This window comes from Aethalodelphis obliquidens, unplaced genomic scaffold, assembly GCF_003676395.1.
Source record: "Aethalodelphis obliquidens isolate GAN/ISIS:26980383/991018 unplaced genomic scaffold, ASM367639v1 scaffold124, whole genome shotgun sequence".
Taxonomy (NCBI): domain Eukaryota; kingdom Metazoa; phylum Chordata; class Mammalia; order Artiodactyla; family Delphinidae; genus Aethalodelphis; species Aethalodelphis obliquidens.
In genome coordinates, this window is record NW_020838068.1 from 1,640,340 (window position 1) to 1,708,527 (window position 68,188).

At 48.2% G+C, this 68,188-nt stretch overlaps 1 protein-coding gene across 4 annotated transcripts; it reads right to left on the reverse strand.

Moving 5' to 3' along the window:
* Nucleotides 1-10,558: 10,558 nt before the first annotated feature.
* On the reverse strand, nt 10,559-37,934 carry OGDHL (oxoglutarate dehydrogenase L). 4 transcript variants are annotated; one of them, XM_027098518.1, is made up of 24 exons: nt 37,848-37,934; nt 34,116-34,320; nt 32,161-32,331; nt 28,223-28,325; nt 27,678-27,793; nt 27,379-27,533; nt 26,516-26,662; nt 24,716-24,806; nt 22,081-22,260; nt 21,822-21,950; nt 20,766-20,945; nt 20,339-20,491; nt 19,683-19,785; nt 19,017-19,145; nt 17,804-17,954; nt 16,615-16,742; nt 15,496-15,674; nt 14,068-14,139; nt 13,812-13,937; nt 13,634-13,706; nt 12,107-12,270; nt 11,770-11,924; nt 11,199-11,308; nt 10,559-10,995 (listed from the first exon to the last, which is right to left on the reverse strand). In XM_027098518.1, the coding sequence occupies exons 2-24, from the start codon at nt 34,317-34,319 to the stop codon at nt 10,961-10,963; spliced, it is 3,054 nt and encodes a 1,017-aa protein (XP_026954319.1). In that variant the 5' UTR covers nt 34,320; nt 37,848-37,934; the 3' UTR covers nt 10,559-10,960. The 4 variants fall into 4 exon arrangements, 3 of the variants coding, with proteins under 3 accessions (XP_026954319.1, XP_026954320.1, XP_026954321.1); XM_027098519.1 differs by having other exon boundaries at nt 10,559-11,308; nt 37,848-37,888; XM_027098520.1 differs by lacking the exons at nt 10,559-10,995; nt 20,766-20,945; nt 37,848-37,934 and having other exon boundaries at nt 11,185-11,308; nt 34,116-34,319.
* Between the last annotated feature and the right edge of the window lie 30,254 nt (nt 37,935-68,188).

Consider the following 68,188-nt stretch of genomic DNA (forward strand, 5'->3'; position numbering starts at 1 on the left):
GTTGCTGGCAGCAGTGTAAATTGATAAAATGTCTGCAGAGGTATCTGGCAATATTTGTCAAAAATTTAAACCATATATCTTTTTTTTTTTTTTTTTTGCGGTACACGGGCCTCTCACTGTTGCGGCCTCTCCCATTGCAGAGCACAGGCTCCGGACGCGCAGGCTCAGCGGCCATGGCTCACGGGCCCAGCCGCTCCGCGGCATGTGGGATCCTCCCGGACCGGGGCACGAACCCGTGTCCTCTGCATCGGCAAGCAGACTCTCAACCACTGCACCACCAGGGAAGCCCAAACCATATATCTTTTGATTCAATAGATTCCTCTTATCCTGAAGATATACATCTGCAAATACAAATTTCTACATGTACAAAAATTCTTTACAGCATGTCTCGTAATAAGAAAAGATTGGAAGCTGCCTCATATCCACTAACAAGGGATCGGTTAAATAAACCACAGTTCATTCAAGCAGTGGAAACCTGTGCATCCTGTAAAAAGACCGAGAGATAGTTTTGGAGCACTGTTATGAAACAGTCACCAAGATATATTATTTAAGTACAAAGACGCATGAAAAATATGACTCAGAAAAGTACATACTATTACAATTTGTGAAAAAAAAGAGAAAGAATATATGTATATACATTGAATCTGCATAAAATTCCAAGAAACACGCTTGGGGTAGCAGAGGGACAGCAGTGAGAGGGAGACTGCTTCACTAGACACCCTTTTTACCTTTTAAATTTGTATTTAAATTTAAATTTGTATATATTTTATTATATAATAACATTAAATAAAAATCGCATAAATAACATTTTAAAAATAAAGCAGTCGGGTTTAGACTGACAGAGAAACCAGATCACAGCAGAGCAGAGGGCTGTTGACAACACAAGAAACAAGAATCACCTGAAAGACTCTCTGAACTAAAGAGAGAATTCAGTATATGGAGGAAGATCCAAAAATTAGTTACCTCAAGAGATGGTGCTGGGACAACAGGACAGCACAAGCAAAAGAATGAAGTTTGATCCTGACTTCACACTGTATACAAAAATAACTCAAAATAGATGAAAGACACATATGTAAGAGCCAAAAACTATAAAACTCTTAGAAGAAAACACATGACCCTGGATAAGGCAATGGTTTCTTAGATATGACACCAAAAACACGTATCTAGAATACATACAGAATTCTTACAATTCAATAATAAAAGAAACCAAGTAACCCAATTTTAAAATGGAGAAAGGATCTAAATAGACACCTCTTCAAAGATATACAAATGGCTGACACAAGCATATGAAAAGATGCTCAACACCATTAGTCATCAGGGAAATGGAAATCAAAACTACAGTGAAGTATCATTCACACGCATTAGGGTGGCTATTATCAAAAAGTCAACAAGTTTTGGTAAGGATATAGAGAAATCAGAACCCTCATACCCTGTTGGTGGGAAAGTAAAGTGGTGCAGCTACTTTGGAAAACAGTTCCTAAAAAATTAAAACACAGAATTACCCAGCAATTTCTCTCCCAAGAGCAATGAAAACATATGTTGACAAAAAAGTTGCACATGAATATTCATAACATTTACTCATAATAGCCAAAAGTTGGAAACAACCCAAATGTCCATCAACTGATAAGTGGATAAACAAAATGTGATGTATCCATACAATGGAATATTGTTTGGTCATAAAAAGGAATGAAGTACTGGTACATGCTACAACTTGGAAGAAACTTCAAAACATTTATGCTAAGTGAAGTAAGCCAATTATAAAATACCACATATTATATGATTCAATTTGTATGAAATGTCCAAATAAGCAAATAGAGATAGAAAGCAGGTTAATGGTTGCATCGGACTCGGGGGGCTAAGTGGGTGGAGAATTGAAGGGCTGATAGACTATGGGGTTTCTTTTTGACATGATGAAAATGTCCTGTAATTGATTGTGGTGATGGCTATACAAGTCCGTGAATATACCAAAAACAATTGAATTGTACACTTTAAAATGAGTGAATTGTATGACATGTGAATTATACATATATAAAAACGTTACCAACAAAAGTCAGTTACCTCCTCTCTCCGAACTATTTGAACAACTTTAAAAAGAATGAGATACTATCTATATCTATCTATAGGTGCTGGTTTTGTAAAGATGTCCACATCATATACATGTGAACAATTGTGCGGTCTGTGTATAGTGTGTGTACACATTTGCACAAGTAAAAATATGTCAGGAATCTTGCCCAGGGTCACCTGCGATCAAGGCACATAGATAGGAGGGGAACTTTCCTTTTTACTTTATATACTTCTATGTTATTTGATTTTTTAAAAATGAGTACTTGCTGTTTTATTAGTATACGATAAAAAATAAGAAAAGGCAAAAACTGAGCTCCTTTACTGACATCTATCAATTATTGAGCCCTTGCTAACTGCCATACACTGTTCTGACCTCCTGATGTACCTGATCTCATCTCATCCTCAAAAGACTCTTATACAGCCCTTCACAGTATTTTCTCTTACTGGGGGGGAAGACTGAGTCTCAGAGGAGGTGAGGGACTCAACCAGGCTCTCTCACACAGCTGAGAGGTGGCTGAGTCTGGAAGCTGAACCCTCCTCTATGGGCTAAACCCTCATCCTAAACCTAAGCATTCCAGCTCCACCCCCTCCCATTGTTGGAATGAGACTCGAGCTATTTTTGTAATTTTCCCCAAACCGACCTCCTTTGAGTCTACTTCAACAACAATGGATGACAACAATAATCTAGTTAAAGTGTCATATAAAATAAACCAGGCTTGTGCAACGAATTTCAAAGTTCACCAAAATTAAGTAAGAGCCTAGATAACACCAAAGGAGGCTCAGAGCAGCCGGTGATCTTGCTCCAAGGCTTGACTGATTCTTGTCTTTAAAATGTTCCAGTCGTTTAAATATTCATTAGGAATTCAGCATCACTGGGGAAATGGGTTAAATGAACTAAAGACCACAAGTCACAACGGGAAAATATCCCAAACTACTTGTTGATTACTGTACTTCCTGAAGTGAGGAGGGGGCTGGCACTAATGCCAGGCAGCCCAGTGGCATTTGAATAGTGTATGCCTTCCTGGGAACTGTCCTTAGAGAAACATCTATTTTCCCTGGTTTTGAAAAATGCTTCCAAAACATCTAATCATGTCTCAGTAGCTTTTTGTAGAAATAAAAAACAGAAAAACAAAACTAGCATGGTGTTTTTAACTGTCTTAAAACTTTTCTCAATTTGCTACAAGCATTAGCACTTTATAACAAGGGTCCTAGTATTACTTGTTTGTTTATAACTGCGAAGGTATTTACAAGTGTTTCTAAATGTATTTCTGTACCAGCGCCCACATATTGGCTCACCCCATGATTCTGTCCATGGTCCTCTTCTCCCTTCACTCTCTGAGGTCACATCCAGAGCTTCAGCTATAATTGCCCAACACCTTTCCCAGTCCTGATTTCTTTGCTAAGTGCCACGTGCCAAATCCCAGTGGTCTAGTCAGGAAATTTTACCTTCAAATGTCTTAAGCCAAATACAGTTGGCTTAAGAAAATAGGAAGTACATTGGTTCGTCTAACTGAAAACTATATACAGCTTCAAGCTTTGTTGGATACAAGTGACAGCAGACTCTGTCTCCATCTCTTGGAATTGGCGTCATTCTCATGCAAGCGGACCCAAGCTGCTTCAGGCTGACCTTTCACTAGCGTAGCAGCCCTAGCAGGAAGAAAACTTTACCTTCCCAAATGCGCCAGGAAAAGCCCCAGGGCTTGACTCTCATTGGCTCAGGTTGAGTCCTGTGTCCATTTCTGAATCAATCACTGTGACTTGGGTTGGTCATGCTCACTTCTGGAACTGAGAGGAGGGGGACTCAATCCTATTGGAACCAAAAGGACTGTGTGGGAGAGAGGTTAGTTTCCCAAAAGGAAAATAGAGGATCTGTTTCCAGAATAAATAGAAGCTGAGTAGCTAAAACAAAATCAAAAACAAATAGTTGTCCCACATTTCCTGAACATCTCCAACGGGATGTCCATAGACAACCTGCAGTAAACCTAACACATCTGCTCCCCAACTCTATCTCTCCAACTGTATTCCTCTCGATAATTAAGGTTATGATCAATAACCTACTTAATTTGGAAACTTGGAGACAGCCAATTACCCTTTTAACATCTTCACTTGTTTCTGCTCCTGAAACACCGCTAATCTGTCCTTTCCTCAACAATGCCAGTGCTTCTGCCCTAGTTTGGGATTTCAACATCTCTTGCCTACACTATTTCACTAGATTCTTATCTTGTTATTCTGTCTCCATTATCTCCTCCTGAAAACCACTCTCCATTGCTGCTGAAATAATCTTTCTAAAGTATAAATCAGACCCTGTTTCTTCCCTGTGCATGTTTTGTGGGATTTTTTTTGGCTGTCCATCATCATGGTGTGCTTGGGGGTCTCTCCGCCTATGGGCCCTGGTGGAAGCCGAGTGTTGACATGGGCAAGGAACTCACGCTTGGGCAGTTGGCTGCACCTTCCCCAGACCTTGACTCTAGAGCTCTTGGCACAAGGCTGAAGAGAGAACGGATAAAGTGTTCTGTGCCTCCAGCTGCGGCAGCTAGCCCAGTTTCTGGAGTCATCCAGGCAGTCATGCCAACCACAGCATCCAGCATCCAATGAGGCATGTGGTGCGGGCTGCCATTTCAGCAGCCACAGCCATGGGGTCCTCCCAGGCCTGTTTTGTTGTGTGACTTGAGGTGCTCCTCTGGCTCCCCTTGTCCCTGTTTTTTCTTTCTTCTTTATAAATTTATTTTTTAATTCATTTTTGGCTGTGTTAGGTCTTTGTTGCTGTGCACGGGCTTTCTCTAGTTGCCGTGAGCAGGGGCTACTCTTCGTTGTGGTGTGTGGGCTTCTCATTGCGGTGGCTTCTCTTGTTGCAGAGCACAGGCTCTAGGTGTGCGGGCTTCAGTAGTTGCAGCACGCAGGCTCAGTAGTTGTGGCTCACTGGCTCTAGAGCGCAGGCTCAGTAGTTGTGGCACACAGGCTTAGTTGCTCCGCGGCATGTGGGATCTTCCCGGACAAGGGCTCGAACCCGTGTCCCCTGCATTGGCAGGTGGATTCTTAACCACTGCGCCACCAGGGAAGTCCCCTTGTCCCTGTTTTTAGTCCAGCCTGCGTTCCCAGACTTCCTGGCAATTCTTTGAGCTCCCTGGCTTCCCCTCTCACATTTTCTTTTGAATCTGTCTCAGCCAGAGTCAGCTCTGTGGCTCACAGCTTGAACCCGGACTGAAACATCCCTACATGGCTTCAGGATAAAACCTAAACTCTTCAACCGGGCATCAGAGTCCTTTATGATATAGGCCTCACTTACCGCTCCACTTGCCCACTGTCTGCTCCACAGCCCTAAGTGACCAGACCAGGCCCTCCCGGTCTATAAGCCTTTGCACTCCTGTCATGCCCTACTTCACCTGGTAAATGTGCTGCCTGACTCAAAAGGCTCCTCACCTTTCCTCATCCCTGTCTCTCCCGACAGCCTGGTGGGCTCCCTTCTCTAGTCTCCTGCAGCCCTCATCCTCCACTGGCTCTGAACAAATGCCTGGCACCTTGTATCCGCGTGTGTCTGTCTCCTGAGAGGGTCATAGAGCTCCTCAAAGCAGCAGCCATGTCATCTTTCATGTCTCTGTGCCTCTTGCCCCAGAGCCTGGCGCACAGCAAGCGTCACCCAGTGAGCTCTCAACGACACGTTGGTCGACAATGGAAGGCTCAGATACCAGCAATCAACCCTTACTGAAGGGGCAGTGTGGCATTCTCACTTAACAAAGCATGTTGGAAATTGCTTAAATGCCTTGGAGAAACATGCTTAGTACAAACTGTTGCTGACAATTTCTTAGCATCTCCCTCTGGGGATCAGTTGACTTGCTAGAGAAAACTGTCTCCCTGGATTCTTGGTAGCTGGAAAACCTCTGGGTCCGTGGAGCACAGAAGACTTGGCTCTCTCCTTTGGCCACTGTGGTGGGCAGTGGCTGTTCACTTCTGCTGCTTCCCTTCCACCTTCTTCCAGGAACAGCCCTGTCGCTAGGGCTCCACCTCTCCCCTACTCTTGGTTCCACTGGGAAGACAAACTCTGCTCTGCTGCAGCTGAAAACTCGTGTCTGGCTAATCAGAGCACGACACCACCCAGGCGAGCGTGATTGGCTTTTCTTAGGCCAGTGTGAGTTAGGTTTCCTGTCACCTGGAACCAAAACGTTTTTCACTAGATCAGCCACCAAACACAACAGGGGTGCTCACCAAGATTAAACCAGCCACGGCTCAGAGCAGCTGGAGGGCCTTTGGGACCTGAGGCAGCTCGCTGCAGCTCCGGGGACCCCCCGCTCCAGTCTGGGACCTGAATCACCACCCTCACCCCTGCAGGAGCTGACTGTTGGCACTCACCTCATCTTCCTCTCAGGGTGCCCCCAAATAAACCCACCTGCCTAGAGGCAGCCACGCACAAAGTTGGATCTATGGAAGCTTCCCTCGGGAGAGGGGAGAGGGCTCCTATCACATACTCCCAGGAAGGGATTTCAGTCTTCCTCATGTTCGTCTGCACGGCCCTCGCCATCACCCCACACCTCACCCTCCTGGCAGAAGCAAACAATTTCCTGTTTTCTCCTCAGGCAGCAAACTCCTCTTCCTTGTCTCAATTCCAGGCAAAAGATGGGCTGCAGGCTGCAGGGCGCCCCTGGGTCAGCTGTTCTGAGCTAGGAAACTATGCCTCGCCCTTCATGTATGTTAATGAGTTCTCAACAGACTGCCGGCTACCAAGCCTGCTATCTGGAGCCTTAAAAACGGTTCCAGAGAGTGAAGCAACTTGCCCCTGGCCACAAGGCTGCTGGGCAGTCAGGACTCAAGCCCAGTCTGCCTTCGTGACCCAGATGAAGCTCAGAAAATAGCGTGGCCGAGCTGTGTGCTGGTGGCGAAGGGAGAGAGGCAGCACAGGTGGTCAGGAACACTGGGACTCACTTCATCAGATGTGAAGCTGTCAGAACATGTTAGGGCTTCTGGCAAAGAAAGAGGAGTATACGTTGTGGAGTCTTTCCTGAGAAAAACGACCGTAACAGTGATATGTTTGGGAAAATCACTCCATCTCCCAACTTGTTCCGTTTGTCACGGTGACTGTTGTTTTCCAGGCAGCTTGATTTGCTTGTAGCGTGAGTGATGCCCGCCCTGGCGTGCAGAGACGCAGCCCGGATGGCGCCCTTGGTGGTCCAAGCATATATTTATTTCTACAGGCTGTAAGATCCCAGCAAAAAATGCCCCCACCCCCAATCCCTTTACTGAACACGACAACCCTGGGCACACGTATGTTCGAGAAAATGCTTTGAAGGTTGGCCAAAGTGAAGTATGTGCGTCAACTTATGGAATGGGGACACAGGAAAAAAAAAAAAGATGGCTGTTTTCTTTGTCGCCAACACAATGTGCACAGTTCAGGGTGGAGATTCAGAGCCGGGGTGTAAATGCTAATCCCCCCCTTGGGATCTGTGTGGCCGAGAAATTACTCAACCTCACAATTCTCAGTTTTCTCCTCTATAAAATGGGGGTGGTAATAACATCTTCCTCCTGTGACTATTATGAGGATAAAAATGAAAGAACATACAGAGCAGAGCCCAGATCCTGGCGCACTGTGAAGCCGTCAATACATCAGGGGTTATTATGTTTTATTATTATCTGGAATGCTTCTTTATTACACAAAGGACATATATTACTTTTCCCATGAGGAAAAAGATGAAGTTTGGTTTTTACGATCCTCTGCAGTAAAGCAGCATCTGTTTTCTTTGACCTTTCTTTTGGGTCCAGCAATTCTGTGAAGGAAATGACTGCAGAGTATTTTCACTTTGCACTTCAGCTGGAAAGAGAGGTGACAAACAGAATGGGAGACAGATCATTTGTAACACAATTCAACTCTGGCCTCCAATTTTTGAGAATTCCGCCTTATTATGAAAGTTTCCTTAGTTATTCAAAGGAAAAACAGCTCACATCGCCTTCTCTCACTCCCCACATATAGAGAAAACCCAACGAACCCCAGCTGGACCCACACTGACCAACGTGGTTAGACACTGAAAAACCGTCATGGACTGACCACTGCGTCTGGTGCTCTGTCCATACTGCCTCACTTAACTCTCAATCGACCTTATGAAGAAGCACCTGAGTCCAGAGGTAACTGCGGCTCAAAGGCTCAGGATAAGGACACTAGACCCCAACCAACTGGATGTGAATCCCAACCATGTGACCTTAGGAAAATTACTCAACCTCTCTGAGCCTCAACATCTTAACGGGTAGCACGAAAGTAATACATGTCTCATGGGGCGCAGTGAGAATTTAGAGGTGTAATGAGGTGGAAGAGACCAAGAACAGCGACTGGCACGTAATAAGTACTTGATAAATATCAGCTGTTATTGTTCTCACACCTACCTCGTGGCCGAGGAAGCAGAGCGGGCATCTATAGTTTGTTCTGCCCAACATCCATATTCTCACCTCCTGGAAACCACACCCCAAGTTTATTTTCAAGTTCCTCTTCCATTCGTTGCACAGAGTCTTGGATAGGCTGTCAGTCAAAATACTCCAAGAAAGATATGGGTGGCCCGAGAAATGCCAATCAGACATGCTTTCCTAGAATTTAACTCTTAAGGATAGTGACAAAAATAATTGAACACGATTAGAAATCTAAGAATTCAACTTCAGAACAGCACGGACCGGGCTCTCCATTAGTTTCTATTGCCCAGATCCCCAGATCTATTCGGGTCACATCCCTCCACCCCATGAGCTGTCTCCCAGGCTTCCTACGTACAAATTCCAGGGGTCATTTCTGTGGCTTACAATGAAAGAACTCATTCAGCCCATCTATTGATGTCTTTGTTTTGGCAATATTTGGTACTTTCTAAACATCTGATTTTTTTAAATAGTCTATTACTGTTTCATAGAAGCAAGATCTCCCTTGCCCTCTGAAGTTATTACAGTTCATATAAAGCCTTTGTTCCATGAGCTCCATTTTACTTCCCAGTGTTAGTTATTATCTTTGTAGAGTTTGGAGCCCTCGTTTCATGTGTTTGGTTTTCTTCAGTTTGGCAACCCCAGCAAGTGGTCCCCACCAGCCTGTCTGCAGCCTCCCTACACAGAGAGTGAGGAAGGGGCAGTGTGTATTAGGGCAGGATGCACCAACCATCCAACTCCAGAGCGTGAGGGCTCCTTACAAGCCCAGGCACCTCACGGGATGCATCCCCACTCACTGCCACAGCCCAGCTGCAGGGAGAGACCCCAGACCGCTAGATTTCCACAGGGCCAGGAATACACGCTATGGGAAGAGGTTATTTCCCAAGGGAAGCAGTGTAGCCTCACAGACAGAAGCCAAGTCGACTTGGCGAGTGGCCCTCAACTTCAAGGTTCACATGAAATTATTTGCAAATTCATGTGAACTTTGATTTCCTCATCTATAAAATGGGTATATTCCCAGCATGCAAAGCCATGGTGAAGGTTAAAGAATATTTAGTAAAATATGCAAAACACCCAGCAGAGGGCCCAGGACACACATCCTATAAGTGGCAGCTCTAATTACTTTTACTTTATGTCACCGAGAACGCTCCTGCAGTGTGATTCAGCGTGTACCCCAATAAGCTGTACTTGAGCAGATGGAATTTTAACACCCTATCCTCCAACTTCATGTTGATGTTTTTCTTTAGGGTGCCCCACTCTAACCCCATGATCAATCAGTATTTCCGGGTCTGCTCTATAAGAGGCTCATGTCTCCCAGCTGTCCTGTGGGACTCTTTTCTTCAAACACCATCATCTCCAGGGAGACTTCCCTGACTTCCACAGCCCTCTGCACTTACCTCCAACATAACCCACAATTCAGTGAATGACAGCAGCCCCTCAGTATCCATGGGGGATTGGTTCCAGGACCTCCCCGAAGATACCGAACTCCACGGATGCTCGAGTCCCTCATATAAAATGGTATAGCATTTGCATGTAACCTACACACATCCTCCCACGTACTGTTAACTCATCTCTAGATTACTTACAATACCGAACACAGTATAAATGCCAGGAAATAGTTGTAAATACAATGTAAATACCACGTAACATAGTTTGCTTTTTGGAACTTTCTGGAATTTTCTTCCCCAAGTATTTTTGCATCTGTGGATGTGGAACCCCCACGGATACGGAGGGCCAACTGAAAACTGTTTACCCATCTCCCGTGCTGGGCTCCAAGGCACACGTTTCTTTCACCCTGGGTCCCAGCGTCTAGCACAGAGGAAGTGCTCTGAGAAGGGGAGCGGGGAATAAATGATTTGCAGAAAGCAAACCATCCCTCCTGTGCTGCTGCTTCCCCAGCATCTTTGCAGGGAAGCAAACCAACGAAAGGCTAAAGACTGGCAATGCCGACAGATCTGCAAACAACGCCTGGTGCTCAAAGGAAAATCTGGCCACAGGAGGCAGGTAGTTATCCCCTACATGTTTCGTTTTTCTTTCCCCCCATCCCTCACCGTCTCTAAACCATCTGCCTCTTCCCCCAACTTTACAACATGAAGTGACAACAGGAAGCCTCTCTTAAGCATTTTCTAATTTCTCTGTTATTTGGTTTTCTACTTTGGTACATGTGAGCCTTGGCTGTATTTCACACAGAAGCTGACATATTTTATTATGACACACCCCATAAAACAGAGCACATATAAATCACCTGGCATGGTTTTGCTTCACCTGGTTGTTATTGCTAAGATCTCTATTTCTAAGAGCACAAAAGAGAACAGTTCTTGAATCCACAGACGAACAAGGACAGGGTGAGCAGCAGTCAAGTCTACCAGGCTGGGAGACAGAGACCAGAGACACGGGCTCCTGGGTGGCTGGCTGTCTGCAGAGACATGAACGACACAGACGGAGAAGCCACACAAACACTCCAGAGAGACCCGGGCAGCTGGGGAAACACTCTACAACTACAGCCCATCTATCAGACCCCTCTGGCTTTCTCAGCCCTAAGAGATTCTGAAATAAACACAAAGGCCCAAGGTGGCATAATACCGAAGCCAGCGGTACCTACTCTTTGGCCTCAATCACTGCATGAGTATGTTTTATCTTGGGGACCCTGACAGTCCCTCTCCTGGGCAGAAGAGCCAGCCAGTCCCTAATGTCCCCGGTGTCCTCAACAACCCCACAGCAAGACCCAGGCAGGCTCTAAAATGTCTTGCCCTCAAAGGCCTGGAGATTGAAGGCAGTATCCAGAAACTTCTTCAGAGACACCAGGTGAGTGTTCCTGTTTCCTGTGGCTGGTGCAGCTGCTGGGTCTCGGCCAACATACCTGGGGGAGGAGAGTCAAGCTAAGCGGAGGGCTGAGCCCGGCCCTGCTGCTACCCCAGGACTGCACCGGGTCTAATCCAGCTGCAGAAACGAAGAGCCTGAGGTTCCAAGGGGCCAAGTCACTGGCCTAAGATCAAAGGTAGGAGATTTGAGACACGCAGGAGGTTCTCTAGTTCAGTTCTGGCTGCAGAACAAACACAAAAGCTTCCCCTCCCTAAGGCCGTGTTAAAGAGGATCCCCGATGGGGAAGCTGATCTGTCACTGACAGTCACAGAGCCAGCAGGGACTATGGGGCCCAACTCCTCGGTTTCCAATGCAGCCCAGAGAAGGGCAGTGGCCAGTGCTGGGTCACACAGCAAATGGGGTGGGCAGAGCCAGGATGGGGCCTCAAGCCCCCAGAGCCTCAGGTCTGGAAGACGTGAGGGGTAAACGGCGGGCAACCCCTTGCACCCAGCCTTGTACCATATGGGCCGCGCTCGGCCCAGGATGGTCATGAAGCGCGGGCTGATGTAGTCGTAGTAGCCCATGTTCTTGTGCTCCTCCTGGCACCACACCAGCTCTGCACCTGGGTACTTCTCTGCCTCTCGCCTGATCAGGTCGAAGGGGAATGGAGAGATCTGGGACAGACAGGGAGAAAGAAGGGAATAGCTAGGGGAAGGGGGAAATGCGCATGCCAGGCCCCCAGGAGAGCGGCCACCGCTTCCCTCACTGGCCCCAGCCCTGGCACGCTGCCCAGGGCCAGAGGGCTGGCGATATGACCTTGCTCGTCACTCTGAGCAGTTGAGGGGCTCGGGCGCACCTGCTCCAGGCGTGTGATGGCCACTTGCTCGTCCAGGTCCTGGCTGCTCCGCTCCTTCACCAGGTCATAGTACACCTTTCCCGTGCAGAAGATGAGCCGCCGCACCTGCCCGGGAGCCTGCGCCGCAGCCCCATCCTCAGGAATCACCCGCTGGAAGCTGGTCCCTGGGGACCGACAGGGCATGGCAGCGGTGTCTGCTCCCAGAGGGGCCAGAGCAGCTTGGGAATCAGGTCCACATCCCTGGCACCTCCAGGCTCTCCCTGGCCACTAAGACAAGCCCCAGATTTAGACCTGTGGCTGCAATAGGAACCTCTTGAGCCAAACAATGGAGCAGGGGACAGAGGACACTCTGAGACGTCATAGGGACAAGGGTGGAGACAGTGGCTGGAGCCAAGGGCAGAGCCTTGGGAGCATCAACAATAAGGTGATGGGGCGGGGGGGCGCTGGGGATGATGGGGAGAGCCCCTGAAGGGGACAGAGGTGATGTCACATCCCCATCTGACAGCATCACTGTCCCAAATCTGCTCCCCATCCAGCCATGCCTACCTCCCAGGCACACTCAATCCACCCCGTCACCAAGCTGGAAGGCGAACCCTGCACAGTCCTCCCTCTCAGCCCCAGAGCCCAGCCTCCATCCCCCAGTCCCATCCATTTTTCCTTCCTGAGCTCATGCCATGTGCCAGGCACCAGACTAAAAATACTACAAAAACCTCCGAGGAAGGTACTGTAGGGTCCCCACAACCCAGATGAGGACACTGCGGCAGAGAGGGTCACTGGCTGCCAGGGCCCACCAGTACTAGGCACTTAGCCCAGGCGGTCCAGCCCAACGCCAGAGCTCTGCACTGCTGGCTCAGCCACCCGCCACATCTGAGGGGATGCCCACACACACACGTGAAGAACAAGCACCTGTCCACGCCACTGAGGTCCTCCTGGCCAGCCCCTGCCCCTCCGCCTACAACCCAGGACCGTTTTCCCAGACAGCTCTGCTCTGCCAAGCCTCAAGGCCCCACACCTGCTCCTCCCTGATCCTCCACTGGGTCACGTCTCACTTCCAAAACCTGGTCCTTCGGGTGCTTTATCTGACCTCTGACTCCCAGCTAAAGGAGGCTGAGAGCTCTTGGAGGGGGCGCTGGCTCCCCAGGGCCAGAAATGTCTGTCTGGCTCATGAGAGAAAACAACGGATGAGTGAACTGATACTCAGTGTCCCACGAACTAGCAGACCTCTTCCAGGCCTCCTGCCTCTAAGCTCTTCCGGCGCAGCCAGGCCGGCCCTGCTGGGAGGCTGCGGGGTCCCAGTGCACTCCTCTGGCCCTGGTGCTCCGCGTAAGTGACCCAAGTGGGTTCAGCCACCCGGCCGCTGCACCAACCTCCCAACGCAGCTGCTGGCGGGGATCATGCCAGAAGCTGCTTCAGGGCCAACAGAGCCACAGACAGAGGCAAGAACGGAAGAGTCCCGGGAGCAGAGGCCACACGTGGGCCACCAGGGCCCCCATCAGCCGCCGCCCCCCCCCACGCCCAGGCACATACCAGAAACCATTTGGTCAAAGCTGGACTTGGCTTCTGGGTGCCTCAGCAGAGATTTGGGTGTGAAGATGATCAGCTGGAAGGGAAACACGTGCCCGGCTGCCAGCCGCCCCTGCTTGGCCAGGGTGCCCTGCACTCGGCCCCCGTACGGTCACGGTGACGACCAGGGCGGGTGGCTCACCGGCTTGCGGAAGGGCAGCAGGATCTGGCGGCGCAGCACGTGGAAGTAGCTGGCCGGCGTGGAGCAGTTGACCACTATCCAGTTGCAGTCGTAGAGCTGTCTCACCTCGAAGTCCTGGGTGAACGCCTGGAGGGGCAGGGTGCGGCTGGGAGGTGGCCTGCCTGTGGCATCCACACCCTGGCTTTGCTGGGCACAGCAGCACCCTGGCCTTGCTGGGCACTGTCCCCTGTTCTGGGGGAGGGCGGGCAACACTCACGGGGTAGGCGTCCGAGTCATCATTGCTCATCTGCAGGAACCTCTCGGGCCTGGCTGAGGAGTGCTCCGGGCCCTGGAAGCAAATGCCAGATAGCCCAGGCTGGCCAGCGTTTGGGGGGGACTGGGGATCTGTCACACAGGATGGGGACCCTGGGCTTGGGGGAGAGTCTGAAGGGCTTCGTGGAGGAGATGCCCTCACTACGGAGTGTCAACCGCAGGAAAGCACCAGGAATGTGGGACAAGAGGAGGGAGGTAGCCTCCGATGAGGGTCCGGCCACAGCCATGTGTGAACATGTGGGGCAGAAGGAAAAAGCAAAACGGCCAAGATGCTCTTTCTCTAGAACGTTCTGACCTACAGCAGTGACTGTTTACTATGTGCCTGTGGTGCGCCAGACATAGCTCTACGGACCCCACACAGATTATTCTCTCATCTTGTGAAAGCAGCCCTGCGATGGAGATGAGGAAGGCGAGGGACAAAGAGATTAAGAAACAACCTCAAGGTCACTCAGCCAGAAAGGGACAGATTCAAACCCAGGTCTGACTCCTACTCCTACCCTGGCCCACGGGGCTGCTCTGCTCCATAAGAGCAGCAAGGACCCCCACACTGTCCTCCAGGCTGGCTCTCCGTGGGACAGGGGTGACCTGCTCCTCCCTTAGTGGGGACGCCCCAAGGACCCATGGCCACAGGCACCAGCCAGGCCGGCCCAACCCTCCGCAACCAGCCTGACTCACGCTCCACCCAGTGAGATGCCAGCCACCTTTACAGCTGGGAAACCGTGGGCAGTCACAGGCCTTCTCTCCTCGCACGTGAAACAGGAACAGAACTGACTGCCTGGTCCAGCTGTGAGGAGGCCACAGGATTATACGTGGCGTGTAAAGTGCACGGCACAGGGAGACCTGACTCTGAGCAGTACTGATCAATCCCTGACCACGTGACCAGTGCAAGCTGAGTGGGTCCTCGGGGCCATCCACTGCAGCCAGCACAGCCCTGCCCACGCTCCACCTGGTCAGGCTACACACTCACCAGGCTGGCATCTCCTGATGCTGTGCTCCTCCCCTCCCTGAGGGCCTGCACATCCTTCTTCTCCCCGACTTGAGGTTCCCCGACAACATAGGTTCAAATTCCAGCTACTAGCTGTGTGACCTTAGGCAAGCTACTCCACCTCTCTGCGCCCCAGTTTCCTCATCTGGAAAGTGGGAACAGGTCCCGGCACAAAGCAGGCACTCAGGCATGTCCGTTCCGTTTACTGCTGGAACAGTAGCATCACCAACTTCAGTAGCGGTGACACAGAGCTACGCAGGCCCCGCCCTGCAGACCCATGTGGTTCTGGGGGACTGGGAGGCACATACCCCCCCTCAACTCTGCAAGTGGCCAAGGGTCTAGCCGTCCTCTCCCAGGCCGGCCAGGGCCTGCCCCCACGGGCCTCACCATGCCCTCCATGCCATGGGGCAGCAGCAGCACGACGCCATTGTGCCGAACCCACTTGGCCTGGCCCGTGCTGATGAACTGGTCGATGATGCACTGGGCCGTGTTGTGGAAGTCACCAAACTGCGCCTCCCAGAGGACCAGGGCGTTGGGGCTGGCCATGGCGTAGCCCAGCTCGAAGCCTAAACGGGAGACGCCGAGGCAGAGCCTGTCACACACGGTCCCCAAGTGGTGGTGGCTCCGGCCAGACCCAGCCCTTCCTCCCACGCGCTGCCTGCTCCGCCCGTCCCTCCCAGCAGGACAGAAGCGCCCGGGGACTCCTTGGCGCCCAAAGATCAGGATCTCCCTTCCTGGCCGCCGGCAACACACCCAGAGATGCCACTCTCAGCCCTGACCTCACGTACAGCCAGCTTCAGCCTTATGTAGGCCAGGAGTCAACTCCAAAGACACCCTGGGGAGGCAGCAGGGCCCATTTGCCAAGGGGCCCCCCAAATATGGCGGGGCTGCTGAGGGGAACGGGCAGGAACAGCCCCAGAGGCAGCTCCCCAGAAGCGGTGGTCAGTCTCGGTGGGTTCCCGTTTCTGGGAGGAAGCAGGCCAGCTAAAGGTCAAGCCAAGGGAGAGTGCAAGGGGCCAGTCTGGGGAGCCCAGAGTCTAGGGAGTGGGCCTCGAGACGGGGCTGCTGGGTGTGGTGGCACAGAGGGCAAGACAGACAGGAACGTGGAGGTGGCCAGGCCAGGCTCAGGGCCGGTCAGTGGCAGCAGCAGTCAGTGGACTCGATGGGGTTTTCTGTCTGGGCCCACTGTTGCCCAGGGACAAGCTCTGGTATCCAGAGCTCCCACCCAGGCCAGAGTGCACCCCCACCGCCCATCTGGGCTCTCTGAGGGGCCAGATGGGACAGGACCTCATCTCTGATGTGGCCTCAGGTGGGGGCAGCCCAACCACTGTCCCTCAGGGCTGTCCGAGGACTCAGGTCCACCCAGGGGCCTCTGAGCCTCTTTGGCCCCACCCAGCCCCAGACCACGGTCAAAACAACAAAAACAGACACCCTGAGGTGCAAGACCCTCTCTGGTCCCCAAGCATCTCAGGGCCCGCCCGACCTGCAGGCAGAGTTCTGACCCACCCAGAACTCCGTACTCCGAGAGGGAGCTGTTGCACACAGTGTAGGGGGCCTGGTGAGGCCAGAGGTGGTTCATGGGGACACACGTCCTCCGGTCAACTTCCTGGTCATGGAGAACGTGGTGCCGGTGACTGCAGAGACACAGACCAGGAAGGGAGGGGAGGCGGGCGGACTGAGCAGGACACCAGGCAAAGTCCCACAGGATGGCGACATCAAGAAGGCCGTGGAAAGCCAGAGCGATCTGGTCCTTCCTCTGGGCAGCCGCCCCTCCCACTGGTGCCCTCACACACGCCCCGGGGGTCTTGGAGCACAGGCGTGAGAGGCTCAGCTTCTCACCTAAGGAGGGATCCGATGAGACCTGCCTTGCCGACCTCCCAGGTGCTGGGTGGAGCCTGAGACCCTAGGAGGCCACACCCCAGGGGCACCATCTCCCTGCCCATCCTGCTAGCCCCTTTACCACCTCACCTGCTCTGTCCAGGTTTACAGGAGGCAGGAATTCCTGTGCATAAGGGGGGCCCCCCTGGCCAAACCCCAAGCCTTGTGAGGACTGACATGCCACTCAGGGTGCAGTGGAGTGGCCCTCTGTACCCTGGTTGGAGCAAGACCAGCAGTGATGAGGGAGTGGGACGTGGGAAAGATGGCCTGTCGAATACTGGAAGCCACACCTCCAGGACTCACTAACATGGCAGAGACGGAGTTGAGATCCCAAACATCTGGGGTCCCACACAGAGGAAATGTAATGAGGACAACCGGCAAGTGTAAAGTCCCTCATCTGGACTCAAAACCGAACTGCGAACAAGCAAGATGATGGCAGGGAGCTGGCTTGACAGTATTTCACAGAAGAGAAACAAAGCATCTTGAGGACCATAGATAACCACAAGGGTTGACATCAACCAACAGCTTGGGCCAAGCAGTCAGCTCTGCACGCTGGCCCCGTGGGGACAGAGAGGCAGGCAGCCTAGCAGCCCTCAGACAGCTTGGCCCAAGGGTGGGGGCTAGCGTGCTGATAGAGTTACCTGAGAACACCTCCTTGGCTTCCCAGACAAGGTCTAGGAAGAGAAGGAAGGGCCACTCCACTCCAGAGGCCCTGGGCCGACTGTGAGAGATCCCCAGCGCAGCTGAGCTCTCGGCTCCCCCCAGGCACAAGGCTAATGCCCATGGGGCCTAGGGCCCAGAGCCCCCCCACCCTCACCTGAATGTGCCCCTCTCCACGTCCTGCCCACTGAGCCGCACATGGATGCCTTCCTTGAGCAGGGAGCCAAAGGCCATGTACTCTGCCAGCGCCCAGTCCACTGTCCTCTTCCTGGTCATGTCCGCACGGCCCCGCAGGATACGAGAGAGGCCTGCGGGAGGGGAGGGCCAGCCTGAGGGCCACAGGGGCTTGGCCACCCCATCTGGGACAGCCATAGTCCCTGGGACCTGGGCCGGGTGTGTATATACTCAGTGTACACCCCTCCCACCGAGCAGGGCCCCGGCAGGATGCAGGAGGCCCCTCCTCCAGCATCACCACTCTAGCCAACACACAGGGCCAGCCTGAGCCCACATCCCCACCAGCCTCCCTCCCTGCGGGAAGGAGCAGGCACCGTTACGCGATCATCCGCCACATGCATACGCCGCATTTGTTGATTCAGGGACGTTTCTCATAAGCCCACGGGAGAGGTACCAAACTCCCCCACCCCTAGATGAGAAGACACGCTCAGAAGAAGGAATTCATTTACTCACGATCACTTAGCTATGAAGGTGCTTGGATCTGAGCCCAGGCACCCGGCCCAGGCTGGGCTCCCATCAGCCCTACACCCACACAGACCCTGTGTGACTGCACAGAGCCGGTGCCCCAAGACACCTGGGCCTCCACGTGCATGTGGAGGAATCCTCTTGGAACGCCCACAGGCTGCTCAGAGGGTGCACAGGGACCCCACTACCATCACGGGGGCCCTCCAGGCTGCCTGAGCAGAGGTCACGATGGACACCATCGTGGCCAAGAGGCGCAGCCAGTGACCACCTACTAGCCTAGGGTCGCCCTCTGTCATCCACCCAGCCCAGCACTCTTGCCGCCCAACATTCTAGGCCCAACCGCCCCCTCCATGGGAAGCCCTTCTTTCCCTGCTCTCCTTCTGCCTGATGCAGGGATGCCTCCGGCAAAGGCATTGGGAAAATACAAGGTGTCCCACAGGAGCCTGGTCACCAGCACCCAGCTGGGAGCGTGGCATCCACATCTGCTCACCCTGAGAGGAGCTGTTAACACAGGCACCTCATGGGGCACAAAGGAGGCACTGAGAGCTCCGCTGATCTACCCAAGACCAAGTCAAGATGAGGGCCGGGCCTCCCTGACTCCTGATGCCATCTCCCTTGGGGCACGATGCCTGGGACAGTGGCCCATGCTGGAGCCTGCACAGCAACCTCACCCGTGTGGATCTTAAAGTCCTCCAGGGGCACAGAGCTGGCCACTTCACCAATGTGGGTCAGCATGTCCTCTGGAATACCCGTGGCTGGGCATGTCATGCTCTTGGGCTCCCCGTCCACAGTGAAGAAGCCTGAGAGGGCAGAGGCTCTGTGACTTGTGTGTGGCAGTGGGGCCTCAGTTCCCCTGGCCAGGCTGTCTCCCCAGGACTCAGGGGCCCACCACTCCCTTAACCCCAATGGCACTCAAACCCTGAGCCCATCCTGGGGACCTGGGACAGCTGACAGCACCCACCTAACATCCTCCCCTCCGGCGCCTGTGAGGCCCCTCCCTGGACCCAGGGTCACAGCCATCTAGCTCCGCCCCAGAGAGGCCCGCTGAGCACCCCTCCCCCAGGGCCCACTCCACTTTGCGGTCCACCCTCCCTGACCCAGCCCTTTCCAGGAAGCAGCTCATCACATGTGTCCCGAGGGCGGCACTATCTCCCTCTACTCCCGCCTACCCCACCTGCAGGAAGCAGTCCCACACAGCCTCAGGGGTCTCAGGGACAAAGCCCACAGCCTCCGGGCTGGGCAGCAACTGTCCTCATTCAGGATCACTCCAGTCCTGGTCCCAGTGCCAGAGCCCAGGGCCCAGGCAAATCACTCTTAGCCACACGCTGCTCACTCACCAGGCCAGGGGGAGTCCAGCCAGTGCTTTATATGCAGGATCTTTTTATCCTTGGACCTGCCAAACGCCTCCTCACAGATCCGGTCATATTTGGCGATTTCTTCCTGAAATCAGGGTGAAGGCCTGGATTGAGGCAACGATGCCCTGGGCAGCCGGAGGCTGAGTCAACCCAGACTCATAAACCCTGGTCCCTCTCACCACGTTCTAGAGGAACTGTCTGCCCACTGGCCCACAGGGACCTTAAGGCCAGAGATAAAAGTCCCAGAGTGCAGGGGGATCCTGGAAAGAGTTCAGATGATTGCACTCAGCAAGGGACTTGGGGAAACGCAGGAAAGACTCACAGTCCTTGCTCTGAGAGCTCCCTGAAGGCGGGAGGGCAAGCACATCCACAGATAACTACGGGGTCAAACCCGGCTCAGGGCTACCTCCTACAGGAAGCCTTCTTGGACTCTGGCCTGAGGATGGGCTTCCATGCATCGCAGCGTTCCCTGTACCCCACCAGACTGTAAATGTCTCTGGTCCTCCGTCCCCCTCGATAACTGGGGGCTAGTGGGGACAAGGACCATATTGGCTACTTCTATAAACCGCCAGTGCCCAGCACTGGGCTGATGACATCAGCAGCCGCCTCAGGCTGATCCCAGGCGCTGACCGGCCCACCTCGAATTCCTGCAGGGTCACGGTGCCCTCGGCGATGAGCTTGTCTGCGTACTTCTTCAGCACAGGCACCTGCCTGTGGATCTGCTTGTACATGAGCGGCTGCGTGAACATGGGCTCGTCCATCTCGTTGTGGCCACGCCGGCGGTAACAGACCTGCAGGGACAGAGGGTGGGTCCCCGCGCCCAGGCGGTGTGCCTGGCGCAGTCACTGCACAACTGGGGCACACCTGGCAGGCCACATCCGTGAGGCCTCACCAGCCCCCACTACAACCCATCACCAAATGCCCCACCCCCAGGCCTCTGCAGAGATGGTGCTCAGCGGTTCTAAACCTGCCGCTCAGCCCCGACTAGCAAAGATGTTGCAGACCCGGCGCACTTGCCACGGCAGGGACAGTCTGAGCACCTCCACCTCAGTTCCCCAGACCCACCAGGTCCACCACGACGTCTTTATTGAAGGTGTTCCTCCACTCGGCCGCCACACTGCACACATACATCACGGCCTCTGGGTCGTCTGCATTCACATGGAAGATGGGCGCGTTGACTACACGGGCGACGTCGGTGGGGTATGGTGAGGAGCGGGCCATCCGGGGGTCCGTGGTGAAGCCAATCTGCAGAAGCAGGAGGCACTGAGAGCTGGACAGCAGCAGCCGCCTGGGAGACCAGAGGGCCAGGGGGCCAGGGGAGAGGCGCCTTTGCCTCGAGGTCCATCGGTTGTGCTCAGGAGGTGCAGGGGACATGATGGGCTAACAGTGGATGACCTCGAAATCAGACGTAGCCGCGGGTCCCACGGGGATGGCGGTAACACCAGGGGAATCGTGTCTGCTCTTTCTCCTGCAATCATTTTTATACAGTGGGAGTGGGGAGTGCAAGTTGGGGTAAAACCCAGTCTCACCAGTTACTAACTGTACAACCTTGGGCCAGGTACTTAATTCCCAAAGCCTGTTTCCTCATCGATTAAAAGGGCTCATTAAATTCCTACCTCACAGGGTTATACTGTGAAGGTGAAATGACTTAATATGCGAATAAGGTAGTTAACCCAGGGCTTTACAGGCTCAGAAGAAGAGCTGTTATTAACCACAGCTACCTTTTTTAAAAGCAAAGGCTGTGAGAGTTGTGTTCTAAGACTGCCTGGGTCACATGGAGCTCAAGGCAGCATCTAGTTACATGCTCAGCCTCGGTGCTGGTTATACCCATCTTCCTCTGCCCTTACTGCTTTCTCACATATATAATATGGGGGGAGGGGGCTGCAGAGAGAAGGACAGAGAGACACAGAGACAAAGACAGACAGATGTATACACCTCCCAGTTCCACAGACCAGGAAACCGAGGCTGAGAGATCAGGCATCTTGCCTGAAATCACACTCTGGTAAGTAGCAGAGCGGGGGGGGTTAAACCCAGAAATGCCTCACTCGTCCCCTCAAAGTGCTGCCTGGATTCAGGGATGGAGGACACTGACAGGGCCCAGCACACAGCCCAGGCCCTCACCTGGTTGTTGACGACGACGTGCACGGTACCGTTGGTGGTGTAAGAGGGCAGGTCACTCAGGTGGAAGGTCTCATAGACCACACCCTGGCCAGCGAAGGCGGCATCCCCATGCACCAGGATGGACATGACCTGCAGGGCAGGATATAAGCCAGGAGGGGCCCCCATGCCCCAGCCCGTGCAGCCCAGCCCTGCTCCTGGACTTCAGAGATTCAGAGCCTACCCCTCAGAACCCAGGACCTCAGGGCCCAGGCAAGCTCACCTTCTTGCCCTGAGCATCCCCGCGGTAGAACTGCTCTGCCTTCGTCTTCCCCTGCACCACGGGGTCCACAGCTTCCAGGTGGGAGGGGTTGGCCACGAGCGACAGAGTGATGTTCCTGTTTGTGACTCGGTTGATCCTCTCATGGTACATGCCGAGGTGATATTTGACATCTCCGGAGCCCTGAAGGTTGACGTGGCCTGTGATGAACCTCCCCCCCCACCCTATCCCAGACATGCAAGCTTACAGTGGCGCTGGGACATTCCCGGGATTCTGCTCCCTGGGAAGGCTGTTTTGTCCCTGACTCACACCTGCATCCTTCCCCCAAACCCAGCACAACGCCCTTCTTGCCCTCCAGGCTGGCCTAAGAAAGGTAGGCAGGTTCCCTGGGCCTTGGCTCCCTTCTTGGAGCCCCTCCACATTACCAACAACCATCCTCTCCACATTAACGATGGCAGAGTGGGGAAGGGCTAAGGCACCCGTAGGAAGGGGCCAGCCAGCAGCAGCGAAGGCACAGAAATGAAGGGCGGCTCTTAATTGGCGTTGAGACCACGGGCTAGGCCTCTGGGCACACATTGGAGCAGGACCCGTACCTAACTCCTTACACCAAAGTAACCAAAAATGTACAGACAAAGCCATAGTATCAGGGGAAAACATGACATACTTTACGATCTTGGAGTAGGCAAAGTCTTTCTAAACAATGTACAAACCTCAGAAGCCAGAAAGGATAAGACAGCTTAAATCTAATATATTTGCCATGTGGGAAGAAGATCCATGCACAGTATTAGGGGAAAAAAATGAAGCTGGGAAAATACTTATCAGACAAACGCAGGCAAAGGGCTAACTCCTTCAATACATAAGGCACTTTTACAAATTGGTGAGATAAAGCCCAAAAAACCCATAGAAAAATGAGCAAAAGCCGGGAAAAGGAATTTACAGAAAAAGGCACCCATGACTTAAACATGTGAAAAGACGCTCAAATTCGAAACAGAGAAATATGTTCAAATGCAGTGACTTTTGGACCTAGAACATTGGCAAAGATGTAAAGGTTGGACAGAGTAAGGGAAGCTGGGGGCCTGGGACCTTCGCACACAGCGTGTGGGCTCGCTGCTGTCTGCAAGCTCTTTGGAGGGCAATTCAGTCCTACCTCCTCAGCTCCAGCCACCGCATTTCTCGGATACCATCAAAAAGTGCACACATGTGCGCAAAGACACTCATTCCACCACCTAATGCTCATCAACAGGAGATAGCAGAAAGCAGAGGGGCACTCGAAGCTCGGGGAGCTCTGTGTGCAGCTCTGAAACAGTGACGGCTCGTTAAGTGAAAACAGCAAGGTGGCCAGCGGCATCACGAGCTGCTCCCCTGGCTTTTTACAAATAAAGCTGTACTGGACACATACGTGTGTTCGCACCGCGTGGAACATTTCTGGAAGTACACACTTTAACACAAAAACTGACCACAGCAGAGCCTATGGGGAGCAGGAAAGGGGTCTCAGAAGGGAAACACACTCATTGTGTAATCTTTTCTTCAAACGATGCTCACATTACTTTTTCTATTAAAAACAAGTAAATTTGTTTAAAGTGTCCTTTGGCCAGGTTTTACAGTTTACTCACATGTTGTCTCTGATTCCTCACAACCATTCTGGGGGCAGGAACTTTTATCCCCATTTTACAGAAGAGCAAACTGAGGCTCAGAGAGATGAAAGTGCTTGAGCAAAATGAACATGATGGCGGGAAGATTCTGGATTGGGAGCCAGCAGATGTGGATTCTAGTCCTGCTCTGGCCTAACGTGCTGGATGATTTTGGAGCAGTCATTTAATGTGGTTCATTTTAACAAACCATGCACCTGTGCTGAGTGCTGGGGCTTCGGGAATGAGGTCCCTGCCATCACCCTGCTACCAGCCTGGAAGGGAAAACAGACACATACACACACACACAGGCGTGCGCACGCACGTGCGTGCACGTGATGGAGAAGGCCAGAGTAGAGACAGACCTGCTGGGAAAGGAGGCACAGAGGAGGGAGAGACAGGATTGCTGCCTGGAGGACCAGGAAAGTCACTAGGAGATGGGTAGGTCTGGGAAAGAGGCAGAGAGCAGAAGAGAGGAAAGCCATCTGGCTGAGGGCCCAGCATGGGCAGAGGCGTGGGGTATGAGGCATACATGACACGTATACGTGCCAGGAAGGGGGTGAGGGCAGAAAAATATTCTCTCTGCTCATCAGTGGGCACAGGAAACCGTCCTGACCTCCCAATGCTGTGCTGGTCAAACAAGTGAGCGAGGCAGCCCTTCAGGGAAGGTAGACAGGACCCTGGGCACAGAGGTATGGCCACACGAGCTGAACTGAATAACTTCAGGCACTTCCCTGCACACCTCTCTGGGCCTCAGTCCCCCTAGCTGGAAAGAGGGAGGTTAGCCCAGATTACCCGAGGGCGCTCCCAGCTGTTGGAGATCATAGCACTTGGCTCCAAAACACCTTAGGGGCCTCACACAGACACCCCCAGCCTCTCTCCCACTCTTCTGCATGTCTGTCCACCTCAAGGTCTGTCTGAGCCTGCAAGCTCCTGGCCCAGGCCCTCTCCAGTCCACGTCCCAAATACCCAGCTCTCCAGGGGCTCTGGGGCCTGGGCCTGGCACCCACCTCATCCGCCGCCTCCAGCTTGGGGTCAAACTGGCAGAAGATCTGCTCCAGGTCCTTGCGGATGACGTTGGCCAGCACGTTCAGCCTGCCCCTGGAGCCAGAGGGGCAGGGCTCTTACCATGCTCCCTGCCCACCTGGGACCTATCAGAATTAGCATGGGGGCTGGAAGGCCCCACCCTCTCATCCCACCTCAATCTACAAGGTGTGTGAGCAGGTCCAGCTGGCCGGCCCCCCTGGGCAGGCAGGCATCCCCCGCTACAACTCAGATTCAGGAGGCCCTCGCGAGCAGGGAGCCACCCAGCCTCATGGCAGGGTGTCTACTCACCCCTCTCCCCAACCAAAAGTTGAGCCCAACCCAGCACCTTGACCCCAAGCTGCTAGCGAATCACAGCTGCTCACACGTGGCTCCCCACCCCAGCCCAGTGACATGGAAGTGATAAGGAGAGGGAAGAGGGGACTGGACTGCCCCTAAGATCAGGAGTCACCAGAGGCCCTGTCCAGAGGAGCTGAGTGAGGACTGAGGGGTGGGGGGAGGAAAGCAGCCAGGCCCAGGGATTCTCCAGTCCAGCCTGAGCTCCCCATCGGGGGCAATCTATTCAGGGGAGGGCACCAGCCTGATGGGGGCACAGGACATGACTCCGAACCCGCTCCCCACAGACTACCAGCGGACGCCGGCCCCAGGCCTGCTCACACCCTGACCTCCAGCCCCGCACGGCCCAGTGACAGAAGGGCAGCGCTCCTCCAGCGGGCCCCTCTCCTGCTCTGCGGGGGTGGCAGGGCTGTGGGATCACAGGAGCCGTATGAACAACCCTCAGCCCCTCTGGGCAAAGCCTCCGGCCTCAAAGGCCCCTCCCCAAATACGGAGGCCTGGCCGAGGGCAGCCCTTGACCCTGGAGCCCTCCTCAGGCCAGGAGCCTGGCAGCACCACCACCCAGTCCCAGAGCTGCCTGACGGCCAAGCACCATCCTCTCCCACAGTCCTACTGAAGCCACGTACGCCCCTGCCTCCTCAGACCACAGGGCCAGCTCTGCACGACCCTCTGACCAGACACCAAGCATTTCTGGGACCCCCAGAGCGCAGAGCCTGTGTGGCAAAGCTCGGGCTCCCGGGAGACCAGCCCACAGGGTGGGGACCCTCCTCACAATGCATCCTGATGCCCCTGGTGCAGATGCAGTCCGGGGCTGGCCCACCTGTGAGCAGCTGGAAACAGGCACAGGAAATGCAGGGGCTTTGCCCCCCAGACTGCTCAGCAGTCCTCTTCCAGCCCGTTTAGCAGGACCCCTGGCCACCTTGGCCATATTCCTCATTAGCCCACAGGCTCCAGCTCAGAGGTAACTGCCCAGTGGCCAGACCAGCCTTCCAAGTCTTTATCAAAGTCACAGGAAATGTGTGGCCAGCTTGCAGCCGGGGAAAGAGACCCTCGGCTCACCTCCAGAGACCTCCCACCAGGGGATGCGAACCTGAGGTCACCTGCCCAGGCTCTGCCCTCACTTCCCTGGGATGTGCCCCTCCACATCCCCTTGTCCACAGGAACCTCAAGTAGCGTGATATACCCCTCTTCTGTAACCTCAATACTCCTGGGGACAACAGCAACATGGTGAGAGAGAAACAGTTTAAGAGAGCCTGGTTCCATGTGGCTTTGGCCACGTGCTTTCTGTGATGAGCAGCCCAGGGCCCAGGGACTCTGATAACTTTCTAGACCACTTTGCCTCTATCCCCAGGTCCCACCAACACCCCTGCTCTGATTTTCAAAGCCTCCTATCCACCTCAGCTTGCTGGGCCTGGAGGAGAAGCGCCCACCTGTGTGGCATCCCCAGGATGACATTCTCGATCCCCATCTCGCTGGATTTGTCGATGATGGTCTTGAGGGCAGGAATCATGACCTCACAGCCCTCCAGGCCAAACCGCTTCTCTGAGGACCACTTCCGGGCCAGGAAATCTTCAAACCTGCTTGGGGAGAGATGGGGAAGGGTGGAGAGGCTGGGCTCCTGGGGGCTGTTGATGAGGGCTCGGAGCAGGACGCCAGGACACAGGAAGCTGCAAAGCCACCTCCCGCTGCGCAGTCCAGGACCTGGCACAGATACCATGGTGCTCCTACCAGCAAGCAGCATAGGTCGGCGGGGAGGCTGAGGGTCCTCCCAACTTCAACAGACCTCTGGCTCCATCAATTCCCAGTTACCACCCTCTCTTCCCCTTCCAGTCACACTGCTCCAACTAGCCATTCCCCTGCTCCCAGACCACTGCCCTCCAGCACACACGTGCCCTGGGGCACTCTCCTCATGCCCCAAAGATGCCTCACGGCTCAACTCAAATTCCAGCCCACACATCACTGCTCAGGGAGCCACTTTACTCCTAGCAGCTGGTCCAGGGGCTCTTCCAGGCCCCCGTAGCCCTGGGAAGACCCAGCTTCAGAGAAGTTCAGGGGCAGAACCAGGCAGTGCCCCACCTGCAGGAAGGCGCTGCTACACTCACTCCACACAGGGACGTCTTTCTGCCACTTCCACCCTCGTTCGGTGTCATGTTCTCCTGGAGCACCATCCAGCCCTGCCTTCCCTTACCGGGCACCCTCCTAGTTTCTTAGCCAGGGCCTGGGACATTTCATACAGCCCTGGAGCAGGCCCCCCAGCCACTCAGGCTGCCCGGGGTGGTGCTGGGAGCCTGACCTCATAGAGCGCACCAGCCGGGCCAGCAGGGTCCGCTTCTCCTCGCTGGAGAACTGCATCACGCCAGGGGTCTCGAACTTCTGCCGGATCCACTGACACTGCTCCACGTCATTGATGAACATGAACTCCAGACCGATGTGCTGGCAGTATGTGTTCTGGGGGAAAGGGAAGCGCTCCACGAGGAGCCAAGAAGAAGACCGACCGCCTTGGGATCTGGAACAGAAAAGGCAGCGCCCTCCCTCCCTCTATCGCACGCCAGGGCTTCATCAGCTGTGCCCGACACACCTGCCTGTGCTCACCTCCAGGCGCCGAATGATCTCCCGCAGAGAAAGGGTGTTTTCAGAGCCTCCAATAAAGGTAGTTGTGGGCAGCTGGAACTCCTTATCCAGGTCAGCCTCCCGCAGGTCGTAGAAGGCTAGGAGGTACACATGGCAGAGCCCGAGCAGCAGAGAGGAGAGAGGGAGGTCAGGCCCAGGTGGGGCCCAGCTGTATCCCCAGACCTCCCAACAGTGCCCCCAGGACCCTCCCGCCATGTCTAGCCTAAAGCTCAAAGGCCCTCTGTCTGCAGGGCACAGGGCATGAGTCAGAGCCTAGCTTGCCGCCATAAGGGTGGGCCTGGACAGATGTCTCAAGCTTGCTGAGCGTGGCACACCAGCTAGGGAAGACGGGGAGGCCTCCCTTGCAGGGACATCATGCATAGCTGGGCAAGGGTCAGAAGAAAGCCTCCCAGGCTGCGTGCTGAAACCCAAGACCCAGAGGCACTGTAGGCTCAGAGCCCCTCACTGGGCACAGGCACCAGCTGGCTCTGGTGTCGCCAGGGCAACAGGAAATGGTACCGACTCACCCAATTTATCAATGGTGGTGATTAAGTCTGAGGGCACAAAGGAGTCCAGGTCTGCATCCAGAATGCCCAGGGGGTCCAGTTGGGCCACATGGTGGCCACGGATCTGGAGAAGGGGAAAAGGTCGGGGCGGAGCTGGAACGCAGCTGGACAGACCCTCACCAAGACTGAGATTCTGGGCCCTGGCCCCTCAAGTTCCCCTTCAGAATTTCAAGTTTCCACATATCTCCAGCACCCAGCCACTGAACAGTTGCCTAGGAGACCCCACCATAGCCACTAAGGTGGCAGGAGCTCAATTCTGTTTCAAAGTACAACATGCAGCTTTCAAAAACAGGAAAGAACGCGTACACAAAAGTAGTTACTACGGTACTATTAGTAATTGCAAAATTCTAAAAACTTCCCAAATGTCCATCAACAGGAGACTGGCAAATAGATATGGGAAATCCACACAGGGGATACTACAGAGCTGCTAAAAGGAATGAGGAAAATTCCTAACTGCTACTATGAGGTTGTCTCCACAAAATATTATTAAGCAAAAAAGCAAATTACAGAAAAGTGTGTGTGGTAAACTGCCCAGTATCTAAGAAAGGGAAGAGAAAAGTAAACACATGCATTTGCATTTATTTGTATATATTTGCATGTCTACAAATAAATATATGCATTAGAAGAATATACAGTAAAATAAGAAAACTATAAAATAAGGAAAATTATTACCTACAGGGAAAGGACAAAATAGGGCAGAGCAGCAGGGCTAGAAGCTAGGCTTTTAACAATATATCTTGCATTGACGATTTGACTTTGGAATCTTATAAGTATTTTATATCACTATAAAACAAAATTAAGTTTTAAAAATTGAAAGTAAGACAAAACAAATGAATTAATGCATCCATTTGGTGGCATAACTACATAGAGAGGAACTATTCCAACTGACTAACAGAATATTCCCCAAAGACAAACAGAACTGCAGGAATAAAAAGATCATAAATTCATTTACAGTACCAATCAGCAGTGGTAGTACTAGAATTGTATTCTCAGACTGTCATGTGTGGATTGTGGGAAAATCAAGTAAGTCATTGTATTGCTGTGTTTGAGAACCTGTATTTTTGGTATCTTTAAAAGGAGATGGTGACATAAGACTGATGAGGTCAAGGACAAACACTAAGTCCTACATTTGATGTATATAGAAGCATCAGTATAAACCCATAAAGTATGGTATCTTTTAAAAAAATACATATTTCCTGGCTCTAACCATCAAAAGAACCCAGAAGGCATGACCAAACCAATAGCAGTAAATACTCGCTCACTCCCTGGAGAACTGGCTGGACAGAAATGTGCGAGATGAGCTCAAAGCATCTTGTCCTACCAGATAGCAAAGGGGTGCTCAAACACTACTGGGGCTGGGAATAAGGACACATTTTGAGCAACAAAAAGGATAATATCTATAGCAGACTGAAACTCATTAAATATGTTTAAATTCATGCATTCATATCATACTATGAAAAAGAAGAAAAACCTTTATTGGCCATCTTTGGAGGATGCTAGGAAACCATGTCATAATTTTGAAAATCCATCAACAAAAGGAAAAGTCAAGCACTGATCCTGCCCTCCCTATACCATTTGTACCTCAGGATAGACAGAGCTGACAAAGGGAAGGTTCTCACGAGAGAAGTATTTCAGGTAATAAACAAAGAAAGAAAGAATTAGAATATCACCACTTTTACCACTCCCAATGACTTAATGTGTCCAGGAAATAATTATCTTTAGCTGCTAACTGATGAAGTGCCCATCACCACCAGGAAGCTGATTTTGCAACAACAGAAAAAATCAAATCTATGTTGGATCAAGCATCTAGATCTAACTACCAATTTACAGAAATTACATGGGACAAAGGGACAGATGAAGTGACACCATGAGGATGCAATCAGCAAAATCCACACTCGAGAAAACGGTATAGGACAAGCAACCTGGTTTCTTATACACACACACACATACACACACACACACACAGAGCAAGAAACACAAAAAGAAATGGAGAGGAACCCGCAGAGTAGAGTACAAGAGGTTTGAAAAGCCATGTCAACATATCACAACCTGTGGCTTTATTTGGATCCTGATTCAAACAAGCAGTAAAAAGAAATCCTAGGACAAAAAGGCAAACATGAATACCAACTGGGTATTTGGTGACATTAAGGATTATTACTATTTTTAGGTGTGATAATACTATCACGGTATATTTGAATTCTTTTTTTTTTTTTTTGCGGTACGCGGGCCTCTCACTGCTGTGGCCTCTCCCGTTGCGGAGCACAGGCTCCGGATGCGCAGGCTCAGCGGCCACGGCTCACAGGCCCAGCCGCTCCACGGCACGTGGGATCTTCCGGATCGGGGCACGAACCCGTGTCCCCTGCGTTAGCAGGCGGACTCTCAACCACTGCACCACCAGGGAAGTCCATATTTGAATATTTTTAAAGGAGGCTTTACCTCTGGAAATACATGCTGAAACGTTCAATGAATGAAATGATATGAAGTCTGGGATTTGCTTCAAAATAATCAGTGGCCTATGGGCGGAGCCGGAGGTGGGTAAGATGAATCAAGACTGGCCCTGTATTGATGGGGGTTCACTACATAATTCTTCTACCTATTATATGCTTGAAAACATGCATTAAGAAGCAGCCTGGGTTTTTTTTTCAGTACTATGTGCAGATGAGTCAAACCAGAGCTCAGCCCCCAAGTGACCTGTGAGGGGCTACAGCCCACCCAGTAGGTGCTCACTACCAGGCAGATTTTTATCATGCAAGTATGGAGTAACATTCCTGAATCCAGAGACCATCCTGCTGGAAGGACCCTAGTGCTTTGCTCTTGGCCAGTGAAAGAACAAAGAGCTGCTGCAGAGCTGGGACTGTACTTAGAAGATAAGGCCCTCAGGCCATACTCTGAATGCTACCCCGTATTTCATACAGAGTTTTATGTTCCTTGTCCTTTTTCAAAGTCAACAGTCAGATCACTTTCTGCCTCTTTCAGCCAGCCAAGAAAAACATAATTACAATCACTGCTGTTTCCTCGCAGGTGGCCCACGATCCATGGGTCCTGAGGCCAGTGAGGGAGCCCAGTCCTGTGCACCTTTCCTCTTCCGCCCCAGCACACCTGGGCAGGCAGCTGCCATCCCACACAGAGTGAGTCGTTCAGAGGCAAGGCGCCATTTCCAGTTGCTAAGGCCTCCCTCTCCCCTGAGTTCCTGCAGCGGCTGGCTGTACCCTCCCACGGAGTCTCTACCAAGGACCGCAGGATGCCCCTACCCTGCCTTCTGCATGTCTTCAAGACAAGTTTCTCTTATGAAATACCTCCTGCCACTGATTCCCAGACAGATCCCAAATGATTACATTTTTATGGAGTGAACACCCAGTACAGCCCTCCGGTTAGCCCTGTTGGGTCAAGACCAAGAATAGGAAACATCATCAGGACTCTTTGACATAGCAAGGGCCCAGCCTGGGAACCCAGCAGAGGGGAGCCTAAGTCTCCAGGACAGAGCAGCTGATGGGGGAGAGCTGCTTAATGAACTAGTCATTCATTCCACAAATACTAACTAAGCACCTGCTGGACATGAGCCCCTGTCCTCTTGGAATGCTCAGCCAAGAGAAAACAGACATTAACAAGCAGCAATCTACTCACCTTTCATTCAACACTCACTGAAACTGATCACTCACTAAGTACTTCTCCAGGTTCTGGGGCAGAGTGGTGTGGGCGACAGATGAGAAAGACCACAAACAATCCACTTTGCACAAGAAATACAGGGGGTGGTAAGTGATGTGAATGGTAACGTGACAAAGAGCAGGAGGAGGGGTCAGAGCCACCAAGCTCCCTAAAGTGACGCTGGAGCTGAGCCAGTCTTCTTGCCGTCAGCACCTGGCCACACCCCAGGAGCCTGTACCCTCCCAGCCGCTCACCTGGTAGGCCCGGATCAGAGACTGCACAGCCAGGTGGTCCTCCACCAGCTTACTGGTCTTGGTCCGGCTCAACACTGCCGGCCTGCTCTCAGGGACAACAGAAAGGGGCCGGGGCTGAGCCGGACCATAAGAGGCTTCCTCACTGGCTTTCCGGAAGAAGCTGTCCCAGGACTGGGCAGGGGCAGAAGAAAGAAAACAGCCAGGTTAGGGCCTGGGAGTAGCGCGGGGTGGCCCAGGCTGGGGCCCTAGGGGACATCAGTCTTCCTTCACCACCATAGCTCTCAGGGCCCTCCCAGGACCCTGCCGACAATACCCTTCTCAATCAGCCCAGGGCCCCCACCCAAATTCTGGATCTCTCCAGGACCCAGCTTGGTAGTGTGTGGGGGAGGTTATAAGCTGTGATCAAGGGGCTTTATGTATGAAACGGGCTTCTATCCATAGGCAAAACATGCCCTCACACACTGTGGGTTGGAGGCAGCTCTGTGGAGGGCAAGGGCAGGCAGGCCCTCAACATTTCCAATGCATGTATCTTTTGAACCAGCAATTCCACTGCCAGCAATTTATTCTACAGATGTACTTGGACAGGTGTGCCTACATGTACAAGGATGTTCCCTGCAAGAGAGTTTATAAAAATGACAACGTAAAAACAATCTAAGCAGTGATCAATAGGAAACTGGTTAAATAAATGATGGTAAATTTAGATTCCGGAAAATTATGTAGTCTTTTTTAAAAAGACGCATTTATTATTGTGGATGTGGAATATTGCCAAGATATGTTGTAAAGTGAACACAGCAGAAGAGGATGTATGCTTTGCTACTATTCGTGCAGAAACAAAAAGCAGATGGGCACATGCACCAGCACCTCCACGTTCTAGCAGAACACATACAAAAGTGCTTTCCTCTACGCCCTCTCATACAGTACTGATAGGAGAATAAGGTGGTACAAGCCGTGTGGAAAGCAATTTGGCAACACCCATCAAAATTATGTACACAGATGCCCTCTAACCCAACAATTCCACTTTGGGGAATTTATGCCACAGTTAGCTGCACACGTGCAGGATGATGAACGTACAAGATGATGTAGTACAGCACCCGTCATGACAGCCAGAGACTGGAAATGAGGCAGATGCCTGTCCCTGGGGATGAATGTAGAACATCCATCCAAACAGTGGAATACTATACAGCTGGGAAAAAGGAAAATGAGGCTCTTGAGGTACTGACATGGAAAATCTTGGAGATGTATGCTGAGTGAAAAAAGCCTGGGGCAAAAGAGTGGATGTTACATGTTACTTTTTGTGTAAAGGGGGAGAATCCAGAGTTATGTTTGCAATAAGTTTATCTGAATGGATACAGAAGAAATTAAGAATAGACTGGGGAACAGACAGGTAGGAGCTGAGCAGATATGGGATGGAATGGGAGGAAGGTTTTTCACTGTAGAAGTTAATACTTTTTGTTTTTGGATCATGTGAGCATATTACTTTCCTCTGAGGCATGTGAGTGAAGGAGAGAGAGCAGCTACGCTTTTCACTTTTGTCCTGGCATCTGATTTTGATTTTTTTTTTTTTTTTTTTACCATCAGTGGGTACTTATTTTATCAGCTTACTATATATGTAAACACTTATGTTCCTAACTATATAACAAGAGGCCATCTGGAGACATCACTGCATGACAAAGGAGGCAGGGACAGGCCTCAGACCAGGTGTGACTGAGCACGGCATTATCAGAGCTTCTCAAGCCAGACCACCACCCACTGGCTGGTCCAGCAACAGGACAGCAATGGACTTTCCTCACCCAATATGAGGACCAAGCTCTTTCACAAAGATGATGGAGGACCTGAGAGACAAAGAAACCTGCCCGGGGTCACACAGCAGGCAAGTTGCTTCTCCCCACTCCCCTCTCCACAGCCCAGCCCCAGGACCTTCTCTCCTGCACAGAGGGCAGGGTTGGGGTGCCAACCTTGTGGACACTCTGGGGGTTTTCCAACCAGGCGAAGTACATCTCCTCCATGTAACTGGAGCCGCCTCCAACTTTGCTGCTTGGGAAGGTGGCCGGTGGCCCAGACGACCTGCTGTACCAGCTGAACCTTTGGACGCCATGTACGGCCAGGAGCCTCGAGGCCTGTGCCCCAAGCCGGGATGGCAGCAGCCTCAGCTGACTCATTCTGGACACAGGCAACAAGGGAGAGACATAAACCACGGGACTGGGATGGAAGGAAGGAGGCTCTGGCAGCCACTCATCCACTCATATGGCATTTGCTGGGCCTACTGGGCAGGTGGCCCTGGGCTAGGCAGTGACGAGACAGAGGTGAGAGGGACAGTCAGCCAGGCCTCCTGAACACCCCGGAACTCAGGCAGCGGAGTCCTCCAGGGACTGGGTGCTCCATGACCGGTCAGAAAAAGGCCGGAAGCAAGGCGTCTGGCTGAGCTGCACGATCTCGAAGCCCATGGCACTGCTGGGTCTCTAGTCATTGTGACCAAAAGGGACCAGTGACTTCCCCTGACTGCAGTATAGGCCCAGCATGTCCTCCCAGGCCAGAAGGCCAATGACACGGGCCTCAATGGCCCCACTTCACATCGGGGACGACTGAGGCTCAGAGAAGGGAAGGGCACCGGGGGACAGCGGAGGGCAGACCAGAGGCAGGCGCCTTGCCCAGCCAAGCTCCCAGTTGCAGCTGCCCTCTTTGGCTCCCATACCCTGCCCAGAGCTTACACTCAGGACAGCTAACAGCTCAGGGGGTACATTCAGGCTGGAAGCCCACTCAGGATGGAGAGGAAAAAGAACCTGGAGCTCATCTCACCCCCGCAATCTCATCTGCTCTTTCCCAGGGAAAATGCTCGAACAACGGGCTTTCAGGAATCCGTGTGTACATATGGAGAGGTTGGGGGGGGGAGGGGCTTCCTCTTCCCCCCAGAAGACAGAGGTTCTCGGATAAGAGGCTCCTCTTAGAACCTCTGTTCCTCTACATCACCCCCCCAACACAACTGTGAGCAGAGCCCCCTCCTCTTCCCCAGCATTGCCTGGACACAGACAGCTCCCCCTGAATACTTGCTAACACCCTTCTGCCCAGAGAATCCCAGCCTGTGAGTAGGGTGCAGCACCAGGGCCACCCCACCAGGGGCCATGCAGGCAGGAGGGCCTGCTTCCCCCCACATAACTCAGTCCCAGAAAGTGTGCCTTTCTGCCTGGGCCTGGGCCTGGGCCTGAGTCAATGCTCCTGGGGCCAGATGTGCCCAGCTCACAGGGCACACACCCCGCCCCAGCTCAAACAAGTCACCAGAACCAGCTGGCTGGACCTTCTATTCTACAAGGGGTCAGGCCCCAAGGCAGGGCATGGCACAGCCCCCCTAGCCCGCGTGCTCCCTCTTTCCCTCCAAACTTACATGAGGCAAAGGGCAGGGAGGCGGTCTCCTTGAGCGAGGGACAGTGGGCTCCTCAGGGCAACCAGCAGCAAGTCTGAACAGAAGAAAATTAAAAAGCAAAAATATACTGCACTGCAGGGAGGAAGGAGGTGGGTTCAGCTGGAACCTGAGCCTCAAGTGCCCCAAGCTTCCTATCCACATGCTCAGCTGCATGTCCCGCCAGCCAGTGACACCAGGCCCTACTGAGGGCTGCTAGGGGCTGGCTCTTCCTGGAGTGGCACCTCTCCAGGTGCTGGGTGGGGACTCAAGGCCTGAGCTCTGGGGTCAGAGGGCCGGGGTCCCAACCCCTGCTCTCCCTCTGATGGTCCCTGAGACCTGGCCAAATACAGGGTTGCTGCCCCGGCCCAGATGGCCATAGGGCCCAGGAGCTACTGGCCTGGAATGTGAGAAGCATCTAAACAACCCAATGGGGAAACTCTAACATCCCCATCCTAAGGCAAAGAAAGCAGACACCAAGATCATCCACTGAGGGAATAAAAATAGGAGCACAATTAGTCAGCACCGATTCGGGGGCAAGCACTGTGCTCACCTAACCCTCTCAACAATCTCGAGAGGTGGGCACTTGGATTAGCCCCATTTTACAAATAGGGAAACTGAGGCACAGAGAGGCTAAGCTGGTGAGTGGCAGGGCTCTGTGGTTCCGGAGCCTGTGCCCTCCTCACTGCAGAGTCATGATGTAAACACAGATTTCTCTTAATGCCAACGCTCCTTCCAACGGCTGCAGCCAGAGCTGCTCTCTCTGCTGGCACCCACCCCCGCAGGGGAATGGGATGGCTCGGGGGGGTAGTGACAAGCCTGGCTGTGTCCAGCCTGGCCCAGTGCAGGAACACTGTGTTTCACAAACACTGAATAATCTGGGCAGCCGCTGGACACTGCTGTGGCCTTCACCCGGCCTGATGGAAGGACAGCCAGCCAGCCACCCCTGCCCCAATCCCAGCAGGGCCTGAGGACTCAGGAGCCCTAGAGGGCTGGGGACAGAGTCAACCTCAGTATCTGGAGCCAAAGCCCAAGCCTGCCCTGCCAGGTCCTGCCCACACAGGTGAAAGGGAAGAGTTAGGGTCAGGCACTGTGCACACCCCCTGACCAGCCCAGCCCACCCTGGACTAACAGGCAGGTTGCTCTGGGCAGCTCTTGGTGGCCTCCCCTCTACGGATAAAGTCAGTACCATCCCCACCGCCACCCTCAGAAGCATAACGACGACAGACATCCCTGGCCACTAAGCCTCCCACATGCAAGGCCCTATCTGGGCTGCTCTGCAATACGCCCACTGTAGAGATCCCAAGACCTTGAAGCTGGGCAGCAGCAGAGCCTGGACTCACACTCCCGCAGGCCTACGATGGCCCCACGTGCTGGGAACTGGGTGGGCTTTTCTCAGGAATAAACCCCACCTCTAGTTTACTGAACCCAAGAGGCGGCCACGGAAGCAGACTACGAGGTAGGAAGCAGGGTAGGGAGGGGGTGTGCTTATTTCCTTGACAGAGATGGAGGGTCTGAGCTAAAGGCCAGAGGTGGGGAAAGCACAAAGGTGAAAGGGGCCTGTTCCAATATGCTACAGGATATATGGGCAGGGTGCGCAGGGATGGGTTAGGGCCCATGGTGGAGGGGCATCATGGCACCCCGCTGGGACCTCAGGGTCACCCCATCCCCGCACATTTCCCTGAGGGAAGGAGAAGCACTTCCCAGGCTGGCTGCCACCTCAGGTCAGTCTTGCCTCCCTCAGGGCCTCAGTCTCCCCATCTGTGAGCGGAAACCCGGTTAAAACCGTCTGTAAAGGCCCTGCCCCCTGCCCCCACTACGAGGTCCTGAGACTTCGAAGCTGCCTGCCTGTCCCACCAAGCACATAACGCTAGACCATCCCCATCCCCAGCGCTGCCCTCCGCAGCCAGGGCTCCTTGAGAAGGCGAAGAGCAGCAGGCCCCTCCCCAGGCCACGAAAGGCGTGGACAGTCTGTAGTCTTTGGGCTGGAGAACCCACGCTGATGCCTGAAACCCCACCGTTAAAAGCTTCGCTCCCTTACGCAAAACACTTCACAAGAACTGCACTCGCAGGGTCGGATGCGCGCGAAGGGCTGAGGGTCCCTGGGGACGCCTCGGCCAAACAAAGGCGAAGCCAAGGTCACGCTCACTCCCCCTCCCACCTCCCGGGCCAGGCTTAGGGCTGCGGGCTGCGGCGCCCCGGGACCCAGGAGACTGGAGCAGAACGGCCTCCCGCGACACAGCTGGAGAGGAGGAGGCGCAGGGACCCGGAAGGGAGGGGCCGCCGCGCTCACCGGGCCAGTGGGGGTCGGCGCGGCAGTGAGGTCCAGAGGCTGCAGGTCAGGGGAGGCGAGCAGTTGGTGCGCGACTAGCTGTACCAATTATCTGGGTCACGTGACGTGGCGGCGCCAGCAGCCAGCGAGCGAGCGCCGGGGAGACTCCGCGCGCCGTGACGTCTCTGAGGACGCCCCGCCCAGCCCTGCCCCGTTGGCGCTGTCCGCGGTGCTGAAGGCCCAGGGATGAGGGTTCCCGGGCCTGGAAGAGTGAAGATCCTGCAGACCGCAAGGAGAGATGACCCCATCTGTCTGGGAAACCTGGCACGCTGCTGAGCCCCTGAACCCCGGGGTCCTCGTCCAAACACTAAGGAGAGTGAACCAGAAAAAAAAAAAAAAAGCGGCCGTTTGTGTGTATGGAAGGATAGTTTCCGTTTTACAGACGGTAAACAGTATTTACAGATACTCTTAAAAATCCCAATCTTAGGGCTATCTTGAAGAAAAGATGAGATAATGCATATTAAGTGATTATCACAAAACCTGATACACATTTTACTCATTCATTGTCCAAATTATGGAGACCTAGGCTGCCTTTACCTCCTTGTTGCTGCAATGAACACCTTCCTATACATTCCCTTAAGAACCTATGTGGAAATTTTTCTGGAATATATAACAGGCTGCTGAATTGCTGGGTCATGGGTTTGTGTATACTTAACTTGACTCAGCAGTGTTACATTGCTTCTTGATTCTCCATTCCCATAAACCGTGCAAGAGAATTTTTAAATCTTCATATCCCAGCCAACTCTTGGCAGTGTCTGGTCATGTAATTTTTGCCAGAATAACAGATGCAATGTCATATCATTGTTTTAATCCACGTTTCTCTGCTTATCAATGATTTGTATCTCATGTTGCTTGTTAGTTTGGGGGGCTTCCTGCTGCACTTGTCTTGCATTTTTCTCTTGTTTATATACAAGAGTTCCTGGAAGAGGAACATATACATCCGAGGTTCAAACCGCCATCTACTTTCCCATGGATTACTGCAACAGCCCCTAACCAGCCTTCTTGCTTCCACACTTGCACCCCCGAATTTTAATCTCAACACACTAGAGTTTTCCTTGTAGAACACCAATTCAAATCATGTTGCCCCTCTGCTCAAAACCCTGAAATGACTTCACTCAAAGTAAAAGGCAAAATCCTAACATTTGCTTCTAAGGCTCATTATCTCATTTCAAATATCTCGTGCATGCTACCATGCTTCATGAAGAAAATCAGAAAACTAAAAGAAATATGTAATGTAATACTCTTGGCGTAAATTAAAAGCACTGGCCCATACAACTACAACATACATTTCACAAGAACTCATTCAAATACATATTGAACACATTCAAATATATATCAAACACATTAATATGGTTGCCTAGGGGAGGGGATTGAGGGATGCAGATACGGGGTAATTAAATGATTGTCCATACCAGTACTGGTAGGATGCCAGAATGGACTAATATAATTAACTTTATCCTGCACCTAAAGCTCCCCCTCCAAAAGAATTGTTTATTTAGAGATATTTTAAAGTCCATATAGCCAAGGACCATATCTGTTTTCTATTGTATCCCCAGCACTTAGCATAGTGCCCAACTCATAGCATGTTTTCAGTAAATATTTGTTGAATGAATAAATGAAGGAGTAAGTGGACACTTAACTTGGACCCTGAAGGATAAGTAAGAGTTTCTCTGATGCAGAAGGGCTGGGTTCATTGGGAGTTCTTTGATTAAAAGCACCAGAAAATTATCTGGCTGGCTTAAGAAAAAGGAATTGATGGGAAGGTTGTCTAAAGGACAACTCAGAATCACAGGAAAACTGGAGAATTAGTCTCAGGGAGCAGGGCTGAGCCAGAAATGGACTGACTCTTCAAGGCTCTTATGATGTTCAAGATTCAAATTCCAAGAAGAGAGATGCTAAATGATCTGGCTCAGCCTGAAGGGGGGAAGAGGGGACCTGGAGCCACCCATATGAAATACACATGGATTGAGAAGAAAGGCAGATGGTTTACGGGAGGCAGGTAAGCACAAGAAATAGGAGTGGATGCTGGGAAAGAACAAATCAGCACTCGTGCACAGGAGACCTCCAGCAGGAAAGCACCATATGCAAAAGCAGAGTTGGATGAAGGGCCAGAGGAATGGTAACTGCCTGGATGCACACAGGGAACTGGTGGCCTAGGCCAGGTGACACTGGGCTTTGTCTACCATGTCAAGGGGTTTGGACTCTATTCAGTAGGGTATTGGATACCAGCAAGATTTTAAGCTGTGAGGGGCATGGTCAGATTTGCTTTTTAGTAAGATTTCTGTGGCAACTGGAGGGAAGATGGAGTAGTAAAAGGTGAGAGCAAAAATATATCCAGGTGAGAGGCAATAATGCACTGGCTGGCAGTAGAAGTAGAGAGTGAGGGACAGATTTAAGAGACATTTAGGAGTCAGCTCCATAGGGTTTAATGGTTGACCAGGCATGAGTGGTGGGCGCAACGATAACTCACAGATTTCTGGCTTTAGTGACTGAGGGGACAGTGGAACCTCTCAGTGAGCTGCAAAACAGGAGATGCAGGTTGGGAAGAACAACAGAAAAAGTATACACATTGGAGCCACCAATGAGCCACTTAAGAAAGATGAAGAGTATGACATGGAACAGCAGGCAGGAACAAAACCCTAGCAAATCAATAGGCTTCAGAACCTCCCATTTGCCCACAGTGGTCTTCAGAGTCACGAGAGGAAACACAGAGCCATGGAGAGAGACTCACACCATGGAGGGAAGCTGAGTCGCTGAAGGGGCTGGGCGGGGCAGTGAAGGGAAGCAGCTGCTGTAGGAGCCTTTTAGCCTAATTGATGCTCTGCTAATTACATTGATTAAAGCAAACATTTGGGGCAATTAAGACTCCCACGAGGATGTGTGCCATTCTCAGAAGACTGAGAAGCCTCGAGGCATGGCTATGGGCTCTGCAAAGATCTTCAAAAGCAGAAACCTTCCTTTTCTTCTCTCTGACAGAACATGCATGCAAGTTTGTATTTATTCTGGTTGTATAGACTTTAGAATTTAAATAATACAGAAGGATACAGAGCAAAACGTGAAAATCTCCCTTCCACCTGCCTCAGCTTCACCTTTCTCCCCCTCCAGAAATTACTGGCCACAGCTGGGTGAACATCTTTACAAAAATGTCTATGTATTTGTTTAAGTCTACTTGTACAAATACACATTTATAAAAACATAAAATGCATCCACTAGACTGTAGTTCTGCAATTTGCTTCCTTTTTTCAATTGTCTTGAAGATCTTTATTCTAATTTCAGTACATGTAGGATCACCTATTTCTTAATGGGTATATTGCATTCATTGTAGGGGTGTGTAATTATTATATTTAACTTCTTTTGCATTGAACAGACATTTACAGCAAAAAAAAAAAAAAAAAAGTCCTTCCACGTATATCCTTTAGCACGTGTGCAACTATTTTGGCAATACTGATTCCTAGAAGAAGTGTAACACTGGGTTAAGGGAAATGGATGTTTTAATTTTTAATAGCTACTGTCTTCAGTAAGACCATTTCAATATGTGTCCCCATTAACATTTGAGAGTTCCCACTTTCTTACATCCTTGCCAAGACTTGTTATTATCAGTCTTTTTAATTTGTGCCACTATGATAGATGAAAAACAACTGTTTAGTTTGTATAAAACTGGTAAGTGCAGTTGAGAACCTTTTAACGTTTATTTTGTATTCCCCTTCTGTGAATTGCCTAATCATTTTCTTTGCGCATTTTTCTATTGGGTTGTTTTCATCTTATTGATTCATCTAAACTCTGTATATATTCTGGATAAGAATACTTTGGTATGTCATAAATACTGAAAATATTTATTTCCCCCAGTCTGTCACTTGTCTTTTAACTTTGTTTATAGATGTTTTAGCCATATGGTAATTAACACTTGTCATGGGCTGAATTGTGTCTCCCACCACCAAATTCATATGCTGAAGTTCTAACGCCCAGTCCTCAGAATCATAATAATCATATTTGGAGATAAGATCTTTAAAGATCTTAATTAAGTTAAAATGAGGTTATTAAGTTAAAATGAGGTAGTTAGGGTGGGTATTATAAGTACTTATAAGAAAAGAAATTTGGACACAGACATCTTTACACACAGAGGTAAGACCATGTGAAAACTGAGGGAGAACGTGGCCATCTGCAAGCCAAGGAGAGAGGCCTCAGAAAAAAACAACCCTGATGACACCTTGATCTTAGACTTGTGGCCTCCAGAACTGTGAGAAAATTAATTTCTGTTGTTTAAGCCCCCCTGTCTGTGGTACTTTGTTACGGTGGCCTTAGAAATGAATACAGTGCTCTTTTTGGAGGCTCCATTCCTTAATTTGAGAACCACTCAGGACTCCAGGGTTTTCCCTCAATTCCAGCTTCTCCTGGGTCAGGGTTCCTTCTATCCCCAGGTGGGGTAGGGATGGCCCCATTTTACCCTCTGATACAGCTCCTCGCTAAAGCCTGCTTACAGTTGACAAGTACATTTCTTTTGTTTTTTCCTCTCCCATCTCATTATATTATTATTTTGAAGAGAGATACCGAAAGGACAGATCATCACTCAGAGGCAAATACTCTTAGCTTTGGGGTAGATCTTGTCTTCACTTTTAAAAATACATCTTTTACAAACACAGTTGAGATAATATGTTATTTACTTAACAGGACAACTTAAGCATTTCCCATGTTTTAAAATATTTATAAACCTGGTTTTAATGACTGCAAGTATATAATGATATATTTTCTTGGGTGTTTCCTCCAGCACGATTTTTTTTCTAACACAAGCCATTCTCTGTCTGTGGCCTCTGACCAGACTTCACACTGCTCGCTTTGTTCCCACCATGATTATTGCTCCCACCACAGTGCCAGGTTATGTGCTAAGCACTTAACAGGTGTCATCCCATATATTCTTTTTTTTTAATTTATTTATTTTTGGCTGTGTTGGGTCTTTGTTGCTGAGCACAGGCTTTCTCTAGTTGCGGCGAGCAAGGGCTACTCTTCGTTGTGGTGCGTGGGCTTCTCATTGCAGTGGCTTCTCTTGTTGCAGAGCATGGGCTCTAGGCACGTGGGCTTCAGTAGTTGTGGCATGTGGGCTCAGTAGCTGTGGCTCACGGGCTTAGTTGCTCCGCGGCATGTGGGATCTTCCTGGACCAGGGCTCAAACCCGTGTCCCCTGCATTGGCAGGTGGATTCTTAACCACTGTGCCACCAGGGAAGCCCCATCCCATATATTCTTTCCAACAACTGAGAGATGAGGAAACTGGCACTTGCAGTGGTCACTTATAGATGTAGATGGAGGCAGAGTAACACTTTGTGTATCAATAAAGAAATATCAGTGTAGAACTCTGAGACTTCCAGCTCCAGTCCCAACACTCATTCAGTGGAACTAAAGGCTGAACACTGATTGAGGTGCTGATATTTGCACAGGGTCACAGAACACAGCCAGATGAAGAAGTCTTGTTACCCAAAAACTGGGTTTGCCTCTTGGTGGATGTGGAGCCAAAAGACACAACCAAGCCAAAGAGCAGGGGAAGGAAGGATTTTATTACTTGTAATGAGTAAGGAGAACACCAGGGATATTTGCCAAAGCTATGTCTCCCAGAACAGCAAAACTGGGGAAGATTTAAGCTAGGGGGGCATACATATTCATGAAGGGGATTGAGCAGAGAATTCAGCATAGAATTGAGGCAAAGTTTAACAGAGTCTGGTCTCTAGTTGATTGACATCACGAGGGTCAGCAAAAGCCAGCATCTTCATTCCTTAAGGTCTAGTTATTCTGCTGGTTGAGTGCTTGAGGGGGTTTGGATCCTTGGATCCTGCAAAATAGCTCAAGGATGTGCTTCAGGCTAATCTTTACCTTTGAAACAGAACTGGGAGCCTTTACAACTGATTTATTGTCTCCAGTATGGGTAAGTTATTTCCCTGGTCTGCTAATAGCTGCTTATTCTTACATTCTTTGTTCCTTTAAAATCATTAAATACCGAGGCCTATTCTTTTGCAAGGGCAAGCTTGTGGCCAGGCTTAGATCACAAAATGGCTTGAGCCTAAAACATCTACTCTTATGTCAAGAAAGCCATGCCTGGTTCTCTTCCTCCAGGGACCTCCCTACCCTATCCGGCTACAGCCTGGCCTCCTGTCTCTTCACCCTGGCTCTTTCCATGCCCCAGCCTGCCCTCTCACATGCTTCACACCCTCTCCTAGAGAGGGCACAACCCAGGAGGCCCCAGCTCCCAAGGACTTCTCCAGACAAGCCTCTACCCCAGGGAAGTTCAACTTCCCACCTTCTCCAAACTCTCTCCTTTTGGCGCTTGGTGGGTGGTGAATTATAGATGAAAGCTTCATTAATTCAGGTTCCAATAGCTCAGAAACAGTGTAGGATCATTCATTCTCAAGATACATTCATATTAACCTTAACCATCTATGTACATGTTTTTTTTTGTACATGGTTGTTTTATAGCAAACTTATTAAAATCAGTGATATGGAAAAGGAACACTTTAAATTAAACTTCTTATTTTGAGATAATTCTATATTCATTTGCAGTTGTAAGAAATAACACAGAGAGATACTGTGTACTCCACCCAGTTTCCCCCAGTGGTAACATCTTGCAAACCAATATCATAACCAGGGTATCAACATCTTCTGTCAAACCAGGAGAATCCCTTATATTACTGTTTTACAGCCACATTTGGTGTTGTCACTTTTTTTGTTGTTGAAATTTTAGTCTTTCTGATAGGTTTCTAGTGATATCTCATTATGGTTTTATTTTGCATTTCTCTGACAGCTAATGAACATCTATCTTTTCATGTGCTTGTTTCCATCTGTGTATCTTCTTCAGTGAAATGTTCATGTCTTAAAGCCCCTTTCTAATTGAATTGCTTTTTTTTTTAACTGTTGAGTTTTGAGAGTCCTTTATATATTCTAGATACTAGTCCTTGAGCATATGTGGTATGCAGATATTTTCTCCCAGTCTGTAGTTTCTTTTCATCCTCAAAACAGGCTCTTACATTGAACTAAAGTTTTCAATTCTGATGAAGTCCAATTTATTAATTTTTCATTTATGGCTTGTGCTTTGGTTTTCAGTCTAAGAACTTTTTGCCTAGCCCTAGATCCTGAAGATTTTCTCCTCTATATTTTTTTCAGAGTTTTTGGGTTTTACATTTTACATTTAAGCCCATCATCCATTTTGAGTTAATTTTTGTTTAAGGGGTGAAACTTAGGTTGAGCTTCATTTTTTTTTTTTTTTGCCTACAGATGCCCAATTGCTCCTGCACTATTTGTTGAAAAGGCTATCCTTCCTCTATTGAATTGATTCTATACCTCTGTCCAAACTCAGTCAGGCATGTTTGTATGGCTCTATCCCTGGGCTGTGCTTTATTGAGATATAATTCCCATACCATACAACTCACCCATTTAAAATGTACCATTCAATGGTTTTTAGTAAATTCCCAGAGTTGTGCAAACCATCACCACAATCAATTTTGTTAATATTTCATCACCCCCAAAAGAAACCAAAAGGGGAACTTTTACCACCTTAAGAAAAACAAATGGTTCCAAGACCTATGGCTTTTTAAAAATTGTCTGTGGGTTCCCTAAAGTGGAGAACAGGCCTCCTCTGATAAGCCGGTGACGTGTCAGTAGTCTGATCATAGGCCTGGAGGGGTCAGCTCCACCAGAAGCACTTCAACAAGCTGCCCAAGTCACAGCTGCCTCCCACAGACCTTACTTGCTCCCAGCATTGGGACTTGGCTGCCAACTTCCAGAGGACAGGCCAGAGTTTTCATCCTGGGAAGATGGACCTGCTGCTGCCAAGCCTCTGCATTACCACCAGTTCCTCCTCCAGCTGGCCCTTTACACTCCGACCCAGGCCAGGTGGAGCGGGCACAAAGACTGGGGTGATTTGGGCTTTTGTTTGGAGCAGCTGGATGCAGATGCAAGTTCAGTCCCCAAACCCATGCAGGCTCCTCCCAGCAGCATCGGAAGCCTCCCTCCTCCCAGAGCAAGCCCCCGGGAGATCACAGCCTGGCTGTTGGAAGGACAGAAACATCCGTTCCAGGCACTGCTATCCCTCCAGGCTCTGACACCTGCCGCTGTGCCTGGCTCAGGCACACCTGTCCGGTCACCTCACAGGCAGCATCTGCACCTCAGGTCCCTCTGTCCCAGCTCTCCGGGTCTGATGAGCTTCTGCTCCTCAGGGTCCTTTTCGGCAAGGTCCTGTGACAGTCCCCTCCTGGGCGGGGGGGTCCAGAGGGCATGGGGAGCCTGTGCCGACAGCTGGGCTCCCAGCCCACCCACTCATCATCACCGCACCTGCCATACTGGGTGTAGACTCCGCCTGGTAGGCCTCTGGCAGGCAAACCACTGTCTTTCCGGATGACCTCAGGGACGCCGCTTGCGTGCTGGCCTTCAGTGGGCCAGCCGATATCAGTCGGTGGAAGCGGGAGCTTGGGGAGTCCCTCGTGGGATGGGGTGGGGAAGTAAGAGGGCCTTTGGGCTGGGGAACCAGAACCATGAGTAACAGTTTTACAGACCCTGGACTTGGTGAGAAGAAGAGGCCACAAGAGAGAAAGCGCCGGGGCGGCGACCTTGCCTGGTTGTTTAAGGGATGCAGGGTCGCTTTCTGGAGCGCGGGTTCTGGAGAAGGTAGAGAAGGGAGGGGAGGCTGCAAAGGCAGGTTGGGGCCAGACATCCCTTCCCCACGCGTGTGGAGGGACGCGATCCAGGACACAGCTGCACGAGGACCCAGCAGCGGGGACCTGGGCCAGAGTCCCGCACGACCGTTGGGGCGCTGCGTGGGGCCGGCCTCGGGCTCCCCCTGGCGGGGACGTCCCGCGGTGCGCCTCGGGGAGGACCCAACGTCTGGGCTATAAAAGACCCTTTCGGCATTTCCGTGTCCGCCTCTTCCCCCTCCTCACTCCGCCCACACCAAGCGCGCCGGGCCGAGAACTCCCGTCTAAGGAGGCTCTGAGCCCGGGCACAGCTTTGCTGCAGACGCTCGGCTAAGCAGCCTCACGTCTCTCCTGCCAGAGCCGGGCCCCGCGCCACACTTATTCTGAACTGTAGGGCGCCGAGCTCTTCGGAGGTGGGGGCAGGAAGGCGCCAATCCTTTGCTGAAATGGCGCCTGGGGGGTGGGCGTGCGCCCACTCCTGGTGAACTTCATCAAGGAGTATCCGGGGAAATCCAGTCCAGGCCCCTGATGTGGGGAGACACGGCCAGCGCCGAGGGAAAGCCGCGACTCTCTCAAGAGGGGCCACAGTTTCCTGTAAAATGGAGTCAGGCAGTTTGAAATCCCACACACCAGGTGAGCACTTGCGTATGCGGGTCCCTCCCAGGCAGAGAGAAAAACAGCCCGACCGTCAAGCTCGCCCTCCTGGGGACTCGGGTGGAGGATGGATGTATCAGGGAGGGCTTCCTGGACAAGAAGGAAAGAATGTTGGACTGAAGGGGAGTGTTGTGGGCAAAGGCTTGGAGGGCGAGTAAGAGTCGGGCAGGTCTGGGGAGGTGGTGGGGGGTGGTGCTCCGCGGTGGGGCATCTAGTGCTCCAGAGCAGGAGTCAGAACGGAGACCTCAGACGGGCCCGAGGGAACAGCCTCTAAGGTTCTAGCTGATATTTGAGTCCTCAGAGCTCTGTGGAGCCTCTTCAGGGTTCAGGTAGGGGACGTGGTCAGAGTTTTTCTAGAAAAAAATCGTTCTGGAAGGTGGTGGAGGACTGGTAGGAAACAAGGCAGAGGCAAGAAGAAAACCCCCCAATCAAGGAGAGAACCGGTAAGGCCTGTGAACTGCAATTGTACCAGTGGGGCCTCGGGAAGAGCTATCTGTGGCAGAGTATTATGGGAGTGGGATCAGCTGGGCTGCGGGCAGTGGATAGTGTTGAAGAGTCAGGTGTGCATCCCAGGCCCCTGGAGGTGTCCCCAATTCCCCTCATGCCTCTGAGAGACGGTTACCACCTCTTAGGAAGCCCTGCCTCATGCCCCTCTGGGCCATAATATTCTTTGAGGCCAAGAGAATTGTGTTTTCTCATTACCCTTGGAGAACTACTATGAGCTCAGTGGGGGGAGAGACCCAAGCAGTCCCTGCCTTCATGGTGGTTTCAGAATGTATAGGTCCCTCTCAGCAGGTTCATGGAGCCCTCAGCCCTGAATATGCAGAGAAGGCAAAACAGAGAAACCAAAAGAATAAAACAGAAAGAAATAACACTGAAGTGGTTAACAAATTAGAAGGCAGGCACTCTTAGCCGAGTTGCATTTTAGAGTCGAGATTTTTTTTTTAAATTGCGATGTCAATAAATACTCATTATAGAAAAGTTTGAAAGCACAAAAAATTATAAGAGGAAGAATATTCATATCCTTTCACTCAAACTTAACCACTTAGTTTCGTTTATCATTTACAGTTTTCCTTTCTATCTTTCTTCCTTATATAGTTTTCAGACTTCTAACACAGTTGTGGTTAGATTGTCTTCACAACTTGCAGAGGGTCTTCTCACTTAAGAATATCTCTAAGGGATCTTTGTTTTGTTGCTTCCTTAATCCCCACCTACAGATTTCTTAAGGCTTTTAAATGGTAACATCTCATTCTATGTAGAATCTGAATATTAAAGTGTTCTCACTTTCTTAAACCTCTAGTAACCAACAGGAATTGTGCTACTGAACACACAGAAGAGACTCTCCTTATACAATGCAAAAATGATTAGAAAAAAAGAATGATGACAATTTGGCCATGACAACATCACCCAAGTTCTGCTTCCAGATGTCAGATAGACACTGATCTACTCCATGCAATTGATCTGAATGAATTTTCAATGTACATTATGATCAACTAATTGTTTCCAATGCTACCTTGCCATTTAGTCTTGTTTTTAGCTGAAAATTCATCTTCAAAAGGACACATTATTTGCTATTCATAAGCTGCTTATAATAGCAAAAGGAGATACAGCACTCTTAGCTAATTTCTGGGTGAAATGTGTGAGATCTTTAACTAAGGGATTCTTCCCAAACGCTGAAGTATTTAGGCTTCTTCTTGGAAAGAAAAAAAGCAAAAAGAAACAATGTGCCCCTAAAGAACTTAGGTTTAGTGTGTGTGTGTGTGTGTGTGTGTGTGTGTGTGTGTATTTCCCTAATGTGGATCATAAATGGTTATCTATTTTATTTGGACCTCAGGTGTACAGAACTGGATTAATCGCAATCCTTGGTTCATAACACAGTCTCATTTTGGCAAACACTTTGTTTGGATATTTAATTTAGTTATTTTTATTTTACTTTTTGGCCATACCACACGTCATGCAGGATCTTAGTTCCCCAACCAGGGATTTAACCTGTGCCCCCGGTAGTGGAAGCGCAGAGTCTTAACCACTGGACCGCAACAGAAGTCCCAATTTAGTTATTTTTAACATTGTGAAACTCAAACTAAAAGCTAAGACCTTGACAAAAACTTATTTCTAACCATATAGTCTCTGCCTCCTTCACCCTATCTCCCTGTTTCTGCAACTCCCAAAATTATTATGCTCAACCATGTTTCATAATTCCCTTGTTTTTATAGTTTTTTCCTGCATTTATATGTAATCCTTATATTTTTATTTTTTATTTTAATTTTTGAAGGGTATTTTAGTTTTATGAAAAGGCTATCATGCAGTATGAGACCTTTTGGGACTTATTTTTTCACTTAGTCTCATCCACAACGTTACATATCTTTGTGGTTTATTCTGTTGTATATAACACTTTGTTGTTTTGCTTTTCAAAAATCTGTTCCTTTGACGGGTAAAAAAAACCCAAAAAGAATATCTCTAAGGCATTTCCCATTATATAACAAACTTTCCCAGGTCACCTTAAATATCGCAGGGTTGAACAGGTCACCCCAATCCTGGCCTGCCAGGTTCAGCTTAATCCCTGACGCCTAAACTCCAGTAAATCTACAAATTATGAATGCAGTGCCACTTGGCTTACTTGTGTTTTGCATTATAACAGAATTTAAGAAACCTGGCTTCCAAATGCTCATTAATCCTTGTTTTTTTTTCCTGGAAAAGATTTGGGCAACTCTAAGCACAGTGACTTAGAAACTACAGCACTATAAATAACTTCCAGTGGAAGCAAGGATGAAGTATGGGCTGAGGTTAGTTAATAAGATTGGGATGGTGTCTTGTATCATATGAAGTGTGTGGTTTAGAGATGGTGAGTGACCCTAGGGGATAATCAGTGCCATTCTAGGTTGTGTTCACATTGATCTCATAAGGAGGAACTGAGCTATTGAGACATGGTTGGAGAGAGACATTGTCTCATTATTTAAACTGCACCAGAAAAAAAGAGTTTGCAGCATACTCTCAGTGGTTGACCCAGGAGAGGGAAGGAGGTATTTGTCATTATTCACACTGTGAATCACAGCTAGAAAGAGGGGCTCTGCTGACCTTTAAGGAAACCTTAGGAACAGGCCTTATGTTTTGAGCGCAGACCCAGGAGCACAAGTGTTCAACATCTTCCAGGAATTGGGCTCCATCATTGCCTGGGTCCTTGCTCTTTAGGGTGGGGTCTGCAAACCCATTGGCATCACCTGGGAGCTTATTGGCATCACCTGGGAGCTTATTAGTAGCCCCTACCCAGATCTACTGAATCAGAATCTGTATTTAAAGAATCCCCAGGTGATACGCACATTCAATTTGAGAAGCACTGCTCTCTGTAACATCTAGAATCCTTCAGCTTTTTTCCTTCAGAAAAATTAGACTCTGGGTAAGGCTGTCAATAAAAAGGATGTTTAAAGGGGACCAACTTTGTGGCTTAACTTTTCCTTTTTAACTGAAGTATAGTTGATATACAGTGTTGTGCTAGTTTTGGGTGTACAGCAAAGTGATTGAGTTATATGTACATATACATATATCTTTTTTTTCAAATTCTTTTCCCTTATAGATTATTACCAAGTGTTGAGTATACTTCTCTGTGCTATACAGGAGGTCCTTGTTGGTTATCTATTTTATATGTAGTAGTATGTATCTGTTAATCCCAAACTCCTAATTTATCCCTCCCCTGCCCCCTTCCCCCATTCTCCTTTGGTAACCCTAAGTGTGTTTTCTATGTGGGTCTATTTCTGTTTTGTCTGTAAGTTCATTTGTATATATATTTTTAGATTCCACATATAAGTGATGTCATATGATATTTGTCTTTCCCTGTCTAGCTTACTTCACTTAGTATGATAATCTCTAGGTCCATCCATGTTGCTGCAGATGGCATTATTTCATTCATATATATGATGGAATATTGGATAAAGAGGTATTCTTTATACATTCATCTGTTGATGGACACTTAGGTTGCTTCCATGTCTTGGCTATTGTAAATAGTGCTGCAGTGTTGGGGTGCAAGTATCTTTTCGAATTATGGTTTTCTCTGGGTATATGCCCAGGAGTGGGATTGCAGGATCATAGGGTAGCTCTATTTTTAGTTTTATAAGGGACCTCCACTGTTTTTCATAGTGGCTGCACCAATTTACATTCCCACCAACAGTGTAGGAGGGTTCCTTTTTCTGTACACCCTCTCCAGCATTTATTAGTTGTAGATTTTTTTATGATGGCCTTTCAGACCAGTGTGAGGTGATACCTCATTGTGATTTTGATTTGTATTTCTCTAATAATTTGTGATGTGGAGCATCTTTTCATGTGCATTTTGGCCATCTGTATGTCTTCTCTGGAGAAATGTCTATTTAGATCTTCTGTCCATTTTTTGATTAGGTTGTTTTTTTTTTGATATTGAGCTGGAAGAGCTGTTTGTATATTTTGGAGATGAATCCCTTGTCAGTCTCACCATTCACAAATATTTTCTCCCATTCTGTAGGTTGTCTTTTTCCATTTTGTTTATGGTTTCCTTTGCTGTGCAAAAGCTTTTAAGCTTAATTAGGTCTCATTTATTTCTGTTTTTATTTCCATTACTCTAGGAGACAGATCCAAAAAGATATTGCTGCGATTTATGTCAGAGTATTCTGCCTATGTTTTCCTCTAGGAGTTTTACAGTATTTGGTCTTACATTTAGGTCTTTAATCCATTTTGGGTATATTTTTTTTATGGTGTTAGAGAATATTCTAATTTCATTCTTTTATGTGTAGCTGTCCCGTTTTCTCAGCACCACTTATTGAAGACACTGTCTTTTCTCCACTGTATATTCTTGCCTCCTTTGTCACAGATTAATTGACCATAGGTGCATGGGTTTATTTCTGGGCTTTCTATCCTGTTCCATTGATCTATGTGTCTGTTTTTGTGCCAGTACCAGGGTGTTTTTATGACTGTAGTTGTTTGTAGTATAGTCTGAAGTCAGGGAGCCTGATTCCTCCAGCTCCGTTTCTCTTTCTCAAGATTGCTTTGGCTATTCGGGGTCTTTTGTGTTTCCATATAAATTATAATATTTTGTGTTCTAGTTCTGTGAAAAATGCCATTGATAATTTGATAGGGATTGCATTGAGTCTGTGGATTGCCTTGGGTAGTATAGTAATTTTGACAAAATTAATTCTTCTAATCCAAGAACATGGTGTATCTTTCCATTTGTCATTTTTTAATTTTTTTCATCAGTGTCTCATAGTTTTCAGAGTACAGGTCTTTTGTCTCCTTACGTAGGTTCATTCTTAGTTATTTTATTTTTTATTTATTTATTTTTGTGTGGTACGCGGGCCTCTCACTGTTGTGGCCTCTCCCGTTGCGGAGCACAGGCTCTGGACGCACAGGCTGAGTGGCCACGGCCCACGGGCCCAGCTGCTCCGCGGCATGTGGGGTCTTCCCGGACCGGGGCACAAACCCATGTCCCCTGCATCGGCAGGTGGACCCTCAACCACTGCGCCACCAGGGAAGCCCTATTGTATTCTTTTGAAGTGAAGGTAGGTGGGATTGTTTCCTTAATTTCTGTTTCTTAATCTTTTGTTGTTAATGTATATAAATGCAACAGATTTCTGTGTATTAATTTTGTATCCTGTACCTTTACTGAATTCATTGATGAGGCCTAGTAGTTTTCTGGTAGAGTCTTTAGGATTTTCTATGTATTTTCTATAGTATCATGTCATCTGCAAACAGTGACAGTTCTACTTCTTTTCTAATTTGGATTCCTCTTGTTTCTTTTTCTTCTCTGATTGGTATGGCTAGAACTTCCAAAACTATGTTGAATAAAAGTGGCGAGAGTGGACATCCTTGTCTTGTTCCTGATCTTAGAGGAAATGCTTTCAGCTTTTCACAGTTGAGAATGATGTTAGCTGTGGGTTTGTCATATGTGGCCTTTATTATGTTGAGGTGTGTTCCCTCTGTGCTGACTTTCTGGGGAGTTTTTTTTTTTTTAAGGAATTTTGCCTTTTTTTAAAATTAATTAATTTATTTATTTATGGCTGTGTTGGGTCTTCGTTTCTGTGCGAGGGCTTTCTCCAGTTGCGGCAAGCAGGCGCCACTCTTCATCGCGGTGTACCAACCTCTCACTATCGCGGCCTTTCGTTGAGGAGCACAGGCTGCAGACGTGCAGGCTCAGTAATTGTGGCTCACGGGGCTAGCCGCTCCGCGGCATGTGGTATCCTCCCAGACCAGGGCTCGAACCCGTGTCCCCTGCATTAGCAGGCAGACTCCCAACCACTGCGCCACCAGGGAAGCCCTCTGGAGAGTTTTTATCATAAATGGAGGTTGGATTTTTCAAAAGCTTTTTCTGCATCTATTGAGGTGAGCATATGGTTTTTATTCTTCCATTTGTTAATGTGGTGTATCACGCTGATTGATTGGTGGATATTGAAAAATCCTTGTATCCCTGGGATAAATCCCACTTGATCATGGTGTATGATCCTTCTAATGTATTGTTGGATTCGGTTTGCTAGTATTTTGTTGAAGATTTTTGCATCTATGTTTATCAGTGATATTGGCCTGTAATTTTCCGTTTCTGTGGTACCTTTGTCTGGTTTTTGTATCAGGGTGATGGTGGCGTCATAGAGTGGAAGTGTTCCTTCCTCTGCAATTTTTTGGCATAGTTTCAGAAGGATAGGTGTTGACTCTTCTCTGAATGTTTGATAGAATTTGCCTGTGAAGGCATCTGGTCCTGGACTTTTGTTTGTTGGGAGTTTTTAATGACAGATTCAATTTCAGTACCTGTAATTGATCAGTTCATATTTTCTATTTCTCCTAGTTCAGTTTTGGGAGGTTGTACCTTTCTAAGAATTTGTCCATTTCTTCTAGATTGTCCATTTTATTGGCATATAGTTGGTTGTAGTAGTCTCTTATGGTCCTTTGTATTTCTGTGGTGTCCGTTGTAACTTCTTTTTTGTCTCTAATTTTATTGATTTGGGCTTTTTTAAAAAATTAAAAGCTGCACGCGGGCTTTCTCTAGTTGTGGCAGGTGGGAGCTACTCTTCATTGCGGTGGCTTGTCGTTGTGGAGCATGGGCTCTAGGCACATGGGCTTCAGTAGTTGGGGCTTTGGGTTCTAGAGCGCAGGTTCGGTAGTTGTGGCACATGGGCTTAGTTGCTCCGTGGCATGTGGTCTCTTCCCAGACCAAGGATCGAACCTGTGTCCCCTGCACTGGCAGGCAGATTCTTACCCCTGCGCCACCAGGGAAGTCCCCCCTTTCTTTTTCTTGATGAGTCTGCCTAAAGGTTTATCAGTTTTGCTTATCTTTTCAAAGTACCAACTTTTAGTTTAATTGATCTTTTCTATTGTTTTCTTAGTCTTTATTTCTATTCTGATCTTTTTGATTTCTTTCTACTAACTTTGCGTTTTATTCGTTCTTCTTTCTTTAGTTGCTTTTGGTGTAAGGTTAGGTTGTTTATATGAGATTTTTCTTGTGTCTTGAGGTAAGCTTGTATCGCTGTCAACTTCCCTATTAGAACTGCCTTTGCCATGTCCCATAGGTTTTGGATCATCGTGTTTTCATTTTCATGTGTCTCTAGGTATATTTTTTAGTTTCCTCTTTTATTTCTTCAGTGATCCATTGGTTGTTTAGTAGCATATTGCTTAGTCTCCATGTGTTTGTGATTTTTGCAGTTTTTTTCTTGTGGTTGACTTCTGATCTCATAGGATTGTGGTTGGAAAGGATGCTTGATATGATTTCAGTTTTCTTAAATTTACTGAGGCTTGCTTTGTGGCCCTGCATCATGTGAGCTATCCTGGAGAATGTTCCATGTGCACTTGAAAAGAAAGTGTATATGCTGCTCTTAGATGGAATGCTCTGTAAATATCAATGAAGTCCATCTGGTCTAGTGTGTCTTTTAAGGCCTGTGTTTCCTTGTAGATTTTCAGTCTGGTTGATCTGTCCATTGATGTAACTGGGGTGTTAAAGTCCTCCACTATTTTGTGTTACTGTCAATTTCTCCTTTTATGGCTGTTAACATTTGCCTTATATATTGACGTGCTTCTGTGTTGGGTGCATATATATTTACAATTATTATGTCTTCTTCTTGGATTGATCCCTTGATAGTTATGTAGTGTCCTTCTTTGACTTTTGTAACAGTCTTTGTTTAAAGTCTATTTTGTCTGATATGAGTATTGCTACTCCAGCTTTCTTTTGATTTCCATTTGCATGGAGTACCTTTTTCCATCCCCTCACTTTCAGTCTGTGTATGTCTCTTGTAGACAGCATATATACAGGTCTGTTTTTGTGTCCATTCAGCCCATCTATGTTTTTTGGTTGGAGCATTTAATCTGTTTACATTTAAGGTAATTATAGATATGTATGCCATTTTGTTGATTGTTTTGGGTTTTTTTTTTTTTGTAGGTCTTTTTTCTTCCCTCTTTTGTTCTCTTGTGATTTGATGACTATCTTTAGTGTTGTGCTTGGATTCTTTTTTCTTTTTTGTGTGTATATCTACTGTAGATTTTTGGCTTGTGGTTACCATGAGGTTTTGATATAGCAGTCTATACGTAAACATGATTGTTTTAACTTGCTGATCTCCTAATTTCAAATGCATTTTAAGTATCCTGCATTTTACTTGCTTCCTTTCACAATTACCGGTTTTGATATCATATTTATGTGTGGATGTGATTTCCTACCTTTACTGTATGTTTGCCTTTACCAGTGAGCTTTCCCATTTCGTAATTTTCTTGTTTCTAGTTGTGGCCTTTTCTATTCTGCCTAGAGAAGTTCCTTTACCATTTGTTGTAAAGCTGGTATGGTGGTGCTGAATTCTTTTAGCTTTTTCTTGCCTGTAAAAGTTTTGATTTCTCTGTCACATTTGAACAAGAGCCTTGCTGGATAGAGGATTCTTGGTTGTAGGTTTTTCCCTCATCACTTTAAATATATCATGCCACTCCCTTCTGGCCTACAGAGTTTCTGCTAAAAAAATCAGCTGATAGCCTTATAGGGATTCCCTTGTATGTCATTTGTTGCTTTTCCCTTGTTGCTTTTAATATTTTCTCTTTATTTTTAATTTTGTCAACTTGATTACTATGTGTCTTGGTGTGTTCCTCCTTAGGTTAATCCTGTATGGGACTCTCTGCACTTTCCAGATGTGGGTGACTGTTTCCTTTCCCAGGTCAGGGAAGTTTTCAGCTATTATCTCTTAAACTATTTTCTCAGGCCCTCTCTCTCTCTTTTCCTTCTGGGACCCCTATAATGTGGATGTCATTTGTGATTGATGTTGTCCCAGAGGTCTCTTAAAATGTCCTCATTTCTTTTCATTCTTTTTTCTTTATTCTGTTCCTTGGCAGTGATTTCTACCACTCTGTCTTCCAGCTCACTTACTCGTTCTTCTGCCTTATTTATTCTGCTACTGATTCCTTCGAGTGTATTTTTCATTTAACTTACTATATTCTTTAACTCTGGCTGTTCTTTATATTTTGTAACTATTTGTTAAAAACTTCTTGTAACTTCTCACTCTTTGCATCCATTCTTTTCCTGAGTTCTTGGATCATCTACGATCATTGCTCTGAACTCTTTCTCGGGTAGATTTGCCTATCTCCACTTTACGTAGTTATTCTACTGGGGTTTTATCTTGTTTCTTTGTCTGGAACATATTCCTCTGCCATCTCATCTTGTCTAAATTTCTGTTTGTATTTTTTTTTTAAGATTTTTTGTTGTTTTTGTTGTGGACCATTTTTAAAGTCTTTATTGAATTGTTATAGTATTACTTCTGTTTTATGGGGTTTTTTTTTGGCTGTGAAGCGTGTGAGATCTTAGTTCCCCAACCATGGATGGAACCTGCACCCCCTGCATTGGAAGGTGAAGTCTTAACCACTGGACTGCCAGGGAAGTCCCACTGCTTGTATTTTTATGTATGCAGCAGGTTAGTTATGTTTCTCGACTTTGGAGAAGTGGCCTTCTATAGGGGATTTCCTCTGTGTCCCAGCAGTACACTCCCCTCTCATCACACAAGGGCGAGTGACCAGCTGATCCCAGGGAAATGTCTGACCTGTGTTTGCGTATTCAGGTCCGCAGGCTGCAGGACTGTAGTTTTCTTGCTTCTGTTGTCTGCCCCCTCGTGGGTGAGCCTGATCTAGAGGCTCGTGCAGCCTTCCTGGTGGGAGGGCCTAGTGCCTGCCCACTGTTAGTTTTAGCTGGGTCTTGGCCATCTGGTGGGGCAGGGCTGTGTCAACTGCTGTGTCTAGAGGTTGCTGTGGGCTCAGGAAGTCCTTAGGCAGCCTGTCTGCTGGTGGGTGGGGCTGTGTTCCCGCCCTGTTGATTGTTTGGTCCCAGCACTGGAGCCACAGGCTGTTGGGTGGGGCCAGGTCTTGGTGCCAAAATGTCGGCCTCTAGGAGAGCTCACACTGATGAATACTCCCTGATACCTCTGCTACCAGGTCCTTGTCCCCAGAGTGAGTCACAGCAGCCCCTCGCCTCCCACAGAGACCCTCCAAGACCAGCAGGTAGGTCTGGCCCAGGCTCCCATGAAGTCACCGCTCTTTCCCTGGGTCCCAGTGCACATGAGACCTCACGTTCACCCTCCAAGAGTGGAGTCTCTGCCTCCCTCAGTTCTGTGGCGTGCCTGCGATCAAGCCCTGCTGGCTTTCAAAGCCAAATGCTCTGGGGGCTCCTCCTGCCAATGCTAGACCCTCAGGCTGTGGAGCCTGATGTGGGGCTCAGAACTCTGACTCCTGTGGGAGAACTTCTGCAATATTATTATTTTCCAGTTTGTGGGTCACCTCCTGGGGTGGGTATGGGATTTGACTATATCGCGAGCACACACCTCCTACCATCTCATTGTGGGATCTTCTTTATGTCTTTGGATGTAGACTTTCTTTTTTTGTTAGACTCCAGTCTTTTTTATCAATGGTTGTTCAGCAGTTAGTTGTAATTTTGGTGTGTTCGTGAGAGGAGGTGAGCTCAAGGTCATTCTACTCCATCACCTTGTTCAGAAAGCTGTGGCTTAACTTTTGATTATTAAATAGATTAAATAGAAACTCTATCATGACTGTATGTTCAAGAATTCCAATCTCTGGGAATGTCTTTCTTTTTCATCTTTCCAAGAGGTGATTATTTTTCTCCCAAGTGCTGCTGGGGAGTGTGACTTTTCTGGAATTTCACAGAAATATAAAATGTGAGGGCTTTGCCTGAGTGTGATTCATAGGCAAGCCATGTCTCCTTAGGAAAGTTTGAATCATATTTTCAATATACATTTTTTAAAACTTTTATTATTGTTAAGCATTTACAGCTGGGTCTGTTTCTTCTCGTCAGCTTCTCATCCTTTCAAGGTGATATCATGTACCAGACCCCAACTCACAGAGAGGGGCCAGGCTGCAGTTGGAGGTGGACAGTCTCCCTGTTGAGGGCATGGCTGAAGAAACAAATCTCTGGAGAGGCTGAGGAACTGTGCTTTTAATTCCTTGGTAGTTAAGGATATACTGCACTCATTACCTCCAAACTTCTGGAAGCCCAGTCATTTACCACAGTGCCCTATTGCTTTATCATAGGAGAAAAGCTATGATAAAGGAGGTGACTGAGGACTTAAGTCTAAGCCCCAGAACTGTCGCTGAGTCAGCTTGGTTAAGTCACAATCTCTAGAATATAAACTGTGGAAAGGAACAACCCAATGTCAAGTATTTTCTGTGCCTAGGGAGTGGGATAAAGTTGTGCAGTGGTCTTACAAGATGCTATCTTTAGTCATTAAGATCCGATCACTTCTGCAGTGAATGGGTAGTAGATGTATGATGGCTTTTGCTTTGATGAATTGTGGTTTTCTTTGCTATTTCTGAGAATGTTGTAGCTTAGCTGTGTCTGAACATGAACACCAGTTTACAAGATACATGAGTGATCATGGAAGAGCCCCTTCCAGCGTCCTTCTCCAAAGGGCCAGGCCAAACCTGCAGCCAGACATTAGTCAGTGATTGTCAGAGACCCGCATACAAAATGTAAATGCCACCTGAATGTACTCTTGTTCTCTTTTTCCTGATGAGCAGATTCTCACTTCACTGAGACTCTACTGTGTGTCAGATAGTGTGCTAAGGACAGTGAACAGGACATGATCCCCTGCCCTCAAGAGGCTCACAGTCTGTACAGTGGAGACACATAAGCAAACAGGAAATTGTGGCCCAGCGTGATAAGCCACATCTGGTGGAAAGTGCCGGGCCCAGGGCCTGAGAAGAGAGAAGTTAATGCTGGAGTTAGAGCTGCCATAAGATGAGTCAAGAGGAAGAAGAACAACAGAAATCTATAGTAAATAGTGAAGCACTTGCATCCTAAAGAAGAAAAATTAGCTCACAGAGGTCAGAAGGGACCCCAGAGTCCCCTGTACACCAGAAGTGTTTTGCAGGGGGCTGGCCCTTACTGTCAGGTTCAGGAGCAAGGGCTTCCAGATGCAAGAGAGGAGCTAGTGGGAGTCCTGGTTTCTGCTCCTAGCTTGGATGCTCTCTGCCTATTTTCTCAGACTCAGTTTCCCTATCTGAAAATAGGTTTAGAATAGATGATCTCTGCAAGCTTTCTTCTGGGTGGGCCATCCTATGGCTGCTTAATATTTGAAAGTGGTACAAAACTACATCACCGCAAATGTTCACTGCAGGTTATCTCCCTGTATATGTTGTTGTATCACTTTATGATATAATTTAGTTTTGCTTGTGTACCCATTGTAAACAGCAGAGTATGAAGGGGGTGGATGTGGAAAAAAAAAAAAAAAGGGTAAGCCAGAGAGAAAAACAAAAAAGAGAATGGACTGGGAGTGTGCGACTTGGGGTGGAAAATGACACCTCTTTTAACTGTTGACTACTTATCATGCCAAGGCAACCCAATACTGTCCTGGGATGGAATGGATGAGGGCCACTCATCCTTCACAAATTTTATACTTCTTCCATCATCCTCAGTGCACAACATCTAAAACAAGGATGCGCATTAGTTAACTGGAATCTGACGAGGATGAAATCGAAGTCCCACTTCCATTGGATCTGAGCCACACTCACTAAGCAATGACACAAGACATGAAGCATGTGGAGTGAGAATCGAGTGCATAAACAAGGCACTGGAATCTTGAAGGATCTCAGTGAAAGAAGCTGCTAGCCTCGTCACCTTAATAAAGCCAGCTAGACCAGGTGAGGGTGGAGCTGTGTGCATGTGTTTTTTCTCTAAGTATCTGTTTTGTTCCTTGAGTTAAAAAGCAACCAACAGCCTGTGTCTCTCTTAAAAATAAAGAGAACACCAACAATGAAACATGTGCCAAAAAGAAAAAGAAGAGACAGTAGCATAAAAATCTATGAAGTGGTTGTGTAGATGGAGGAGGGGAAGCTGATGTCAGTGAGGGTGATGGGGAGGAATCCTCTTTCAACAAATATTCAGAGTTTCACAGTTGGCTTTGCACTCACTGCTGGACACTCAGAGATGAAACAGTTAGTCACTGTCCTGCTAAAGCAGAAGGAGGAGACGGAGATAACACACAAGTAAGAACCAAACCCTGTGCTGTGAACATTCTTGCCACTTGGAGCGTTGCCGTGGACCAGCAGCAGCAGCAGCATCTGAGTGTTTGTTAGAAATGCGCAGTCCTTGGCTCCAGAATCAGTATCTACATTTCAATAGGAATGCAAAAGTTTTAGAAGCACTGCCCCATGTGGTGAGGGGCTGTGGGTAGCATGGGGTTAGGAGGAGAAGGACTGACTGGCTTAGAAGGTCAGGGAAGGCTTCCCAGAGGAAGTGACATTTGTGCCAGGTCTTCAAAGATGAGTAGGAACTTACTGGTTTGAAAAGAGGGGGAAGGAAATTCCTAGTAGAGGGACTGGTCGGATGAATAAGTAGCTGACTGAGAGGGGAGGCTGAACTGGAAACATAGGCTGGAATCTGATTTCGACAGTAAGTATCTGCCATATTAAGGAACTTATATTTCTTTGTTTCCTAAGCATGGAAATCAAGGAAGGAGGGAGAATATTCTCCAGGCACCATGCTGATGTTTAATCAGTGGCAGGGTGTTCAATGCACATTAGAGTTACTGATGACCTTTTTCACAGTGGAAATATGTTTTTGGGGATGACTAGTGATCTCCAGGTTTGCTCACCAAGGGTGGGAGTTTCCATGAATTTGAAAGGAAACAAAAGAAAATTTCAATCTAAGGGCACTTTTTTTTTTTCTGAAAATTAATTTTTCTTAGAGGCAGAGTAGCAACTGTTTAATCTTTTAAACATCCTCATGAAAAGCCAAGGCAGATAGAGAATACCTGCCACACTTTAACTAAAACTCAGTTCTAACTCAGGATCAACGGTCTGGTGTTCTGATAACGACTGTTGATCAGTGTGCCAGACCAGCAGGATGTTGAATCGTTGCCCAGGATCCTGGCTCTGGGTGTGATTACCGTCGTCGTGCAGTCCTAGGCCTTCCTTTGTCTTCCAGCTGGCTGGAGCCGTTCAATGGTGAGCCAGAGAAACCCACAGGGCTTTTAAAAGTGGCAGAAAACATTTGTCCTACTCTACTATTATAATGATTATTGATTTCTTAAGTGGTCCTGTGTGTGTGAAATAAGACAGTGCATCAGATCTAGTATGGATAATTCAGGCACCTCTCACTTTTACAGATAAACTTGTCCTGGCACCTAAAGGTGCCTTATTGTATCAAAAGTCCTTGGGCCATTGGGACTATTAACTGGAGGGTAAAGTGTGTGAGAAGCAAAAAGCAGAGCATTAGCAGGGAGGAGAAAATCATGCTGCAACGTGCGGAAGTGGGGAAAAGGAAGTGGAGGCTCCTATACCAGCACCCACTAGGTGCTGGCACCATGATGAATGCTTTACAGCGCTCTCCTCTTATTCGTTCCATAGCCCTACAAGATAGCTGTCCTTGGCCCCAGTTTCAAAGGAGGAACCTGGGGCTCAGTGAAGGTGGTTGTTAGGATCCCATAGCCAGGATGTGCAGAGCTTGGATTCAAGTCTACGTCAGACTTATTGTTGACCACAGTCCACTGCCCCCCACTTCCTGGAGTAGACTGCACTGTCACTCAGAAGTGTCTAATAGCCTGCAAGTTTGTCTAGCCTGGAAGATTGACCAGAACAGCAGAAGACACAAACTCCACATAGATAAGAGATTATTGAACAGTGATTGTTAAATTATATAAAATTTATAAATTATATAAGCATATATAATAATGATTGTTTTCCTTTAAAAAACTTCACTGTACAAGAGCCTCAGCATAGGTTTTACACATCCAGCTTTTTTTTTTTTTTTTTTCCCTGCATTGGGTCTTTGTTGCTGCGTGCGGGCTTTTCTCTAGTTGTGGCGAGCGGGGGCTACTCTTTGTTGCGGTGATTGGTCTTCTCATTGTGGTGGCTTCTCTTGTTGCAGAGCACGGGATCTAGGCACACGGGCTTCTGTAGTTGTGGCACGTGGGCTCAGTAGTTGTGGCTTGCAGGCTTTGGAGCGCAGGCTCAATAGTTGTGGCATACGGACTTAGTTGCTCCATGGCATGTGGGATCTTCCCAGACCAGGAATCGAACCCATGTCCCCCGCATAAGCAGGCAGATTCTTAACTACTGTGCCACCAGGGAAGTCCCCACATCCAGCTTTTAAATGCACTTAAGATGATCTGTTTAGATGTTTAGTTTGTAGTTTTTCCAGAACAGTTTTCATGTCTCCATTTTACAGATGAATGAGTATTTCACATAAAGGCAAATCTATGGATCCATTTGGTTCCTTGAGACACTGGTAATAGTAGATCAGTGAGCATCTATCTATCACTTATTCATTAAAGATGCTGTGGATCTAAATCCTGGAAGAGAAACAATGAGGGACCCAGGTCCTGCTCTAAAGAGGTCTCTCTCCAGCAGGGAGCTAAATCAAACAAGTGAAGAATTAAGTAAAAGAGAGGTTTTTTGGTTTGTTTAATGTTAGTGACGATAGGAAAAAATTAGAGAGATAAAGGTTTTACCAGCCTAAATAGTATTCAGATGATACTTACTATAAAGACTCAGAAAGGAGTTATGGGATAAGGTACAGAAAGGTTAGGCAAAGCTTTGCAAAGCCAAACATGTCACTAAGTTTAAAAGGGAGATAAATGTTGAAAGGAAAAAAGAGGTTGTATATATTGGGCCCAAACAAAGGTATAGAGGAAGACGTATTTAGAGAAGAGTAAGTGGATTAATTTGAATTTGAAGAAACATTTGCAATTGGAGTACAGATTGTTAAATCAGAAGATGCAAGCTGGAGCCAAACTGTGAAGAAGGCCTTGAAAGACCTATGCAGCAATTCTACTGTCTCTCTTTAAGTATGGCAGCCACCAAAGGTTTTTGTTTTTCCCCAAACCATCCCAGTTTACCCCTTAACCCATTCCTTAGTTTGTTTGTCATCTTTAAGTGGCACATATCTGAGGGGGGGTTGTTTTCTCTCTCTTTTTTTTTTCTTTCCACATATCTAGAATATAATACCTTAAACTAAGGGGAGAAAAGGAAATATTATCAACAGTAACAATCTAAAGTTTGTTCTAAGACAAACTTTGTAGTAGCCTTACATGAATAGATTTTTGTTGTTGTTTATGACTTTTCAGAATTACATTGATCTTTTCCTTAGGTTACCAAGATGTCCCAAGCATTGCATCTGTTTCATTTCCGATAACCTCTCTTTGCTTCCTTGTGTTGGATTTCTACATTGCATCTGATGCTTCTGTCTGATTTTCTCACACAGATTCTTTCATATGAATCAAGAAATGTAGAGTGACAACTGTAAACCACATATATTTTGGATGGAAAATAAAATTATCATGTAACTAATTTTAAATGAGTCTTTGAGGTTTGGGATAACTGTAGGATAACCTACAATTGCAGAATAACCTACAATTATCCCAAAGGTTTTTGATCTGCCTGAAACTCTTCCTTCGTTATCAACAGTTGGTGCTGGAACAACTGGATATCAACATGCAAAAAAAAAGAATTTGGATTCCCTAACTCACTCCATACGCAAAAATTAACTCAAAATGACTCACAGACCTAAATGTAAGTGACATAACTCTTAGAAGAAATCATAGGAGTAAATCTTTGTGATCTTGGGTTAAGCAGTTATTTCTTACGTGCAACATGAAAAGCACAAATGATATTGCACAGCAAAGGAAACCATAAACAAGACCAAAAGACAACCCTCAGAATGGGAGAAAATATTTGCAAATGAAGCAACTGACAAAGGATTAATCTCCAAAATTTACAAGCAGCTCACGCAGCTCAATATCAAAAAAACAAACAACCCAATCCAAAAATGGGCAGAACACCTAAACAGACATTTCTCCGAAGAAGATATACAGATTGCCAACAAACACATGAAAGAATGCTCAACATCATTAATCATTAGAGAAATGCAAATCAGAACTACAATGAGATATCATCTCACACCAGTCAGAATGGCCATCATCAAAAAATCTACAAACAATATGGGCTTCCCTGGTGGCGCAGTGGTTGAGAGTCCGCCTGCCGTCGCAGGGGACACAGGTTCGTGCCCCGGTCCAGGAAGATCCCACATGCCGCGGAGCAGCTGGGCCTGTGAGCCATGGCCGCTGAGCCTGCGCGTCCGGAGCCTGTGCTCTGCAACAGGAGAGGCCACAACAGTGAGAGGTCCGCGTACTGCAAAAAAAAAAAAAAAAAAATCTACAAACAATAAATGCTGGACAGCATGTGGAGAAAAGGGAACCCTCTTGCACTGTTGGTGGGAATGTAAATTGATACAGACACTATGGAGAACAGTATGGAGGTTCCTTAAAAAACTAAAAATAGAACTACCATACGACCCAGCAATCCCACTATTGGGCATATACCCTGAGAAAACCATAATTCAAAAAGAGTCATGTACCAAAATGTTCATTGCAGCTCTATTTACGATAGCCAGGACATGGAAGCAACCTAAGTGTCCATCAACAGATGAATGGATAAAGAAGATGTGGCACATATATACAATGGAATATTAATCAGCCATAAAAACAAACGAAATTGAGTTATTTGTAGTGAGGTGGATGGACCTAGAGTCTGTCATACAGAGTGAAGTAAGTCAGAAAGAAAAACAAATACTGTATGCTAACACATATATATGGAATCTAAGAAAAAAAAAAGGTCATGAAGAACCTAGGGATAAGACGGGAATAAAGACACAGACCTACTAGAGCATGGACTTGAGGATATGGGGAGGGGGAAGGGTAAGCTGTGACAAAGTGAGAGAGTGGCATAGACATATATACACTGCCAAACGTAAAATAGATAGCTAGTGGGAAGTAGCCGCATAGCACAGGGAGATCAGCTACGTGGTTTGTGACCACCTAGTGGGGTGGAATAGGGAGGGTGGGAGGGAGGTAGACGCAAGAGGGAAGAGATATGGGAACATATGTATATGTATAACTGATTCACTTTGTTATAAAGCAGAAACTAACACACCATTGTAAAGCAATTATACTCCAATAAAGATGTTAAAAGAAAAACACAAATGATAAAAGAAAAAGTGATAAATTTAATCAAAATTTAAAATTTTGCAGTTAAACAGCACCATCTAGAAATGGAGAAGACAGCCCATAGAGTGGGAGAAAATATTTGTATGTATGGAATTTATCCAATGAGAGTCTTATTTTTGGAATATTTTAAACTACTTTTACAACTCAGTGACAAGAAGATTTAAAAAAATTTTTAAATGATCAAAAGATTTGAACAGACGTTTCTCAAAAGAAGATACAGGAATGACCAGTAAGCACATGTTCAACGTCATTAGTCATTAGAGAATTAAAAATCAAAATCACAGTGATATACCACTTCACACACACTAGAATAGCTATTACAGAAAAACAATCAGCTTTTCACCATTGATTATGATAGCTGTGGGTTTGTCACATATGGCCTTTATATGTTGAGGTATGTTCCCTGTATGCCCACTTTCTGGAGAGTTTTTGTCATAAATGGATGTTGAGTTTTATCAAAAGCTTTTTCTGCTGTGTTGAGATGATTATATGGTTTTTATTCTCCAGTTTGTTAATGTGGTGTATCACACTGATTGATTTCAGGATATTGAAAAACCCTTGCATCCCTGGGATAAACCCCACTTGATCATGGTGTATGATTCTTTTTAATGTATTTTTGGATTCGATTTGCTAGTATTTTGTTGAAGATTTTTGAATCTATGTTTATCAGTGATACTGGCCTGTAATTTTTTTTGTGTGTGAGTGGTATCTTTGTCCGGTTTTGGTATCAGGGTGATGGTGACCTCATAGAATGAGTTTGGAAGTGTTCCTTCCTCTGCAATTTTTTGGCATAGTTTCAGAAGGATAGGTGCTGACTCTTCTCTGAATGTTTGATAGAATTTGCCTGTGAAGCCATCTGGTCCTGGACTTTGATTTGTTGGGAGTTTTTTAATCACAAGTTCAATTTCAATACTTGTAGTTGGTCTGTTCATATTTTCTATTTCTTCCTGGTTCAGTTTTGGGAGATTGTACATTTCTAAGAATTTGTCCATTTCTTCTAGGTTTTCCGTTTTATTGGCATATAGTTGGTTGTCGTAGTTTCTTATGGTCCTTTGTATTTCTGTGGTGCCCATTGTAACTTCTTTTTCATCTCTGATTTTATTGATTTGGGCTCTCTCCCTTTTTTTTCCTTGATGAGTCTGCCTAAAGATTTATCAATTTTGTTTTTTTCAAAGAACCAGCTTTTAGTTTCATTGATGTTTCCTATTGTTTTCTTAGTCTCTATTTCATTTATTTCTACTCTGATATTTATGATTTCTTTCCTTCTACTAACTTTGGGTTTTATTTGTTTTTCTTTCTCTTGTTACTTTAGGGATATGGTTAGGTTGTTTATTTGAGATTTTTCTTCTTTCCTGAGGAAAGTTTGTATCACTATCAACTTCCCTCTTAGAACTACTTTTGCTGGATCCCATAGGTTTTGGATAATTGTGTTTTCATTTTCATTTGTCTCTTGGTGTTTTTTTATTTCCTCTTAGATTTCTTCAGTGATCCATTAGTTATTTAGTAGCATATTATTTAGCCTCCACGTGTTTGTTTTTTGCAGTTGTTTTCTTGTAGTTGATTTCTAGTCTCATAGCATTGTGGTCAGAAAAGATGCTTGATATGATTTCAGTTTTCTTAAATTTACTGAGGCTTACTATGTGGCCCAATATGTTATCTATCCTGGAGAATGTTCCATGCACACTTAAAAAGAATGTATGTTCTGCTGGTTTCAGATGGAATGCTCTCTAAATATCAGTGAAGTCCATCTGGTCTAGTGTGTCATTTAAGGTCTGTGTTTCCTTATTGGTTTTCTGTCTGGATGATCTGTCCATTGATGTAAGTGGGGTGTTAAAGTCCCCCACTATTATTCTGTTACTTCAATTTCTCCTTATGTTTGTTAACATGTGCCTTATATACTGATGTGCTTCTATGTTGGGTGCATATATATTTACAATGATCATAACTTCTTCTTGGATTGACCCCTTGATCATCATGTGTTGTCCTTCTTTGCCTCTTGTAACAGTCTTTGATTTAAAGTCTGTTTTGTCTGATATGTGTATTGCTGCTCCAGCTTTCTTTTGATTTCCATTTACATGGAGTACCTTCTTCCATCACCAAACTTTCAGTCTCTAGATCTGAAGTGGGTTTTTTAAAAAAATTAATTAATTAATTTATTTATACCTTTACTGTAATATAATAGCTTTACAATGGTGTGTTAGTATCTGCATTACAAAAAAGTGAATCAGTCATACATACACATATGTTCCCATATCTCCTCCCGCTTGCGTCTCCCTCCCTCCCACCCTCCCTATCCCACCCCTCCAGGCGGTCACAAAGCACCGAGCTGATCTCCCTGTGCTATGCGGCTGCTTCCTACTAGCTATCACCTTACGTTTGGTAGTGTATATATGTCCATGCCTCTCTCTCGCTTTGTCACAGCTCACCCTTCCCCTTCCCCATATCCTCAAGTCCATTCTCTGGTAGGTCTGTGTCTTTATTCCTGTCTTACCCCTAG

Bases quoted from the DNA above. Each gene is read 5' to 3' on its own strand.
- OGDHL (XM_027098518.1), bottom strand. From the start codon at position 34,319: ATGAGTCAGCTGAGGCTGCTGCCATCCCGGCTTGGGGCACAGGCCTCG. The intron at 32,332-34,115 runs GTTGGCACCCCA...GCCCCTGCCCAG, and splicing joins ACCCCCAGAGTGTCCACAAG to TCCTGGGACAGCTTCTTCCG. The intron at 13,707-13,811 runs GTGAGCCACCCG...TTTCCCTTCCAG, and splicing joins TGCTGCCCTTCCGCAAGCCG to CTGATCATCTTCACACCCAA.